Below are 70,965 nucleotides of genomic sequence, written 5' to 3'. Positions count from 1 at the left end.
TCAAACTGAAGCCCAATTCAGTCAACTGTGGGCTTAACCAAAGCCCAGTTGTTTAAGACCAAAGCCCAAATTCATTAAGGCCCAATCCAATTCAGGCTTAATCAAAAGCCTAAGTTTAAGGCCAAAGCCCATTTACATTTCAAAGACCAACTGAGCCCAAGCTCAGTTCATTTTATTGTGAACAAACCCATTAGTACTCAAAGCCCAATCTAAGCCAAAAGGCTTCATAGCCCAATAGCAATTTAGGAACCCAATTAGCTAAAACACTTCCAAAACACACCCGATCTCTGTGGATCGACCCGTACTTGCACGAGCTACAACCGACGACCGTGCACTTGCGGTATTACTGTAGGCCCCCGTTTTCATCACGCTTCATTTCTATACACCTTTCGAGGCCTGCCACCAAGTCACGGCAATATCTCCCTTTCTTTTCTCATACCCTTTCTTTTCTCATACGCATTTCCAGTTTCATTCAAACTCTCCTATTATGCCTCCACAAGCAAAATCCTCGGTTGATAATGCATATAACTTCCATATTAAGTCGAGCATGACCAAGATTACTCCCATGTTTCCGTAAATAAGATATTCTTCCCTGTTTGAATCCAACTGATGAAAACTCCTCTTTTTCCTCCTACGCGGCTACTTTGCTTTTTCCTGGACTCTTCCCAAAGATAGAATCAAATCAACAACACATATTCTTCACAAGCAACTTAATCAGACCGGGATATTCTTCCTTCAAACAAATCCCGTAACTCTCCCTGTATAGAAACTACGTGACTTTTCTTTCGACTTTAAACCCGAGTGCCAAGACTGTTTCATCATGACATACTATTACTAACCAAAGCCCATGGATCTCTGCTAAAATCTACCTAAAAATCGATCGGGAAATTGTTGCAGGCGAGAATCAACTTTCCCGCCATAATCTAAGTATTTTAAACGATGAAGAAAGGTGCCCCTTAACCAACTGTCGGACGCCTTTAACACTTGGGGTATCTTGGGGTGTAAATAACAAGTGGGTGTCCCTTAGTAATTGAGTGCCTCTTATCCAAATAAGAGGTGTCTTTAGTGATTTTCTCCCACGAGGGCAAATACCACTTTTCGATCCAATTTTCCCACACATGTTTATTTCTCCAAAAACACCTGCAATAATACAAAATAACCAAATAACTACAAAAACGAGCACTAAGAATACACATAATTGAGACCAAAATAGATAGACACATAAATGCGTCTATCAGTGAGGCAAAGCATGTGGACGGCTTGGCGTGGTGGGGCCAAGGCATGGTGCGGACGGCTTGGCATGGCGGGGCCAAAGCAATGGCGCGGTTTGGTGAGGCTTAGGCGCGACAAGGTGGATGGCGTGGCATGCCATTGGCACATGTGGCATGGTCGGCATGCCTTGGCGTGGTTTAGGCGCGGCCAAACTAGGGTTTTGGCGTTGGGCCAAAGGTTACTATGCGTTGGTTGGTGACCTTGGACGGCTGATATTTGCATCTAAGATGGAAGGGTTGTCGTTGATTGTCGCACGCCTTTGTTTTGGCAGTCATGAAGGGAAGGCCGGCATGGCATGGCTTAGGCGTGGCAAGGTGGATGGCGCGGCATGCCATTGGCACATGTGGCATGGTTGGCATGCCTTGACGTGGTTTAGGCGCGGCCAAACTAGGGTTTTGGCATTGGTCCAAAGGTTACCATGCATTGTTTGGCGACCTTGGACGACTAAGATTTGCATTTAAGATGGAAGGGTGGTCGTTGATCATCGCACGCCTTCGTTTTGGTAGCCGCATAAGGAAGGCCGACATGGTATGGCGCAGCAAGGTGGTTGGCATGCCATTGGCACATGTGGTGCGGCTGGCATGCCTTGGCGCGGAGGTGCGGATGGCATGGCATGCCATTGGCGCAGTGGTGCGGCTGGCATGATTGGCATGCCTTTGCGCGGAGGTGCGGCTGGCATGGCATGCCATTGGCGCAGTGGTGCGTCTGGCATGGTTGGCATGCCTTGGCGAGGAGATGTGGGTGGCATGGTATGCCATTGGCACAGTGTTGTGGCTGGCATGGTTGGCATGCCTTGGCACGGTGACGTGGATGGCATGGTCTGCCATTGGCAAAGTGGTGCGACTGGCATGCCTTGGCGTGGTAGCATGAGAATTAGGGTTTGGCATAGATGATGTCAATCAGTGTTAAGGGTTCTTCCGTGGAACATGACCTATGTAAAAAAAAGGGTACCCCGGTAATTATTACGTAGGCATGCTGATTGATTCAATAAATGTGCTAATGGTCATAGTGACGTCATGTTAGATGTGCAGTTTTACGATTTTGACCCTAAGCTAAAAACCACCATGAACAACTGATAACTGCAGACACGTTGAAAATCCCAATGCAAAGAAAATGTTTGCTGATATGGCTAAGGAAGATAAGAGGACCAAGAAAACACGTAGCCAACTAGGAGAAGAACGTGTTGAACAAGGACAAGGTAGCCATCATCCTCTTGATGAACAAGGAAGTAGAGAAGATGGTGGTTCCCCAGGGGGCTATGCAACTCAGGGTCCTAATAGAAGATGGAAATTTAGCCGATCAGGGAGGTACTAGGGGTTGCTGTCGAAATGAACTTATGTTTTATGTTACTTTTGACTTGAACTTACATTTCTTAACTTTTCTTAGATGCAACTATTTTGTCCATTAGATACTCGAGGTTTGGTTTGGATGATTTGTTGAAATTATTATTTTTTTCCTAAGATTTTAGAAAGTTGTTTAGAAGTTCTTTGTTTAAATGTTGTCTAGAATGAATAAGGACTCTGAAACTGATAAGATTTTATATTGTGGCAGCTTAAGGGTCGTCAACAATATATATAGCATAATAACGACTCCTTCATAGTCGTTATTGTTATAAATGTCGGGAATGATGACTCTAAGCTATCTATGAAATGGTTGGTCAGTGTCGTTATTGAATACGATTACACAAATGATGACCCTAAGAGTTACATTTACAGAGAGTTTTTGGTTTTAGAGTCGTCTTGGTATAAACAAAAAAAAGTAACAACGCTAAGTGACCTAGCTAGCTAGCTAGAGTCGTCAATGTTTATCAGACCATCCTAACGATTTTTCATAACCTGGAAAAGTTGCAGGTTTGAGTCGTCAATGTTTATCATACCAACCTAAGGATTTTTCATAACCTGGAAAAGTTGCAGGTTTGAGTCGTTATTGGTAGTGGCAATAAAGTAACGACACTAGAGAGTCGTTTGGGTATACATCCCTCCTCTGATAAGCACGTAAGTGCTACATTTTATAGCCATATTTATATTAGTTAGGACTCAATATTTTGACTAATCACATTATTTTAGTGCTTTTGTAGAAAGTACAACCGTATTTCGATCATCCAAGGAATAAACGCCTAAACTGCAGCTTAAATAGGCTTTGCCGCGAAAGAGATGAATTGAATGTGGATGTCTATGTATGATCGTTGGCACCACTTAGCCACATCAAGGCTAGTAAAGATCAAAGTGATACTTGTAGCACACTAGAAGTTTTGTGCACCTAAGGACTGCAACTCCTGAACCTATTAGAGTGACATGTGTACTAGTGGACTGCCGGTTAAACGAGGCCGGTGACAGAGGCTAGAGGAGCCGCAACTTGGAGAAGGAAGAAGGATACTGCTGTGGCGGCCATTTGCAAAGCTTAAGAACAAGGGACGACGACGAATACGAGATTGGTTTGATCGTTCCTCATTTGTTACTATTTTTGATGGGTTTTGAGAAACCCATAATTATGTATTGCTAAACATTTTTTGTAACTAGGGTGTATGGTAAAAATCACTTAGGGTATTAGACTGCTTTGATTTGATTATCTAGCAATAAACCAATATGATTTGAATGAATAAGTTCCATGATTTTATATATTGTTTTAACGATGAAATGAGTTGTTGCTTCACCGGTTTTGTAAACCTTTATGCGTAATAGTTAGAATCACAAATATATTTGTCTCATTATTTGATATTTCATGCTTGGGTTGAAATTTCTTTGATGAGATATGCTTAGAATAGCCAGGTATTATCTGTGAACCTATAATTAGTTTCGTATAACTTTATCGCTAATGCAATTTGATGATGGATGCTTTGTTTAGTCTTTTGATGTGTCATGCTTAGGGCGTCCCAGTGATATTTAAGATTCTAATACATATAATAGGTGATACCAATAGTACGAACAATAAATAATTCATGAATTATGTTTCATTTCAGTAATTGAATAGAAATAGTGGTGGTTACTATAAACCCTGGTTACCAACTTTCCCATTTAATTTTATTATTTCATTTTATATTTCTCATTATAATAATCCCAAAAATGTTTGTTGGTTAGTTGATTAGAGATATTGATTACAGTATTTCCACCGCTCCTCGTGGGAACGACCCGTACTTGCCTTTGTCTACTAGTTAGACACCGTGCGACTGCGGTTATCACAAATAGGCATCTCCGGATCCTATCAATTTCCGGCGCCGTTGTCGGGGAGTGGTTGCATAATAGTCTCTAATTGATATCAATTTCTGTATATAGCTTATTTTTATTTTCTGTACATAATTTATTTTTATTCTTATTTTAGATTTCTTTTAGTTCTTTTTACGCATTTTGTTTGATTTTTGTTTTTTAGGTACCTTAGTCTGAAGTTTTGTGGGCCAAAAGAAAGTATGCACTCGCAAGGCTTTTGCAAGAGCCACTCGGAAGATCCATTAGAGGTTTGCTTAAATCATTTTGGGTATGATTTTGATGATGATAGTGTTATTTGTGAAGTCAATGCCTCATTAGACTCCACACCGCTGCTAGACACTAATAAATGGAAACCCAAACTAGAACCTCTAATTCTGCCCGAGTCTCGACTAGTTCCATCAGTCGATAAAGATCCGCCCTTGACTCATCTTGATAATATTAATAATGAAACCGTTGAAAATGATAGTGGGTCTATGAGTCATGATATTACTGCTCCATTTTAGCCAACATTTGCTCGTGTACCCTATTTTGCTCAACTTGAACCAATATCAGCCATGAAAGTTATTTCCGCTGATTTAGAACCTGACTTAAGGCGTGCATCTCAACTAGAAGCTATTGAACAATTTATACCTCTTTATGTGAATGATTTACATATCCTAACAATGCATGGATTGATTACTAAGGATTGCTATTTATGGGGAATGGGTTCACATATATTTTTGGATGAATATAGTGTTTGCAGGTGCATATCTTCAGCCGACGGACTAGTTGGGTTGATCCCCAACTTTTCAAACTCTATATATATGAGCGGCAGTTTACTTTGGGGTACCAACCTCAATTTTTTTTTGAGAACGTGGTACTGGCAAGCTGGGAAACAAATAACTTTCGCTTCATGGGAGTCAACCCATCAGATTTGTTCCCTTCACTCTATCTTTTATTTTTATTTGTGTAGTTTTTGCATATCGTATTTTATAATTCCCACCTTAATTTTACGTTGGATGACTCAATTACATTGAGGAAAATGTAATGTTTAAGTGTGGGGGAGTGGCGTTTTCTTTAGGAATTATGATTAAAAAAAATAAAAATAAATTATGACCATCTGTGTAGCGGGTCTAAAAAAAAAGATGATCAGCTGTGTAGCGGGTCTTAAAAAACAAACAAAAAAAGTTATTATCATTATGATTTTTAGGGTTATGACCAGCTGTGTAGCGGGTCTTGTGTATGGTATTTGTCATGACCAGCTGTGTAGCGGGTCTTGGTATGGTATTTCAAATTTTTATTTTATGACCAGATGTGTAGCGGGTCAATTCTTTGTTTTGCTCGAGGACTAGCAAAATGTAAGTGTGGGGCTGTTGATAAGCACGTAAGTGCTACATTTTATACCCATATTTATATTAGCTAGGACTCAATATTTTGACTAATCACATTATTTTAGTGCTTTTGTAGAAAGTACAAGCGCATTTCGATCATTCAAGGAATAAACGCCTACACTTCAGCTTAAATAGGCTTTGCCGCGAAAGAGATGAATTGAATGTGGCTGGCCATGTATGATCGTTGGCACCACTTAGCCACATCAAGGATAGTAAAGATCAAAGTGATACCTATAGCACACTAGAATTTTTGTGCACCTAAGGACTGCAACTCCTGAACCTATTAGAGTGACATGTGTACTAGTGGATTACCGGTTAAACGAGGCCGGTGACAGAGTCTAGAGGAGCCGCAACTTGGGGAAGGAAGAAGGATACTGTTGTGGCGGCCATTTGCAAAGCTTAAGAACAAGGGACGACGACGAATACGAGATTGGTTTGATCGTTCCTCATTTGTTATTATTTTTGATGGGTTTTGAGAAACCCATAATTATGTATTGCTAAACATTTTTGTAACTAGGGTTTATGGTAAAAATCACTTAGGGTATTAGACTGCTTTGATTTGATTATCTAGCAATAAACCAATATGATTTGAATGAATAAGTTCCATGATTTTATATATTTTTTAACGATGAAATGAGTTGTTGCTTCACCGGTTTTGTAAACCTTTATGCGTAATAGTTAGAATCACAAATATATTTGTCTCATTATTTGATATTTCATGCTTGGGTTAAAATTTCTTTGATGAGATATGCTTAGAATAGCCAGGTATTATCTGTGAACCTATAATTAGTTTCGTATAACTTTATCGCTAATGCAATTTGATGATGGATGCTTTTTTAGTCTTTTGATGTGTCATGCTTAGGGCGTCCCAGTGATATTTAAGATTCTAATACATATAATAGGTGATACCAATAGTACGAACAATAAATAATTCATGAATTATGTTTCATTTCAGTAATTGAATAGAAATAGTGGTGGTTACTATAAACCCTGGTTACCAACTTTCCCATTTAATTTTATTATTTCATTTTATATTTCTCATTATAATAATCCCAAAAATCTTTGTTGGTTAGTTGATTAGAGATATTGATTACAGTATTTCCACCGCTCCTCGTGGGAACGACCCGTACTTGCCTTTGTCTACTAGTTAGACACCGTGCGACCGCGGTTATCACAAATAGGCATCTCCGGATCCTATCAATTTCCGGCGCCGTTGTCGGGGAGTGGTTGCATAATAGTCTCTAATTGATATCAATTTCTGTATATAGCTTATTTTTATTTTCTGTACATAATTTATTTTTATTCTTATTTTAGATTTCTTTTAGTTCTTTTTACGCATTTTGTTTGATTTTTGTTTTTTAGGTACCTTAGCCTGAAGTTTTGTGGGCCAAAAGAAAGTATGCACTCGCAAGGCTTTTGCAAGAGCCACTCGGAAGATCCATTAGAGGTTTGCTTAAATCATTTTGGGTATGATTTTGATGATGATAGTGTTATTTGTGAAGTCAATGCCTCATTAGACTCCACACCGCTGCTAGACACTAATAAATGGAAACCCAAACTAGAACCTCTAATTCTGCCCGAGTCTCGACTAGTTCCATCAGTCGATAAAGATCCGCCCTTGACTCATCTTGATAATATTAATAATGAAACCGTTGTAAATGATAGTGGGTCTATGAGTCATGATATTACTGCTCCATTTTAGCCAACATTTGCTCGTGTACCCTATTTTGCTCTACTTGAACCAATATCAGCCATGAAAGTTATTTCCGCTGATTTAGAACCTGACTTAAGGCGTGCATCTCAACTAGAAGCTATTGAACAATTTATACCTCTTTATGTGAATGATTTACATATCCTAACAATGCATGGATTGATTACTAAGGATTGCTATTTATGGGGAATGGGTTCACATATATTTTTGGATGAATGTAGTGTTTGCAGGTGCATATCTTCAGCCGACGGACTAGTTGGGTTGATCCCCAACTTTTCAAACTCTATATATATGAGCGGCAGTTTACTTTGGGGTACCAACCTCAATTTTTTTTTGAGAACGTGGTACTGGCAAGCTGGGAAACAAATAACTTTCGCTTCATGGGAGTCAACCCATCAGATTTGTTCCCTTCACTCTATCTTTTATTTTTATTTGTGTAGTTTTTGCATATCGTATTTTATAATTCCCACCTTAATTTTACGTTGGATGACTCAATTACATTGAGGAAAATGTAATGTTTAAGTGTGGGGGAGTGGCGTTTTCTTTAGGAATTATGATTAAAAAAAATAAAAATAAATTATGACCATCTGTGTAGCGGGTCTAAAAAAAAAGATGATCAGCTGTGTAGCGGGTCTTAAAAAACAAACAAAAAAAGTTATTATCATTATGATTTTTAGGGTTATGACCAGCTGTGTAGCGGGTCTTGTGTATGGTATTTGTCATGACCAGCTGTGTAGCGGGTCTTGGTATGGTATTTCAAATTTTTATTTTATGACCAGATGTGTAGCGGGTCAATTCTTTGTTTTGCTCGAGGACTAGCAAAATGTAAGTGTGGGGCTGTTGATAAGCACGTAAGTGCTACATTTTATACCCATATTTATATTAGCTAGGACTCAATATTTTGACTAATCACATTATTTTAGTGCTTTTGTAGAAAGTACAAGCGCATTTCGATCATTCAAGGAATAAACGCCTACACTTCAGCTTAAATAGGCTTTGCCGCGAAAGAGATGAATTGAATGTGGCTGGCCATGTATGATCGTTGGCACCACTTAGCCACATCAAGGATAGTAAAGATCAAAGTGATACCTATAGCACACTAGAATTTTTGTGCACCTAAGGACTGCAACTCCTGAACCTATTAGAGTGACATGTGTACTAGTGGATTACCGGTTAAACGAGGCCGGTGACAGAGTCTAGAGGAGCCGCAACTTGGGGAAGGAAGAAGGATACTGCTGTGGCGGCCATTTGCAAAGCTTAAGAACAAGGGACGACGACGAATACGAGATTGGTTTGATCGTTCCTCATTTGTTATTATTTTTGATGGGTTTTGAGAAACCCATAATTATGTATTGCTAAACATTTTTTGTAACTAGGGTTTATGGTAAAAATCACTTAGGGTATTAGACTGCTTTGATTTGATTATCTAGCAATAAACCAATATGATTTGAATGAATAAGTTCCATGATTTTATATATTGTTTTAACGATGAAATGAGTTGTTGCTTCACCGGTTTTGTAAACCTTTATGCGTAATAGTTAGAATCACAAATATATTTGTCTCATTATTTGATATTTCATGCTTGGGTTAAAATTTCTTTGATGAGATATGCTTAGAATAGCCAGGTATTATCTGTGAACCTATAATTAGTTTCGTATAACTTTATCGCTAATGCAATTTGATGATGGATGCTTTGTTTAGTCTTTTGATGTGTCATGCTTAGGGCGTCCCAGTGATATTTAAGATTCTAATACATATAATAGGTGATACCAATAGTACGAACAATAAATAATTCATGAATTATGTTTCATTTCAGTAATTGAATAGAAATAGTGGTGGTTACTATAAACCCTGGTTACCAACTTTCCCATTTAATTTTATTATTTCATTTTATATTTCTCATTATAATAATCCCAAAAATCTTTGTTGGTTAGTTGATTAGAGATATTGATTACAGTATTTCCACCGCTCCTCGTGGGAACGACCCGTACTTGCCTTTGTCTACTAGTTAGACACCGTGCGACCGCGGTTATCACAAATAGGCATCTCCGGATCCTATCAATTTCCGGCGCCGTTGTCGGGGAGTGGTTGCATAATAGTCTCTAATTGATATCAATTTCTGTATATAGCTTATTTTTATTTTCTGTACATAATTTATTTTTATTCTTATTTTAGATTTCTTTTAGTTCTTTTTACGCATTTTGTTTGATTTTTGTTTTTTAGGTACCTTAGCCTGAAGTTTTGTGGGCCAAAAGAAAGTATGCACTCGCAAGGCTTTTGCAAGAGCCACTCGGAAGATCCATTAGAGGTTTGCTTAAATCATTTTGGGTATGATTTTGATGATGATAGTGTTATTTGTGAAGTCAATGCCTCATTAGACTCCACACCGCTGCTAGACACTAATAAATGGAAACCCAAACTAGAACCTCTAATTCTGCCCGAGTCTCGACTAGTTCCATCAGTCGATAAAGATCCGCCCTTGACTCATCTTGATAATATTAATAATGAAACCGTTGTAAATGATAGTGGGTCTATGAGTCATGATATTACTGCTCCATTTTAGCCAACATTTGCTCGTGTACCCTATTTTGCTCTACTTGAACCAATATCAGCCATGAAAGTTATTTCCGCTGATTTAGAACCTGACTTAAGGCGTGCATCTCAACTAGAAGCTATTGAACAATTTATACCTCTTTATGTGAATGATTTACATATCCTAACAATGCATGGATTGATTACTAAGGATTGCTATTTATGGGGAATGGGTTCACATATATTTTTGGATGAATGTAGTGTTTGCAGGTGCATATCTTCAGCCGACGGACTAGTTGGGTTGATCCCCAACTTTTCAAACTCTATATATATGAGCGGCAGTTTACTTTGGGGTACCAACCTCAATTTTTTTTTGAGAACGTGGTACTGGCAAGCTGGGAAACAAATAACTTTCGCTTCATGGGAGTCAACCCATCAGATTTGTTGATGAGTGCCAAATATTGTATATATTTATCCCTTTTTGTTGGCATTTAACTCATCTTTTGCGCATTAATTCTACATTTTATCCCATATTCTGTATTTTTATTGTTTTCAAGAATAAATATTTTTTCTTACTTAATTTTGCATTTTTAGGTAATAAATAAAGTCTGGATGAATTGCGGAGCGGAATAGAGCAGAAAAGTAGTGAAAAGCCGGGAGGAGTTACGCAAGGAAGCCGCGAAGAACGTTGTGCATAAGACCAAGAGGCTAGGAATGGGCTTGAAGAAGAAGAATTGTCCTTAAAGAAGATATGGGCTTGGCATACCCAAGGCTCAAAGCCCTTTCTCAAACCCATTTCCACTATCCAAGCCCGTATCGGATTTCAGCCGTCATATCGAAGCATTTCAGCATCCTACGGTCGCTCCATCATCGCTCATCAAACTCCGAAGCTCCCGCTTTACATCGCAACGCCCATCTCCATCTTGGGCCGTCCTTTTCGTTGCATTCCTCCATCCGACGGTCGCTACCCACAGCCTCTCATCTCATCGTTGGATCCACCTACCATCGTCACATCCCACGGACCAGATCGCGAAACATCATCTCTCGCCGAAACCGCTCAACACTATAGTACCAAACACCCTACACCTCTACCAAACGCCCCCCTCTCCCCAAAATCAACTGAGCTCCTTCTTCCCCGACATTTGCAGAGCCACCTCTCTGCCACCACCTTCCCCGACCATTTCCATCCACCACCTCACCTCTGCAACACCATCACTTCTTCACCAACATCATCAGTACCTCCCCAGTCCGTTCCTTTATCTCTCTAGCCATCTATTTTAGTGACTTCTCACCATTCTAAACCCTAGGTTGGAAATCACTAAAATAGATGAGGCTCTAGACATCAATCGAACACAGGAGAGGGAGCAGGAAGATCAGAGGAGGAATGGGTCGAAGATAAGAGAGTCAATTCCTCGATTTTGGGTAATGAAAGTTAAACCCTAATTGTACTGTTGATTGAATATTTTTGGGGGAAATGGGTGTAAACCCTAATTTGATAATTTGAGTATAAAAGGGAAGTGATGTAGGATGTTAAAAAGGGTTCTTGGACTAGCCAAGTTTCCACCCAATTTGGGTTAGTGTATGTTTAATTTTAATGTTCAATTTCAATTCATGCACTGTTAACTGTTAGGGTTCTTGTTTGGCAAATTTTAATTCTCTGTTTATATGAATGCTCACTGTTAGTTCACCATGTTGTTCACTGTTGTTGTCATGTTAGTTCACTGTTAATTTGTCATGTTAGTTTAAATGCTCACTGTTAATGTTTAATTCACTGTCATGTGATGTTATGTTCCTGTTAATGCTAGGCTAGAAGCCCTTGAAGCTTTGATTTGATTGTGCAATGGAAGAAATCAGTGCTCATAGCAAGCTGATTATCTTGCCATTCCTTGTGTATGCTTAGGTTGCACTGTTGATTGAGCATTGGGAGAAACTAGTGCTCATAGCAAGCTAGTTTTCTTCCCATTCTATATGAATGCCTTAGCTTTGCCTTAGCCTTGATCTGTTAGCTTCACCACATCCCTGCCCTTGGCCTTAGGCCTTGGTTTGTATTGTCATATTTTTGTTGCTGTTTAGTTTTTAATCTGTTTAGTTTTTGCTTCACTGCCTTGTCTGTTGCTTCTCTGTTTCCTTCTTCTTTGCCTTGTGCTGCTGCTGCAGCAACCCTGTTGCTGTTGTTGTGCTGCTCCCCTTCCACTGCCCTGCAGTACTGCACTGCTGCATTGCTTCCCTTGGCTTGTTCTGCTGTTGTTGCCTCATTGCTGTGCAGTATTGCTGCTGCCTTCACTCACCTGTGCAGTTCCTGCTCCTGCTGCTGCTACTACCTGCTGTGCAGCACTTGTGCTGCTGCCTTCCTTTTCCTGCCTGCTGCTGCTGCTCCAAAGCTCACTTCACTCCTGAGCCCAAATCCAATTAAGTGAAACCAAAGGCTAAAGGCCCAACCAACGGAGCCCAAAGCTCAGTTCACTCCCAAAAGCCTCTGAAGCCCAGTTAAGGCCAAAGCCTAGTTCACTACCAAGCCCAAGTCACAAGTGAACTGTTAAGCCCAATTCACAGTTGAACTGTTGAGCCCAAAGCTCAAATCAGTTCACTGAAACCAAAGCCCATAGTCCACATTTCTGAGCCCAAGCTCAGTTCAATCCAATTCAAAATCATTCAAAGGCCCAAAGCACAATCATAACCCATTGGTTACCAAAATCCATTGGTACCCAAAGCCCAACAATAGCAAATTTAGGAACCCAATTAGCTAGAAAACTCCAAACACACCCGATCTCTGTGGATCGACCCGTACTTGCACGAGCCACAACCGACGACCGTGCACTTGCGGTATTACTGTAGGCCCCCGTTTTTTTCTGCGCTTAATTTTATACATATCTCCGGGTCCACCAAGTTTTTGGCCGGGGATAATTTTTAGGACATTTTCAAAGCCTATCAAGTTTTTGGCGCCGCTGCCGGGGATTGGTGCTGTGTTTTTCTTGTGTTTTTCTTTAGCTATTTTGTATTTCATTTCATAGCATTTGCATCTGCATCTGCTTCACTTCATTTGTTGTTGGACCTGCTGTTCTGAACCTGTTTTTCCTCTGCTGGGACGCCACCAAGGAAAAGAACCAAAGCCCAACTGGGTTTTTGCAACAATATCAGAGTAGCTGGGCTGTGCTAAAAATGTAAGCCTAAACCCATTCAATTGAGAGAACCCAACCTGTGGGCTTCCAAATTTCTTCAATTGTGGGCTTGTAATAATTAACCCAATTTTTTGGGATTTTTATTTTTCTATTTTGGGTTTGTAATTAATTATTTTTGGGCTTGTTGTTTAATTTGTGGGCTTGTATTTATTTTGTGTGGGCTTGTTTAAATTCTTCCATTGGACTTGTATTTTGTATTCTGGGTTTAAACCCAGCTGAGCTTGTCACCGATCACGCTAGTTGAACTCGTTAGTGGGCCGAGTACCCAAATTCTAGGCCGAGATTTTGGACTCAGTTCCACAAAAAAAAAAAAAAAAAAAAAAAAAAAAAAAAATTCTTTTGCTCCCAATTTTAAACCAAATTTCTTATATCCCACCAAAACCAAATTTTTCCCAAAAATCCAAACCCATCAAAAACCAAATTTTTGAAAACCCATTAAAACCAAATAGTGGGCTTTGTCTTTTTCAAAATGGGCCAACCTCGTGCTCTCCATGAATACATGTATCCATCAATAAAATTCCATTATCATGTATTGTATTACCTCAAACCAATAACCCTTTTAAAATAAATGCAGCATGATACAAATACTTCCTATATTTCGAGGGTTCGATTCTGAGAACCCCTATACTCATGAGGGAGTTTGAAAAATTTGTCGGACTATGCAACCTGATCATTGTCCGAAGACTCTCTGAAATTGCGTTTGTTTACATTTTCTTTAAAGGAAAGGGCCAAAACATGGTTTTACGGTTTGAGACCACAATCAATCACCACTTGGGAACAACTCACTAATCAATTTTTCCAAAAATTTTTCCACATCATAGGACCATCGCTATTCGTCAAAGTATCAATTGTTTTGTCCAATTGGATGAGGAAACTGTTTTTCACTATTTTGAACGTTTTAATGATTTGTTGAGTGAATGTCCGCACCATGGAATTGAGAAGTGGAGACTTGTCGTCATCCTCTATGAGGGACTAGACTTTAAATCTCGAACCATGGTTGAGTCTATGTGTAATGGTGAATTTATTGATAAATCTGTGGATGATGCATGGAATTTTTTAGCCGAGATTGCAGAGAAAACCCATCAATGGGAACCCGTTAGGGAAACAGGAACAACACCACATGATATGAGTCACCCCCATGAATTAGAGTTTTATTCTTGTAATAGCTCCGACCTTAGGATTAAAAATTATCCTAGATTGCAAAATTCCTATCATGATGATGATGATGATTATGATGTTATGTTAGAAGAACATGTCTATACTGAAAATGTTATGGAACCTTTGGGTTCAAATACATTAGGCTTCTCTGCCCCGACCTTAATGCATGATATTTCTTCTAGTATTCCATGTGATGTTTCCCCTGATGATGTTGATAATTCTGATTGTAATCTTGCCAATGTGATTGATGATTGTGAGCATGATGTGACATGTGTAGATGAGTTAGAAGATTTTGATTTGATTGATAATGATATGCCTATTCTTCTACCTAAGTCACAATTTGGTGGCCTTCCACCCAACCTAGATTTGGTTTGTACCCATATTGTCAAACCGATTTTTCTGAAAATTCCTAATCTAGGATTGGAACTGTGTGCTTCCCAAGTCCTCTTGGACTATTTCGCTTCTAAGTATAATACATTTGAGGAGCCACAGTTGGAAATTGCATGTTTGCCCATCCCGAAAACAGTCCATTATGAGTTAGACCTTTTGAATCCTGACCCCTAAAATTAAAAGATTTTGTGCTTAAAAGTAAACCTGTTGAAAATTTAGGTTTAGGGGTGATTCATTCGGTTTTTCACTCTCACTCCCATTTAAGTCCAATTTTAGTGTTTTGAAACTTTCTGTCTCTACACTTTTCTTTTGGGTTGATCCTCAACTCTTTAGACTTTTGGTGTATGGTGAATTTTTGTATATAATCCAGTAGATAAAATTTTTTAAAAACCCTTTTGTTCCTTTTGTATATATTTTGCTAATCCAATATGATCTCGGCTGAAATATGTTGGATTTTTGCCTTGAATAACGGAGTTTTAATTCTGCTTTCGCCGAAATCGGGTATTCTCTCTCCTTTTACTCTACTCAGCATGTCCCTTTCCATATGTTGCATTTTAATTCTTTCCATATTTTGAAACATTGAGGACAATGTTTAGTTTAGGTTTGGGGGTATAGAGTAGATACCATGATAATATGCCATAATTGAAAACAAAACTCCTTCTTTTTGAAAAAATTGAAAAATTCCAAAAAAATTAAAAAAATCAAAATTCAAAAAAATTAAAAAATGAAAAAAAATCATAAAAAATGGAGCTCATTTACCTTGAAATGTTGACTCTTGTGCAAATATGTATTTTTATTAGGAGTCTTAGTCTAGATATTTAGGCACCCTGATTCTAGCACAATTCACATAGTGATAAGAAATTTGCACGCGCACGATCTACCAATACATGTATGGCCTCGATCTTCAAGGTGTTTGATAGGAAGTTACGATTGCCAATCACTTTAGAATACTGAACGAAACTTGACTAGCTTGTTCTTTGGTTGGTTGGGATAGAAGGTGGAGGTTACATTAAGAAAGACAACCATCGAATTTAACTGGGTGCATCAAAAAGGGCTACCTCTTGCAAAGTGTCATGTAATTTTTGTTTCCTTTTGTATATGTATCAAAAGTGTTTCTCAAAAAAAAAAAAAAAAAAAAAAAAAAAAAAAAAAAAAAAAAAAAACGATGTATATATTCAGAAAAAAAAAATTTCAGAAAAATACAAAAATATCAAGTATTTATCAATTCCATCATCTCTTGTTCCAAAAATAAAAAGAGAGTAGTCAATGTAAATAAGAGTCATGTAAAGAGTTATTTTGTTGTTTTTTTGTAATAAGCAAGGAAGGGTGTATGCCATTGATGTACAACGCGAGTAATTGTGAAATACCTCCAACTCATTCACAATTCTCGTAAAGTCCGGACAGCTAGCTAGATTTCGACCTCAGTTCTTAGCCTGAGAAACTATCTCTTGGTGATTAGTAGTCATAACTTCAGATCTTTCTTTACACATGTGTAGATACACTTTACACTCTTATCACATGTCTTTTATTTGTTATCAGTGCTAGGATTGTGCCTTCGATAGCTAGATTGACATCTCCATTTTGCTGTGAGCTTAACTGTTTTGCACATGTCACGTTTGATGGAATCTGAGCTTATATTTTGTCCTTAGGTTTTGTAGGCACACCTCTGGTAAACCTTCACGAGACTTCAACTCGTCCACTAGGGACACTTAGTGGTTTAAAAGGCTTAGTGCATACGCTAAATGCATTCGAGAGACCAGCGACAGTGGTATAGGTAGGATTTCCTTAGTTTGTTTATACTTGAGGACAAGTAAAATTCAGGTTTGGGGGTATTTGATGAGTGCCAAATATTGTATATATTTATCCCTTTTTGTTGGCATTTAACTCATCTTTTGCGCATTAATTCTACATTTTATCCCATATTCTGTATTTTCATTGTTTTCAAGAATAAATATTTTTTCTTACTTAATTTTGCATTTTTAGGTAATAAATAAAGTCTGGATGAATTGCGGAGCGGAATAGAGCAGAAAAGTAGTGAAAAGCCGGGAGGAGTTACGCAAGGAAGCCGCGAAGAGGCTAGGAATGGGCTTGAAGAAGAAGAATTGTCCTTAAAGAAGATGGGCTTGGCATACCCAAGGCTCAAAGCCCTTTCTCAAACCCATTTCCACTATCCAAGCCCGTATCGGATTTCAGCCGTCAGATCGAAGCATTTCAGCATCCTACGGTCGCTCCATCATCGCTCATCAAACTCCGAAGCTCCCGCTTTACATCGCAAAGCCCATCTCCATCTTGGGCCGTCCTTTTCGTTGCATTCCTCCATCCGACGGTCGCTACCCACAGCCTCCCATCTCATCGTTGGATCCACCTACCATCGTCACATCCCACGGACCAGATCGCGAAACATCATCTCTCGCCGAAACCGCTCAACACTATAGTACCAAACACCCTACACCTCTACCAAACGCCCCCCTCTCCCCAAAATCAACTGAGCTCCTTCTTCCCCGACATTTGCAGAGCCACCTCTCTGCCACCACCTTCCCCGACCATTTCCAGCCACCACCTCACCTCTGCAACACCATCACTTCTTCACCAACATCATCAGTACCTCCCCAGTCCGTTCCTTTATCTCTCTAGCCATCTATTTTAGTGACTTCTCACCATTCTAAACCCTAGGTTGGAAATCACTAAAATAGATGAGGCTCTAGACATCAATCGAACACAGGAGAGGGAGCAGGAAGATCAGAGGAGGAATGGGTCGAAGATAAGAGAGTCAATTCCTCGATTTTGGGTAATGAAAGTTAAACCCTAATTGTACTGTTGATTGAAGATTTTTGGGGAAAATGGGTGTAAACCCTAATTTGATAATTTGGGTATAAAAGGGAAGTGATGTAGGATGTTAAAAAGGGTTCTTGGACTAGCCAAGTTTCCACCCAATTTGGGTTAGTGTATGTTTAATTTTAATGTTCAATTTCAATTCATGCACTGTTAACTGTTAGGGTTCTTGTTTGGCAAATTTTAATTCTCTGTTTATATGAATGCTCACTGTTAGTTCACCATGTTGTTCACTGTTGTTGTCATGTTAGTTCACTGTTAATTTGTCATGTTAGTTTAAATGCTCACTGTTAATGTTTAATTCACTGTCATGTGATGTTATGTTCATGTTAATGCTAGGCTAGAAGCCCTTGAAGCTTTGATTTGATTGTGCAATGGAAGAAATCAGTGCTCATAGCAAGCTGATTATCTTGCCATTCCTTGTGTATGCTTAGGTTGCACTGTTGATTGAGCATTGGGAGAAACTAGTGCTCATAGCAAGCTAGTTTTCTTCCCATTCTATATGAATGCCTTAGCTTTGCCTTAGCCTTGCTCTGTTAGCTTCACCACATCCCTGCCCTTGGCCTTAGGCCTTGGTTTGTATTGTCATCTTTTTGTTGCTGTTTAGTTTTTAATCTGTTTAGTTTTTGCTTCACTGCCTTGTCTGTTGCTTCTCTGTTTCCTTCTTCTTTGCCTTGTGATGCTGCTGCAGCAACCCTGTTGCTGTTGTTGTGCTGCTCCCCTTCCACTGCCCTGCAGTACTGCACTGCTGCATTGATTCCCTTGGCTTGTTCTGCTGTTGTTGCCTCATTGCTGTGCAGTATTGCTGCTGCCTTCACTCACCTGTGCAGCTCTTGCTCCTGCTGCTGCTACTACCTGCTGTGCAACACTTGTGCTGCTGCCTTCCTTTTCCTGCCTGCTGCTGCTGCTCCAAAGCTCACTTCACTCCTGAGCCCAAATCCAATTAAGTGAAACCAAAGGCTAAAGGCCCAACCAACTGAGCCCAAAGCTCAGTTCACTCCTAAAAGCCTCTGAAGCCCAGTTAAGGCCAAAGCCTAGTTCACTACCAAGCCCAAATCACAAGTGAACTGTTAAGCCCAATTCACAGTTGAACTGTTGAGCCCAAAGCTCAAATCAGTTCACTGAAACCAAAGCCCATAGTCCACATTTCTGAGCCCAAGCTCAGTTCAATCCAATTCAAAATCATTCAAAGGCCCAAAGCACAATCATAACCCATTGGTTACCAAAATCCATTGGTACCCAAAGCCCAACAATAGCAAATTTAGGAACCCAATTAGCTAGAAAACTCCAAACACACCCGATCTCTGTGGATCGACCCGTACTTGCACGAGCCACAACCGGCGACCGTGCACTTGCGGTATTACTGTAGGCCCCCGTTTTTTTCTGCGCTTAATTTTATACATATCTCCGGGTCCACCAAGTTTTTGGCCGGGGATAATTTTTAGGACCTTTTCAAAGCCTGTCATTTGTTCCCTTCACTCTATCTTTTATTTTTATTTGTGTAGTTTTTGCATATCGTATTTTATAATTCCCACCTTAATTTTACGTTGGATGACTCAATTACATTGAGGAAAATGTAATGTTTAAGTGTGGGGGAGTGGCGTTTTCTTTAGGAATTATGATTAAAAAAAATAAAAAAAAATTATGACCATCTGTGTAGCGGGTCTAAAAAAAAAGATGATCAGCTGTGTAGCGGGTCTTAAAAAACAAACAAAAAAAGTTATTATCATTATGATTTTTAGGGTTATGACCAGCTGTGTAGCGGGTCTTGTGTATGGTATTTGTCATGACCAGCTGTGTAGCGGGTCTTGGTATGGTATTTCAAATTTTCATTTTATGACCAGCTATGTAGCGGGTCAATTCTTTGTTTTACTCGAGGACTAGCAAAATGTAAGTGTGGGGCTGTTGATAAGCACGTAAGTGCTACATTTTATACCCATATTTATATTAGCTAGGACTCAATATTTTGACTAATCACATTATTTTAGTGCTTTTGTAGAAAGTACAAGCGCATTTCGATCATTCAAGGAATAAACGCCTAAACTGCAGCTTAAATAGGCTTTGCCGCGAAAGAGATGAATTGAATGTGGCTGGCCATGTATGATCGTTGGCACCACTTAGCCACATCAAGGCTAGTAAAGATCAAAGTGATACCTATAGCACACTAGAATTTTTGTGCACCTAAGGACTGCAACTCCTGAACCTATTAGAGTGACATGTGTACTAGTGGACTACCGGTTAAACGAGGCCGATGACAGAGTCTAGAGGAGCCGCAACTTGGGGAAGGAAAAAGGATACTGCTGTGGCGGCCATTTGCAAAGCTTAAGAACAAGGGACGACGACGAATACGAGATTGGTTTGATCGTTCCTCATTTGTTATTATTTTTGATGGGTTTTGAGAAACCCATAGTTATGTATTGCTAAAGTTCTTTTGTAACTAGGATTTATGGTAAAAACCACTTGGGGTATTAGGCTGCTTTGATTTGATTATCTAGCAATAGACCAATATGATTTGAATGAATAAGTTCCATGATTTTATATATTGTTTTAACGATGCAATGAGTTGTTGCTTCACCGGTTTTGTAAACCTTTATGCGTAATTGTTAGAATCACAAATATATTTTTCTCATTATTTGATATTTCATGATTGGGTTAAAATTCCTTTGATGGGATATGCTTAGAATAGCCAGGTATTATCTGTGAACCTATAATTAGTTTCGTATAACTTTCTCGCTAATGCAATTTGATAATGCATGCTTTGTGTAGTCTTTTGATGTGTCATGCTTAGGGCGTCTCAGTGATATTTACGATTCTAATACATATAATAGGTGATACCAATAGAACGAACAATAAATAATTCATGAATTATGCTTCATTTCAGTAATTGAATAGAAATAGTGGTGGTTACTATAAACCCTGATTACCAACTTTCCCATTAAATTTTATATTTCTCATTATAAAAATCCCAAAAATCTTTGTTGGTTAGTTGATTAGAGATATTGATTACAGTATTTCCACCGCTCCTCGTGGGAACAACCTGTACTTGCCTTTGTCTACTAGTTAGACACCGTGCGATTGCGACAAACAGACAAATCGAAGGGTATAAGATGTTTACCTGATTGTTTTGAGCTTCGGGTTCCTCATTTTGAGGGCTGGTTCCTTCATTTTGAGCAATGGGATCTTCATTTGCGACAAAAACACAAAAACTCCTCTTCTTCTTCTCAACACACAAAAACAATACTTCCCCCCAAATTTTAACTTCTAAATCTGATTTTAATTTAAACAAACTAATTAGCTTAACTTAACAATTTAATTAATACTAATTATTTGGGGTAGTTTGGATATTTAAAAGATATTGCGATAAAGATTAACCACAAATTGGTATTTCATGACATATTTTTTATCTTGTAGTGTGAGGCCCCTAATTGATTGTAGGGGGCCCCAATTAAACGAGGCAAGTGAGGGACACATGCTATGGCTAGTAAAAAGTGTAGGAAACGAAAAGACAACCGAAAAGAAACCATGAAAACAGCTTTACTGACTACATGCATGTCATCCCTTCGAGTGCAAGTAATTGGTAGATGACCTATCTTAGTTTTAGGTTCACTTTCAAGACTGCAAACCATCTCTTTTTCCCCCTTTCACCAAAGCTTTTACCTTTTTTTTTTTTTTTTTGTCAACATGAAACTATGAAAGTCTTGTAAAAAGTAGTCATGTTGCAAAAGAAGATGAGATTTGAATAACGAATGGAAATTTCGTGATCGTTAAATTTCCTTTCGAGATGGCCAATATCTTAATAAGTTTGTGTGACATTTCATTCATATATCCGCATTGCTACACCAGGACAAAGCTAGTAATCTTATCATGGGCAGATAAACATAATTAGGCTTGAGGGTCAGCTCAGCTGAACTATCCACTCTGCTGATATATTTTTCTCAAAAAAAACTTTCTGGAACTTCTTTGGATTTAAACTGTAAATATCAAAAACTTTTATGTCACTTCGGAATTTCCGAGAGGGCTAAGAGGAGATGATTGAATATCATGATTATGTGCTAATTATTTCTCCTCTAATCAATAAACTAAACATAAAGCATGTGTGTACGGTCCGATGCCACCAAATATACAATCATCAACCTTTTTGATTTGTTTGATTGCTTATCATTTAGCGGGTAGTCCCAACTCACGTAGATCGAATCCAAAGTGCTGTGCCAGTGTACATGTTCAACTTGATCTGACAAAGTTTGGTCATATTGGATACAAGTAATAGTAGTATTAAAGTCGAGTGGTTCAATATTCATGAAACAACACAAGTCTTGTCTTTCCTTGTGTACCCTTTAGCTATTAGGATGTTTGTAGATTCAGAGAACCCATGAGAATCTTGTTTTCTTACCAGGAGTCTTGTGTACTTAATTTCTTTCGACTTTTGATTGTTAAATCCGAATATACAGACTTCTATAAACAATCTTGAAACGCCAATCGATTTCCAACACGTCTATGTTCTGTAAGTATCTTCTTATCAAATCTCTCTCAACCATTGCTGCAAAGTGCCAAGCCACCTACAGTCGACAAAATCAAACGCGAAAGATGTTTTCTCAACGAAGACGGTAAAAGTTGCTGCTACGTTAGGCCAAGTATAGATGCAAAAAAGTCAAGTTAGTCTTAGAGTACACCTGTAGAAATAAAATGTCAATTTCTCAAATACAGCTGCTTTTGATATTCAAATACTCTTTAACTATATTGCACCATAGTTGTACCACAGTTTATAACCGTCAGAATCGGTGAAATTTTTTTGTTTTATATGAAACGGTATCAGTACTTAGTAGATCTGGTATTGCCTTATAAATCATGTAGTTGTAATTAATAGCATGGGAAATTTGGGGTGAGTTCATACGTAGTAAAAGTTTTATGTTATGGTAAAAATCACATTTCTTACTGCCATCAGTTTATCTTTTTCATTTCAAAATATGCTTGTAAATAGTGTACCCACACGACGATGTGAACTGTGAAGTACAAATGGCTGGGGAAGCCCCTTACAATTGACACGTGCTTTAAAAAGACAGTTCCATTTACTCAAAGGTAGTGGGCGGTTGTGATGGGTTCATGTGATGTGGACCCTACTTCGTAGTACATCCTAGATCTTTTCTTTCCACAAACTTTTTAAGAAACCAGTGGTATCTCTACGTGTACTGGCAGCCCAGTGTTGCAGTCCTTTGTTACACGTGTTGTCCAATAAAACGGTAACCGTGTAAAAAAAAAAATGATTCTCTCTAGTCTGGATAAGATTTATTTATGGTGTGGTGGTTGGCGCTGTGGCAGTACTACTGGCACCTCGTAGCCGCTACCTTGTCTCAGTTTAGCTTTTGGCCGACCATACTCGGCTAACTAATTCGGATCGGGCTCATATTAGAAATTATTAGATGTACAAAACTGTTGCGCACCTTAAAGAAACAAGTAAAAAATAATGCCTGATTGGCTGGTTCAAATAATCTCAGATCGCTAAATAAAAAGAAAAACTATCTGAATCTGACTCAGACATCAAAGAAATGAAATTTCAAATGATTTGACATGTAACAGATCACGAGTCAGACACAAATAAAAGATATGTCAATGGCTGAAGCTCACTCCGAGCTTCCCAATACGTGATTAAGGATTGATTCGGAGTGCTTGATGTTCATAGGCTTGTGATATGCTGCTGTCTTCTGCCGTTATTGTTTCGGCAACGCGCGGATGGAAATATCACTAACTGACTCCCAAAAACAAAAGGCACTTCATTTTTTTGATCATCTTATATATATATATATATTCTTATGACCATTCGGGCACAGTTTGGCGTCTGACGATGACAACATAACATTCTTCGATTTAAATTCAATACGAAGATCGTGTAACACACTAGATTCCAGTGCCTCTCTGGTCTAGCAGGTGAAGAATCTGTTGCTATCCTCTTCTGACCCTCAATTAGGCGACCATTATTTTGCTTCTTCTTCTTCAATAGCAGTCATATCCGGTAAAACAATACAAAATGAAACTCAAATGACCAAAATGTCCTCGACTCTCATTACAAATGAAATGGATTCATCTTCGTCTTCTTCAATAGTAGTACTAGTTCACACTCTCACACAACCAAAACCCCTTTTGAGGGTGACATGAAAAAGCGGGAAGAAACCTATAACCACCGACTCTTCTCCGGTCACTTCATTTTTTCCTTCCATATTTCCAGTCACCTGAAAGGAGCCACTCAATTTTTCGATTATAAAAAAAAAAAAAAAGCGTTTTTACGGCGTTGGTTTTTTTTTGGGGGGGTGAGGGTAAAATAAAAAGTGCTGATCCGTTAGTTTCGTTTTAGTGTTATAAATAGATCGATCCTTCCCAATTTTTAGTCTCTCTGTTTCTGATTTTTCAAAACCAACCAAAGAAAAACAAGAGAAATACGTAAGACCAACCAAACCAATTTCTGTAATCAGTCCTCCTCTCTTTTACTCTCTGTTTTTCTTTTTCAATCAGATCAGTTTAATTTGACAAAAAATCTGAAAACAAAAATGAAACTTTTCTAGTCTCTGATTCTGGAATCAGAAGATAGTTAGAGAAAAGAAGAAGAAGAAGAAGAAGAAAGATGGAGAACAAAAATATGTTAATGTCAGCATTAGGGGTAGGATTAGGAGTAGGTGTAGGACTTGGATTAGCATCATCAGGACAGAGTGTTATGAATAAATGGACTGGAATTGGTTCATCTAATTCATCTTCTTCCAATACTATATCATTTGAACAGATCCAACAAGATCTTCGTAGACAAATTGTTGATGGCAAACAAAGTAATGTCACCTTCGATGAATTCCCTTATTATCTCAGGTATTCTCTTTTCCCCTTATTGTTCATGGCAAGTGGCAACTCTCTTGTTCAATTTTCTGATAATTCTTTTGTTCAAAATTTTAACTTACAGTTAAGATTCAGATTCAAGATTCTTATGTTTAATTTGGATTCCCATGGGGTCTTTTATTTTGTATATGACAAAATTACCCTTGCAGATATGTGAAATCATACTCATCTTCATGCCCATATATTCATGACTTGCTTCCTACTTTCTGTAATGGAGATTTACTTTCATGAGTATCGAAATTAGTTGTGGTTTGTAAGCAAGTAGAAGATGCTGAAAATTTGATTGGAAAATTTAGGGACGAGGGTATTTTCGGTATTTCAATTAATTTTCCGGATTTTGGTAGATTCTTTTTATGGGCATGGTTGATGCATTTATGGCTTGTGAGGATAATACAGTGATATCCATAATGGGATTTTCTTGTTTTTCTGTGCAACTGTCTCAGTGTGTCCATTTTAATTATCGTAGCATTAAAATATGCTGGAGATTCTTTTAAGCGATTTCTGTAATGCTTGGAATTGTTAATTTGAGGATCTCTGTGGGCTTTCATGTGCAGATTTATCCAAAGTGTATCTTGCTAATAAGTTAAGTTTCATAGGCAGATGTTGTCTACAAGTAAAGATATTCTAATACCTTTGTCATATGAAAAACAACTGTGTTTGTCTCAGAACTGGTTGAAAGTGTGCTAAGAGAAATCTTGCTAAGCTGGATTTTAATTAGTATGTCTTCCCATTCAACGGAAACATGGAAGTGATAGTCTATTTTTATTTTGGTTCCGTAGAAAGCATAATGAATCATACACTGTTAGGGGCATCTGAGGACTGTGGTCGGACAGATATCTTGCCGGGCATTGATTTACATGACTAGGAAAATATAAGGAGTAAAAATATGGGCTAAGGCATACCTTAAGTGTTGTGCTCACGCTGCCCAAATGACTCATATCCTGACAAGAGAAATATCAGGTTAAAAAACGACCATGCTGAAGGTTTTTGTTGCTCATGTCTGTATATTTGGATAATGTTAGTGGAAATCTATAAGTTCACAAGTTCAAAAGTGTTGAACTTAGCCTATCTAACATCCTGTAGACATGACATTTTGTTGAACATGAACACTCTTTATACTTTCTTTTCCTGTTAGATTTAATATTATAATAAGCTGCTTATGGTTTGTAATTTTTACCCTGATGGCTTTGTAGTGAGCAGACACGGGTCCTGTTGACGAGTGCTGCTTATGTTCATCTGAAACAGGCTGAGTTCTCTAAATACACTCGTAATCTGTCACCTGGAAGTCGGGCAATTTTGCTTTCAGGACCTGCTGGTAGGTTTTCTGAGTGTCTTTATTCTCTTCTTCCCTTTGATTTGTGTTATGGGTTGTCTTAAATGAAGCTGATTAAATCTTTGTCCCTGTGAAGAGCTTTACCAACAAATGCTTGCCAAGGCTCTGGCACATTATTTTGAAGCCAAGTTGTTGTTGTTAGATGTTACTGACTTTTCAATAAAGGTAAGAACATTGATCAAATGTTGAATATATGTTTCCAATCTTTATACTAGGACTTAAACTCGGGCTTTCTTCTACAGGTGCAAAGTAAATATGGAACTTCAACTAGAGAACCTGTAAGCTCCTAAAACTCCTGATGAGTATTGTGTTCAAGCATATTTGAAGTTTATTGCCAGAACCCGGGAAATTGAAAATGCTGATCACATCAGCCCCTTGTTTAAACTCCACTAACATAGCAAAATCTTTTTTCCAAAACAGTTGCTTTTCAGATTATAGCACTACTGGTTGAATGCCTTGTTGCACCAACTCAAACATTCTGTGGATTTTGGTTGTTATTTATTACTTATTCGTTGGATCCTTTGTCTTGTACAGTCTTTCAAGAGGTCTATCTCTGAGACAACTTTGGAGCGAATGTCTAGTTTATTTGGATCTTTCTCTATCATGCCTCCGAGGGAGGAAATCAGAGGTATGAAAAACAAGGATACTTCAATGAGACTGTAATTGTGCTTTTTTATGAGTTTTCTTGTTGCCTTCCTGGTTGGTTTACTTTTCTGGTGGTCTAAATTATGAGCTTTCTTACAGGAACATTGCGAAGGCAAAGCAGTGGAGTAGATATCGCATCAAAGTATGCAGTTTTTTCAAATTGAGACACAGTTCCAAATCAGGTTTTAGTGTTGCGCGCAACTTTAATTTGAACCTTGTTTATCTTTTCAGGGGAATGGATGGTAATCCTCCAAGGCTTCGCAGAAATGCATCTTCAACAGCGGATATGGCAAATCTCGCTTCACAGTCCACTTCTCAGAATCCAGGTATTTCTCACAACCTTTTAATATTAGTTTTTTCCAGTCAGAATTGACACCTTCTTTCGTAACCATTTTCTAGTACCTTAAATGTAATTGCTTTTACAAGATTATACTTGCTAGAATACCTCTTTCTCATTGCACATGACGTTTGCTTCTTATTTTCAGCTCCTCTTAGACGCACAAGCAGCTGGTCTTTTGATGAGAAACTTCTTATACAATCTCTTTACAAGGTATTCCGAAGTGTTTTTGTAGTTGTTCGTTGCTGGAGTAGAGAAACTTTCTATTTTATCGGGTTCTCCGTTAATGTCTTTAGTGTGCATGCACACATTTTGATTTATATGCAGGTTTTAGTGTCAGAGTCTAAGACTAGCCCTATTGTTCTCTACCTCAGAGATGTCGAGAAACTAGTCTTGAGATCACAAAGGGTTCAAATCATGTTTCAGAAAATGCTACAGAAACTTTCAGGACCTGTTCTGATTCTTGGTTCTAGAATTTTAGATCCAGATAATGACTACAGAGAAGTAGATGAGAGGCTTACTAATCTTTTCCCTTACAACATTGAGATTAAGCCACCAGAAGATGAGACTCACCTCGTTAGCTGGAAAACTCAATTGGAAGAAGACATGAAAATGATGAAAGTTCGTGATAACAGAAACCACATTACTGAAGTGCTTGCAGCAAATGATCTGGACTGTGATGATTTGGGTGCGATCTGCTTTTCTGACACGGTGGTTCTCAGTAATTACATTGAAGAGATTGTTGTATCAGCGATTTCCTATCATCTGATGAATAACAAGGATCCTGAATACAGAAATGGGAAGCTTGTTATTTCTTCCAAGAGGTTGGTCTAGTACATTAAACTGTGTCAGTTGCATTTACCATTTTGTTTTATCTAAGTCTTTTGCTATGTTCCCTTGCAGTCTATCCCATGGATTGAGTATATTCCAAGAAGGCAAGTTTGATGGCAAAGATACACTGAAGCTGGAAGCAAATGCTGATGCTAGCAAGGTTAGTTTCACCTCACATCTTTGCGTTTTTAATCAATCTTAGAGCTCAGGAGAAATATCATTAATGATCTTTGTTTTCTCATTGCTTCAGGTAGGGGATGGGAAACCTATTCCAACCTCGGAGTCATCTGCACCTGATACAAAAAGTGATGATAAATCAGTTCCAGTTGTGAAGAAAGATGGTGAAGCTGCATCGCCAGCAAAAGCTCCCGTAAGTTCAATTTCCTAAACTCCAAAACCCAGAAATCTATATAGAACATATTTACTTGTTGCCAGTACATTGACTATCTCAATAGTTCTATCTTAATGCTACTGATTTTCTTATCAGATATTGAATTGCAAAGTTGTAACATATTATTATTGCTGCCGTGTTCCGATCTTTTCTAAAGTTGATTGAAATGCTTCCTTGTTTTAACAATGTCATCTGTTAATGTTCTTCCATTCAGGAAGTTGTTCCAGACAATGAGTTTGAAAAGCGTATCAGGCCTGAAGTAATCCCTGCAAATGAGATTGGAGTCACATTTGCTGATATTGGTGCACTAGGTGAGATAAAAGAGTCACTACAGGAACTGGTAATGCTTCCTCTACGAAGACCAGACTTGTTTAAAGGAGGACTCTTAAAGCCTTGTAGAGGAATATTGTTGTTTGGTCCTCCGGGTACTGGTAAAACAATGCTTGCCAAGGCAATAGCTAATGAAGCAGGAGCAAGCTTCATCAATGTCTCTATGTCGACCATTACGTCCAAATGGTTTGGAGAGGATGAGAAGAATGTTAGAGCTTTGTTTACACTTGCAGCTAAGGTCTCTCCAACAATTATCTTTGTGGATGAGGTTGATAGTATGCTAGGGCAGCGTACTAGAGTTGGTGAGCATGAGGCAATGCGGAAGATCAAGAACGAGTTCATGACACATTGGGATGGGCTGATGACTAAGCCTGGTGAACGAATCCTTGTTCTGGCTGCAACAAACAGGCCCTTTGACCTTGATGAAGCCATTATTCGACGGTTTGAGCGCAGGTATGTAAGCTTGTATATTTCAAATCCACTTTGCTCATATTTGGGATGAATGCCAAAAAATAATTGATTCCTCTAATTTGGGAGACAAATGATTGCCTGCATTCTCATTGATTCTCAACTCTTGTTGACATGAAACAGAATTATGGTTGGTTTGCCATCAGTAGAGAACAGAGAAATGATATTGAAAACTCTTCTATCAAAAGAGAAGGTTGAAGAAGGACTAGATTTTAAGGAGCTCGCAACAATGACAGAAGGGTACACAGGAAGTGATCTTAAGGTTTGTATTTTGCTTAGATGCGTGCATAACTTGATGCCATCATCTGTGACTGTGACTGTGACTAACATGGGCAACAACTTTTGGACAGAACCTGTGTATGACTGCAGCTTATCGGCCTGTTAGAGAACTGATACAACAAGAAATGAAAAAGGATCTGGTAATTATTCTCCCTAAGATATATTGATTAGTCATTGACATAACTTGAAATTTCTGTTTTCACTAAAATCCATTTCGACAACACAGGAGAAAAAGAAGAAGGCCGAGGAAGGACAAAGCGTGGAAGATACTTCAGATCAAACTGAAGGGAATGAGGAAAGGACAATTAACCTAAGGCCATTGAACATGGAAGACATGAAGCAGGCAAAGAATCAGGTAAGTTGAATTGAGAGTGTTTTGTTTGAAAGTTGCTAACTAAAGCTTATTTTGCAAAATTTTCATCCCGAAACACGAGTGGCATATATCTTCCAGTTGTAGCTCAATTCCTCGAGACCCTTAACTTGAAACAAGTGAAACTCTTTCTGTTTGTCTGTTCCTTTGGAGTATAGACTACAGAATTCAAAAAAATTCATTTGCTGAGTAACTGTACTGCAGGTGGCACCAAGTTTCGCATCAGAGGGATCTATAATGGGTGAGCTATCACAGTGGAACGAGTCATATGGTGAAGGAGGATCTAGGAAGAAGCAGCAATTGTCATACTTCCTGTAAGAGCAGTACAGAAGAGGAGTGTCCAAAGCATCTTATAGTCATAATTTAATATCCACACCAGCACCAATTTTCTCCCACTGTGATGATGAATACCTTGGCCATGTCAGGAGGAGGACCTTTGTTTATTAAGGTCTGTGCAATGGAAGAGTAGAATTTCATGATGAAAATCCGTTGTGCCAGGATACTATGTTTTCTTCCATAACTTGTAATGTTAAATGTGTGATATATGTATCATGTTACTTTTGTAGTTTAGAGTGTAAGCTTCTTTTACTACTTAGTTAATCCAACACTTTATAATAAACAGAGAGAGAGGTTGTATTCTGTATTGTATCATTAATGTATGTGTGTACTATCAGCCTATAAGGTATAACTTTCCCAAAGACGGTTGAATGTTCTTCTTTTCCTTTTTAGCTTGTGCATTCCAAGTGGGTCATCTTAGAGCAACTCGTGCAGTATAGATGGAATGAAATCCTTGCCACTGCATTAAAGAATTGGACATCTACCTCGAGAGTTTTTCAAGTTCCATAGAGGATTGGACATCTGCCTCAGTTATATGGATTGACATAGAATGGGATATGTTGCAATGGAGGTGCTGTTCTTTGCGCATTATCTTAATCAGTGTAAAGACTGTTAACCAAAACAGTGTCCAAAGCCGCATAATCCTCTTTTAACAGGTTTAACCCTAGTGTATCAACTACAACACCGGATTGTGGCTGTCTCTTCTACTCCTCTAGACTAGATAGGACCTTAAATCAGAATAATGATTGAAGATGGTATACATTGTTATGAGCAACCCTCTTCTTATTGTAGGAAAATTTAAAGCCAAGATACTGTAAAAAGAGGTAGGACACAGGGTAAATTGGTATGAAACGGAAGTACAAAACAAATTAGGCATTTTAACTCGACCAGGGAGGTTTAAAACTTTAAATCGGTAAGAAAACTTAAGAGCTAACTCGGCCAGTCCGATTGAGTCCGCAACATAGAATACCAAGTATTCCAGAGCTTTGCTCATGATTTAAATGGTACTAACTTTATTTTAACCTTCAAAACAATCTGGATTTAAGTTTATTATTCTTCCAGATGATTTGAAGTTTGAAAATAAGTTAATTAATGTTCAAAATATCTACTAAATTCCTCATGTAATGTTCATCCAAAAATCACTTACAAGTTTGGCTGTTGCTGTAGTAAATTCATAACAATCAAAATATGAACAAGTTTCATACCAAAAAATTTCTTTTAGAACTTGGAAAGGGAAGAAACCCAGTGGTTAATTTGATCTAATAAAATCAAAAAAAGAAGAAAAAATATAGCCAATTATAAAAGACTCGTTAAAAATCGGAAGAAAGATTAACGAGTCCTACGAATCGGCAATAAAATTTACGAAGGTATTATATTGTGTTAGAGAGGTCTCTGATAGAGTTTGTTTTACCCTCCCTGCTGGGACCTTCGCCATTAAAACAAAATCAAATAAAAAAAACAAAAAAAATGTATGAAAATGAGATCAAAATAATTGAAATCGAATCGATATAAACGAAATTCGATTTCATCGATCTACAAATGTCAAAGATGATTTTCGAAGGCAAACTTGGCCGAAAGCGCATTGGATTTTATCGCTTCCTCCATAGGTCCCTCGGATTTATAAACAGAAGAACAAAACATTAGATCTACGAGATTGATTTGATTCGATGATGCTCAGGGAATACGAACCAGATAAATAATCTCATCTTGTACGAATACAATCGATTGAAAATTATTTCCTGTTTTTCTCATCAACGCATCATCATTACAATCTAAAGATTAAGTTGATAAACCCTAAATTTTTACTACAGAAGAAAACGGCAGAAAGAAAGAAATTCTAAAACCCTAATTTTGTTTGCCTTGAGTTGCTATCGCTAGAGCTTGGTTTATATAGCACATGGAGATGAGGAAATGGGAGGACTTTAGGTTGTTAAGTACATCCACCCTGTTGTTAAAGGCGCCCACAACAACCAAAATGGGGAACTTGTTGTCGAATGATGATGAATCATCGGTTTTGGTGTCTCAATGGGTTGAGAGTCTGCCGACAAAAATGGATCACTGGTCTGTTGGTAGCCGCGTGACGTGTTTCCGGCGATTCATTTTTAGTTGGTATGCATTTATTCTGATGAACATTGTCGTAGTTATCGTCTTCGTATCCAAAGACAAACAACAGTACCGTGCCATAGAATTATCAACATCAAATCAAACTCTTTAAACCTCTGAGTCATATAAGCTTCCACGTGGCGCATTGAAAATACCATTCTCTCCCGAAAAACATCTCTCCCGTTTCTCTTCTGGGAGCCCTAGGTTTTCTTTTTTTTGTTCTTTCGCTGTCTAATCTAATCAACTTTCTCTTTGTTTGTTGCAGAGATTAATGCTTTGTTAACTAATTTTATGAGGTATTGATATTTTAACTGATTCTCTTTTCAATCTTATTGGTTCCGGTGATTAGTAATTGGTTTTTCAAAATTTAGGGTTTACCCTAAGCCTGATAATGATTGATCTAATTTGCAGTATCATGCAAAAGGATTTTAATGGGTTCTCATTTGATTTTTAGGTTTTCTATTTTGATTTTAGATAACTATTTGATTCGTTTGAATGTAATTTTTAGTTTCACTTGTGTGTTGGAAGGTAAAATTCCATGCTATTGCAACTCGCAGAGCAGGAAGATGGAAGATAATTTGGGTGTTGCTTCCCCTGCTATAGGTATGAAATTCAGCAGCAACTTGGTTTCTGTTGCTTCTATTGCAATACTTTTGTTTGATTAACTTTTTGTTTTGATAATTGTAATATGCAATTTTGGGTTTTCTTAATTTTGATATATTCAAAGAAGAGGAAGATAATTCTAAGCTTCCACCCGTTTCATGCAATTTTGGGTTTAATATGTAGGCGATGCAATCAAGTGTGATTTGGGGGTCTTATGGATTAACTTGCAGTGAGTCTCTTGCTTTCTGGTAAGGTAAAAACTCAAGTTTCCGTCTCTTGCTATAATGTTGTAATGCATTTTGATTATGTGGTGTTCTGTTTTTGGGCTACTAATATGTACTGATGGTTGTATTCTGTTTTTGATTATGGTTGTATTCTGTTTTAAAAGATTAGACGAACACTCTTGAATGTTTTGTTGCTGCCACTTAAGCTTATAAGCATGGATTACTTGGATAAACATGCTCAATTGCAATCAAAACATTGTGTGAGCATCTATAACATGCCATCATAGGCATGTAAATTTGATTTTATTATCTCTAACGGAATTGTTGATTGCCATTTGTGGTTTTTGGATTTAGATTTAATTCCGCAGCTAAATGAGGAAGAAGAAGTTGAAGAATGGCGAGAGAAAACAGACAGTAGTCTGAACCAAAAAATGTTATACAGATAATAGTTTGGATCAAAAATGTTTGGGATGTCCATGTCTATATGGTAAGTCAGATGATATCTGTGCTCAAAATTCAAGTACTAAATAGCGTATGATGGCAATGCTCTATAGACTAAATATAATTTGATTGAGTTCCATGGACTAGGTAAGTTTAGTTTATTTTTACTGTTAGTTTATTAGGATTTTGTTTATGATTTATATTGTATCTTATGATAGCTACGTATATTCGGAGAAAATTGTCCCTAACAGTGGAAACCTGTAGGAACCAAGTTGATGTTAGTACATGTTCTTGATTCCTAAACTAGAAGACCTTAAATCTGTCAATATTGTTTTGTTCCAAATGTATTTTCATAGAATGGTCAATAAAATATTTTAACTCCGCTTTGTTCATTTCCAGGCATGTAATTCTAATACATTTATCCTTCACACAGTATTACTGACAGAGGCAGGGGAATTCACTCAAATAGAGGTCCATTGCAGACTCTAACATGTACTAACATCAAAAGCTTGCGTTTTGAGGAGGGGGATGAGATTCAGGTCATGCAGGAAATGGTTGCAGATGCAAAGAGTGGCATAACAAATGGTGGGTGTGATTTCAGGTGTTCTTTTTTTTTTTTTATCATCATGTAGTACTCTCGGCCTTGAAACTGAAAATTATGGACTGTGTCATTAAAAGCAACAAAAGATGATCACTGTATGCACTGATACATATATGGTCACATTCGAAACTTGGTTTTTTCCCTTTCAAACATTTTAGGAAAGACCAGATGGAGAAAGCAAAAACTGTTGATTCCATAAGAAGGTTCAATAAAACTGTATTTCTCTACAAGTAGGTTTAGTGGGATTCTTTTGTATCCTCTAAACTTGGTCTGATTTCTATACTGTATTTTTTGATGTATAAACCCCTAAACTACTCAGTTGTGGAATACATCATGACTGTAGCTGGTCCATCATGTATAAACTCCTAAACTACTTTATTCATCATTGTTTTAAAGGAGAGATTTTTGTTGTAATTATTGTTTGTTTGTTTTTATTTTGCAGGTACGGTTTTTGAAGATGAGATAGATAACCAAATCCAAATATGTAGCGGTAAACCCTAACTCTTTTTATATCTATTTACATATCTCTATATATAAATCTCCTCTTCTGGCCGCCAGTTTCAACATATCAATATATGGCTTCAAAAAGGCGGATATTTTCTAAGTTTAATACTAATAATGATCATGAGGTGTCTTCGTCGCAGTCGATTTGTGAGACTATGAAAGGTTCTTATGAGCTGTACTTTTTTAACCCAGACGGCAATGCTGAAGATAGCAAGGATTATGTATCCGTGTACCTTGAGTTAGTAAACCATAGACAAGAAGTTAGGGCACTTTATGAATTTTCATTACTGGACCAAAGCGGGAAAAATAAATATGGTGCTCTTAAAATTCCTAGATCTTGAACAACGTTTGAACCAGAAAGCTCATTATGGTACGTATGCACGTTCGTGGGTTTTCCAACTCCTAATATGGTTCTTGAATTATGTTGAAACCATTAGCTGTTTACAGACTAAGATAGTACAGTAGTAGATAGGTAGACATTTAAATTCTACTACAAAGCCCCTTAAGCATTCAGGGAATAAGTGATTTATGAAACTCTTCCTCAAATTCATGTATCGGTGTCGTGTCCAGTACCGTACTTTGGGAAACCAGAAAATAAGTACACACTACAGTCCCTTATATGTTTGCATTTTATATAATTCTCGATGGCCTAGCTAGGTTCACTATAAATATTGGTTTAAGAAAGGAAGACGGAAAATGGCTTCAATGTCACACCATCTTCTTCTCAATAAGCATGTCAAACTTTAGAACCAGTAATGTATTTGGGAACTATACAGTGAAGTTCACGGGGGTCCATGCCAAACTTCAGAACTAGACACTAGAGTTAGTTGTGCTGGTAGGCACCTCTAAGTTATTTAACAGCTCCAATTAATCAAGCTCTGTAAGCATTTAGTGCTCCATTTTAGGGAGACACGGTTAGTTAGTAAAGAAAAGCAATTAGGTCCGAGTCCCTTGCTCACTTCCAAAATGTGTATTGTTGTACTAAGCTGGAATTCTGCACTCCTTTTATTACTTATTTACTTACCAATTCCTGGGCTTTGCTAGAGAAATAGGGTTTGGAGGGTTTTGTTTCACTTCTATTTATTAATACCCTATCTATATTACTAACGTTATGATTCTGGATGATCTGATTTATTTTTTTATTTTTTTTTATTGAAAATATGAGTATAATTGCTTTACCTTTCTGCTTCTCTATAGACGATCTTTGACAATATTCTTAATTGTAATATACCTTGGTCGGTTTACCCGAAGAGATGAAGCACAAGACTTTATTGATCGGTAAGATCATTTCAGTATTCTTCATTCAATCCCTGCAATAGGTTTTGTGGACACACGAACTACGCGGGGTCCGAATGCCCGCAATCAATTGTTAAAGTCTAAAGAGATTACGATGATGATACCCTGATGTGGGTTCATTGGCTCAAAACCCACGGGTTTATCATGGCCTCCTCCAACTTCCCCATGCGTAGCGATCATGCATGGGGTACAAATATAAAAGGAAACAACATATATAAGCAAATGCATGCGGAACTAAATGAATGTAAAGTGCTGAAATGTAAATAAGACCAAGGTTTACGTGGTTCAGCACTAAGGCCTACATCCACGGGGTTTGTTGTTCTGCTATATTATTCACGGTTACACGAATAGTTGAATGACTTGGGGTTTACATATTTCTCTCCACTATGGGATTCCTTACCTTTGCTATTCTCTCTCTCTCTCTCTCTTTCCTGATGTTTTTTCGATCCCCCTCCCCCTTTGTGGAGATTGGGTATTTATAAGGTAGGAATGTGGGACCCATCTCTGAAGACCGTTGGAACCTTATCTTCTAGTGTCTTGTGTCCATCACGCAGAGGTCTGCGTTTCCCCCTCAATCCCGCGGAGGCATCTTCGCTCGTTCCATAGGTCGGTCGACACGTGCACTGCTCAGAGTGTTTAATGCGGGTGGTTGAGGGGTCTGCTCGTGTCAGACAAGTGTCTTCTGCCCCTGTCAGTCCGTGTCAGCTGACTTTCTCCCCACCGTTGATCTTAGCTCCTCTTCTGGGGATGAGATAAAGCAACTCCTAGGGGTTTATTTGGTGCTTCGCGACGCATCGTGTTTTGATGTCTTGGCTTGCATGCTTTCCACGTACCTTTCTGTATATACGTGTCCGATAGTGAGATATATGTGTACACAATTTGCCCCTTTTCTTCAGGCTTAACTGACTAATGGGTGCCTTGAAGAAAAACTATCGTCGCACATTCTTCTCACTCCTAATAACTTCTCCTAGATACTTGGGCACGTCTTTTATTCGTGCATTAACTGCTTATGTAACGGGCACGTTTTCCTATTTCTCCCTTAATTTCCTCTTTTCTTTCGGGTATTTTATGGATAGAGAGGAAATTTAATTTCATTCTTCCTAAACACTCTCTCAGTTCCTTCTTCCTTTAAGTTTCCTACCTGCCTTCATTAAACCTGTGACCTTAAATTCTTTGTCAGTCTTCATTGCACCTGTGATCTTAACTTCTGTCAGTCTTTATTGCACCTGGGATCTTCCCCTGTTCGTTTCTTCTACTTGCTGTTTTTGCCGGTGAGTTTTTCTTTTCTCGATTTCACTGTTTTATGCCGTGTTGAATTGTGAATTTTCTGCTATTGTTGTTCCTTGTTTGTGATGAAGAACTCTTTCTGATGCTTGCATACTAGTTTGCCCCTGTTCTTCATCTTAAATTAAGGCAGCCATTACCTCGAGGGTGGAGTATTGAGATTGTATCCTAATTTTAGGGTTGCTATGTTGTCGTGGTTGTATTGCTATGAATGTGTTTTTTGATTTTTGGTTATTGTGTGTAATCTGTTCTTGATTTTATTCTTTCCGCAGCCATGTCTGACCGTCCGCGGCTTACCTATGAGACTCCTGATTCTAGGTTGTCGAGATCTCCTCAGCGTCGAGAGTCTCAAGATGATGTTCGTCGGAGTCGAGTGTCTTCCGGAGCGAGAGCCTCGTCTTCTCGGGAAGAGATTCCTCCGATAATTCCGTCTGGCTCACGGAGAGTCTTTAATCACTCAATGGTGCGTCCTCGTGAAGAGACTCGGAGTACGCAGGCTCCTCCCCGCGCTGTTGCTTTTGACGTTCCTCCTTTACGTTCGTTAGTGCCCGAGCATCATCCACGGTCTTCTCCAACTTTGAAAGGGAAGAATACAAAGGGCGTAGCTCCTGCGGCTGGATCTTCAAAGAATCCCCCCGTGAAGAGAAAAGCGTCTGAAGCGTTTGTTAGCTCATCCGGCCCCGCCGAGGAGGAAGAGGCTGCTCCCTTGATACGCAGTGTTTCTGTTAGCAGGAGAAGTAACCTTCAAGCATATCGATCTTGAAATATTCAAGGAGAAGCATGAGCTCCAAGCCTTCGGGGTTCGTTTTTATGCCCCCGAGGATGATATTACGTATGAGCTGATCTCTAAGTACGAATTCGATGAATTTCACTTGTTAACGACGGTTGGGGCCTTCGAGGCTGGTCTGATGCTGCCGTTGTACAAATCGGGTGATTCCTTCTACTACGACGTGCTCGCTAGTCGTGAGGGTTCTTCCACAAATACTCATAGCCGTTCCGTATCCCAATTATCGGGGAATTATCTCCGCGCCCTGAAGGAATGCTATCTGCGGAGTAAGGGGGAAACGTCGATGACTTGCTACGTCCCCAATCCCTTGGAGAAGGAATGGTACACTCCTGAGAATTTTAATAACTCCTTCGGTGATTACGTTAATAGCAGGAATCGCAAGCCGTGGAGTGTCAGCCTTCGGAATCTTCCTGCTCCTCGAGGCGAGATTCGTCTGTTAAATGAGGTCAGCGATGCCAAGCTGAAGTATGTTCCTGGCACGGAGGCGTCCAATCGTCGGAAACTCTTCCCCGCGCGAGAAAGGATCAAGCGTGATCATGACTACGAGTGGCACGCCACTGTCATTGAGATAGTAGGTCCGTGGGCTTACGGTTGGATTCCCGGTTCCCCCGGATGGCGGCCAACCGAGAATAGTAAGCCGCGCGAATCTCCTCCCGCTCGCTATGGAGATTTCTGCCCCTGGCGTCTGAACTTTGCGGGCATGAATTTTCCTTATGCCCTGGATGTCGTAGAGGGAGACGAGGAGGATGGTTCCGGTGCTATACTCCCATCGAAGAATATCTCAGCTGCTCAGGTACGCAGATTCTAGTTGTGTTTCGTTTTTATAACTTCCATCGGACGGGAAGAATAATTCCTTTGTGGTGTCGGTTTCAGGTATTGAAGAAGACAAAGATTAGGCCGAAGCAGTCTTCTACTATGGTGGTGGGTGAGGTTGAGGCCCAAGAAGAAGTTACTAGTCCTGTGAACGAAGAGTTTGCCGAGGACGAGATTACAGATGAGGAGGAACGTACTGGTACCTCCCCTATCAATGCCGAAGAAGAGGTCTTCGATGGTCCCGCCGGTGATGGAGGAAGGAACAAGGGTGTAGTGGCGGATGATGTTGTCATCGAGGATGTTTCCGTCCCTGCTGGTGATGTCATGGATACCCTCCCCACTTCTCAAGAATTTTCTTTCGATCGGATGTATTCCACGGGGGAGTTCTTTGACGAAGCCCTCGATTTTCCCGAGGACTTCTCTTTACTTTCCCCTAATGACAATTGGGATGTTCTTGGTGGTGATGGTAATGGTGATGCTGCTGTAGAAGGTGTTGGTGCGGAGGAGCCTGCTGTGCATGTAGGCGCGGGAGAACATGCCAACGTTCATGCTGAGGGGGTCGAGTCGGTCAAAGGAAAATCTGTTGTTGACGCGCCCGCCGATAGTCTTCCCCAGTCGCCGATGTCTGAGGGTGAGGATGCCATCATGAGTTGGTTCAAGGAGAAGAATCTTCTGTTTGTCTCTCATCCTGCTCCTGTGGTTGTTGGGGAAAAGGAATCAACCGCGTATACCCGTCGTATGATGGAGATGTCTTCGAAGGCGCAGGTGTCTGAAGCCTGGGGAACAAGGTTGACCGTTCCCGAAGCTACCCTCGTGCCGGAGCCTCCTACTTCTGTTGCCGATATGATGGCTATTGCCGACGGGTATCAATATGGCTTCCCGCAACAGCGTGTGCTGGAGGTAAATTTTCGTACATTCTTGTTCGTGAGAATAGGACGCTTCGGTTGAATAATGTTTTGTCATTTTGATGTGTAGATGATGAGGAGCGAACATTGCAACCACGTGCTATATCAGTTCTTTAAAGCAAAATCTCTGAAGCTCGAGGCTAAGCTTCGTCATCGGGAAAAGGAATTATCTGCGGCGGAGGTGGAAATAGAAGAGCTGAAGAAAAGCCTTAAGGAGAAAGAAAGACTGGGTGAAGCAGAGGCTGATCTTCGTTCAGAACTTATTGCAGTGCGCGCTGAGTTAGAGCAAACTCGTAGCCAAGTTTCCACTTTCACAGGTTTGGTTCTTTTCCTTCGCCGTTTGTCGTCATTCTTTTCTCTTAGTTGTTCTGTCTGAGTCACCCCACCCTATGTCCAGTGGGTGGCATCCCCGAGCTGGTATGGCTTCGAAACGAAAGAGCTCGGCAAAAATCTCGTATTAGAGATTTGGTTGAGAAGATTAAGAGTGAGGCTAGGAAATGGGATGCTCGGGCTGAAGTATGGCGCGCGCGGCATGTTCAGATGGTCGACATGCAAAATCTGTACAACCATGATCGTGCTTTATTTGATGGCACACTGCTGTGGACCAGTGATAATCTGCGGGAATCCCGCGAGCGTACTTCCTTGTTGGAATCTAGGATTCAGCTATTGGAAGAAGAATTACAGACGGCGCGGTCCATTCCTCTTTCAGGGGTCCAAGATAATATGCTTGGTCTTGCCAGGGAACGAGATGATGCTCGTGCTGAAGTCTATGCTCTCAGCAATGCTCTTTCCGCATCTCGTGCCGATGTAGCCCGTCTTGCTGAGTCTGAGATGAATCTTGAAGTGTGCATGTATAGACTCAGCAAAGGGGTCTCAGAGATAAATAAAGAGGTCGACCACCTTCATCATATGGACTCGATGAAGCAGGTAGAATTAGATGCCTGTCAATTTACTCTCACCAACCTTCAACTAGACTATAAGAAATTATCCGCGGAATATGATCATCTTGATGAAGCGCGAGATGCAGTTGTTAATGAATATGAAGAGGCTTCGGCTTGTGTCGAAGGTATAATCCCAATTCATCGAGTGTGATCTTGTTTGTTTTCTACGCTAATTCCGTGGTGTTGTCTTTTTCAGGGATCGAGGAACGGCTTCGCGTCACAAATGAAGAACTTGAAAAGGCTCAATCTTCCTTAGCACAGCAAAAGGAACAAACCAATCACTTCAAGAATTTAGCAGCCACCCGCGAGGAGGCCGTTGGTGCTGCTTCCAGAGAAGTGAATCGGCTATCCTCGTTATTATCCCAAGCCCAACAGCGGACAACAGTTATTAAACATAAGGCTCGTTGTCAATTGGCTGAGGAGACGAACAAGATGTTGGAGAGGATAGAGCTTGGCCTAAGGAATGAACATGGTCTCGTGAAGAACTATCCTCGTCGTCCCGTTCCTGCTGCATTGCCCAGCTCCTCGGGCCCCTCTTCTGGTGGGAGCGTCCCATCAAGTCTGCGGAAGAATCCGGATGACGGGACCGCCCCCTAGGTAGAGATGGCGACGTTCTATAGGGTCCGCGGCATAATTATGCTTTTTGTAACGATGTAAAAGGAATGTTTTTTGATTGTGTATCCTTGGCTTTGGCCGTTCACTTCTTGTAATCACCCTTTATGAAATGAATTCTCTTCTTGATATACCTACAATGTTTTTGTATTTTAAGTTTGTGAAAAATCAAAACAAAAGTTTAAGTGTTTTTGAGTGCGATACGAAAGGAAGGTACCTTCGTGATCGTCTTGAGACCTGTCACCCCGCTGGCAAATCCTGGGCCAGAGGATTCCCAGACGGTGGGGGCCGGGGCAACGTTCTAGGATATGGGGCGTAAAATATGTACGCACCCATTCCGTCGACCCGTTGCCTTAAGATTGGTTGGGTATCTCTTTCTGCTGGGTGCCTTCCCCCTGGTCCTACACTTATGGACACTGATGGGGGAGCCTTGAGAGATTGTAGATTAACTACTTTCCCCAATATTGTAGGTAGATTCCACAGACTTGATAATTTGAAAGCTTGTTTAATTGATAAGTTGAGGTCTGCAATTCCTCTTCCAGAGATAGAAACATGTTGGGCGGGGAGGCTCCTTTCTTCTTCTGGTATATTCCCAGCAGATTCAAATCTGCGTTGCTTCTATGGGAAGTATGGTTTGAGCCATTTAGCATTCCAACGATGCCGGAGGACCTCACCTTTTAGATTACGAAGGTAGTAAGAACCATTACCCGCAATGTCGTGGATCATAAACGGTCCTCCCCATGTAGGTGCTAACTTTCCCCATTTCTTTTCTTGCTGATATCGTGGGATTGTTCTCAACACATACTGTCCCTCTACAAAATTTCGTAGCTTTACCTTTTTGTTGTACTCCCTTGCTAGTCTTCGTTGATAATTTTCCATCTTTTGCAATGCTACTTCCCTTCTTCCCTCCAAGTCGTCCAACCTTTCTAACATCATATCTGTTGTTAGGTTTTTCTCCCAGGCTTCAGTCTTCGTGGTTGGCATGAGGATTTCTGTAGGTATGACTGCTTCAGCTCCATAAGTAAGAAGAAACGGGGATTCTCCGGTAGCGGACCTTCGTGTTGTCCTATATGCCCACAAGACATTGTGCAGTTGTTCGCACCATCTTCCCTTATGCTCGTCTAATTGTTTTTTGAGTATAAGGGCGAGGGTCTTGTTGGTAGCTTCCGCTTGTCCGTTGCTTTGAGGGTATAAGGGGGTGGACTTGTTCTTTCTTATTTTAAAGGTGTCGAAGAGCATGTCTATATTTTTTCCTTGTAATTGCTTGCCGTTATCAGACACAATTTCGGCAGGTATACCAAATCTGCAAATGATGTTCTGGAATATGAAAGTGAACACATCCGCGTCTCTGATCCTGGCCAAGGCCTTAGCCTCCACCCATTTACTGAAGTAGTCCGTGGCTACTATCAAAAATCGTCTCTTCCTGGATCCTTCGATGAAAGGCCCGACGATGTCTACTCCCCATTTTGCAAATGGCCACGGGCTATCGACAGAGTTTAGCAATGTTGCCGGCGCGTGGATTTTTTTCGCGAAGCGCTGACATTCTTCGCATCGTCGGGACATCCTCGCAGCATCTTGTATCATGGTCGGCCAGTAATATCCTTGCGTTTTTGCCTTGTCAGCTAGTGATCTCATACCGCTATGATTCCCTACGTCACCATAATGGATATCCTTTAGAATTCGATGCCCTTCTTTTCGGGATAAGCAGCGTAGTAATGGTCCGAGGAAAGATTTTCTATATAGGACCCCGTCCCGAAGATCGTATCTTCCCACTTTGGAGAGCGTCTTTCTAGCTTGCTTCCGATCCGCAGGTAGGCTTCCTTTGTCGAGGAAGGCATGTATTGTGGCCCTCCAGTCATCTTCATTGCTGAAATCTTCGTCTTGATTTGCTTTTGACAAGATGTCTTCTTCATCAAAGTCGTTATGGATGTCTTCTCCTACTTGGTCTTCAATATATTCTTCCACCGTATCTTGATTGGTAGCGAAGGAGAATTGAGATGCAATCGAAGGCTCGTATACCCTTGCTATTTTAATACCTTCGGCATTTTTATCCCTCAACATGGATGATATGTATGCTAGGGCATCCGCATGCCTGAGGTCCCTTCTGCATAAGTGCCGGAACTTAATGTTCGGGATTTGTGAAGCCAATGTTTGGACCAATGCCATGTAAGCTGAAAGGGTGTCATCGTACACATTATATTCGAGCGCGATTTGCCGTATGACCAGCTGCGAATCACTTGTCAGCCTTACATCGGTTACCCCCATCTCTATTATTATACGTAGGGCATGTATGACAGCTTCGTATTCAACAATGTTATTGGTATGCTCTTTGAATTCCAATCTAAGTGCCTGTATGATCCTTTCTCCAGTTGGGGTGATGATGACAATACCTATTCCTGCCCCTTCCTTATTTTTAGATCCGTCGACGAAGACTTCCCATTGTCTATGACTCGCAGGTTCGAGGATATCCATTGGATCCTTGATTGCTTCCTCGGCTTCTGGTATTCCCTTGATCTCTTCATCGTTGTCTAGAGGGAGGTCTGCTAAGAAATCTGCCAGAACTTGGGACTTCTGAGAATGTTGAATTTCATGAATGATGTTGAATTGGTCCAGATGGGTGTTCCATTTGGCTATTCGGCCCACTTTTCCTGTGCTTTTGAGGACTGCTTCCAATGGTGCTCTGCATGGTACCCTGACGAAGTGAGTCAGGAAGTAGGTTCTCAGTTTTTGGGTAGCCCATACCAGTGCGAGGATGAGTTGTTCAATCTTAGTATAATTTCTTTCCGCGGGATTGAGTGTCTTGCTGACGTAATAGATAGGCTGTTCTATCTTTGTATTGGTTTTGACTAATACCGCGCTGACTGCGTCCTCCGTTGCTGCTATGTACAGTGCCAAAACTTCATCAGGGTCAGGTTTCTGCAGGATAGGGATCGAAGCTAGATGTTCTTTGATCTTTTGGAATGCTTCCTCGCAATCGGCGGTCCATTCGAACCTGCTCCCTTTCTTAAGAATATTGAAGAAATGTTTGCACTTGTCCGAAGACCGTGCAATAAATCTGCCCAACGCTGCTATGGACCCATTGAGCTTCTGCACTTCCTTTAGATTCTTTGGTGACGGCATCTCTACTATGGCTTGAATCTTAGCTGGGTCTACCTCGATGCCCCTTTTCGTCACCAGATAACCGAGGAACTTCCCTGAGGTGACACCGAAAGTACATTTCTCCGGATTTACTTTCATGTGATGTTGTCTCATTGCATTGAAAATATTCCTCAGGTCCTGGTGGTGATTTTTACGCAGCTTGCTTTTGACGAGCATGTCGTCCACGTAGACTTCTAGGGTTCCTCCAATCCATGGTTTGAAGATAGCATCGACCATCCTTTGGTATGTTGCCCCTGCGTTTCGGAGCCCGAAAGGCATTCTGGTATAGCAATAAAGGCCATGTGGTGTATAGAATGCTGTGTGTTGCTGATCTTCTTCTGCGAGGGCTACTTGGTTGTAACCAGAGTATCCGTCCATAAACGACAGCTCCTCATACCCTTCAACTGCTTCAACCAGTTGATCTATGCTCGGCAGGGGATAGCTGTCCTTTGGACACGCCTTGTTGAGATTAGTAAAGTCGATGCATATTCTAACCCCTCCATTTTTCTTAGGAACAATGACCATGTTGGATATCCAGGTAGGATACTTGACTTCCTTGATAAATCCTGCGTCTAGTAGCTTCCGAAGTTCTGTTTCTACCGCCTCATGATATTCTGGAGCCACTTTTCGTATTTTCTGCCTGAACGGGGGTGTGCCCTGTTTGATGCGTAGTTCATGTTGGATTACTTTTGGGTCGATCCCTGGCATATCTCCTAACTTCCAGGCGAACACATCCGCATATTCCTTGAGTAATTTGGTTAAGGAATGTTCTCTCCCTTCGCCCATGATGGTCCCGATTTTGACCCTCTTCGGGTCTTCTTCCGTTCATATGTTGATTTCCTTAGTGGGTTCCACGGGTGTGAACATAGGCCTTGGGTTTCCGAGGACTGGGGAGCTCTTTAATTGCTATTTGGCGTGTTTCTGCTCTTCGTTGATTGTTGAGGTACTTGTTTCCGAGCCTCGGACATTACCCTCTTTCGTCAAGCCTTTTCCTGTGGTTTCCTTAAGGAATAGTTCTACGGCTTTCTCTTGCGTGGTTTCTTGATTTCTTACTCTTCGGATTTTTCGCTGTTCTTCTTGCTCGTTGTTGATATGATCCTGAGTGGCCTGGCATTCTCGTGTAGCGATTCGATCTCCCTTGATCTCCATAATTCCCTCAGGTGTTGGAAATCTTAGGTACTGGTGGTATGTTGCCGCAACTCCTTTGAGCTTGTGTACCCACTGTCGTCCAATAATGGCGTTGTAGGGGGAAGGGGTATCCACCACACTGAATCGGGTATCCAGTTTCATGGGCCCTGCGTTAACCTGTAACACAATGTCTCCCAAGGGCTTCGTGGCCGCTCCATTGAATCCGTAGATGGTGTGATAAGAGGTCATCAACTGTTCATCATGGAGCTTCATCCGCTTGAATGCGTCATACAATAGGACATTCACAGAGCTTCCCCCGTCTATGAGGATTTTTTTGAGGTTACATCCCGCTATTGGTAATGTCAGGACCAAGGGATCGTTATGGTCTTCCATATCTTCTTCGATATCCTCGGCATCGAAGATGACAGGTAATTCCATCCATTTTTCATGTTCGTCCACTGTTATCCCATCGACCTTATATAACTCGCAGCGATCTTCGAATTGCTTCCGTAACCTTTTTCCAATCTGTGTTGTGAGCGAGGGTCCTGTGGCTTCGGAACACGAGATGGTGTTGATTGTTCGGTTTTCTTCCGGAAGTTGGACTGGCTTGGTTCGTTTGGATCTGTCCTCGGTAACCTCCTTCCGTATGTAATGTTTGAGCTCTCCCGCATCAATTAATTTTTGAATCATTATTTTAAGGTTCTTGCATTTTTCGGTCTGGTGTCCGTTGAAACAGTGATACGCACAGTAATCTTTAGACTTTTCGGATCTTGGGGATGCTTTCCCTTAGACCATGGCCATTCTAAGTTTTCCCTCCCTTTGATCTCCCGCAGGATACGAGCATAGCTAGCGTTGAGTTTCGTGTAAACTTGGTCTTCAAATTTTCGGTCGCCTGTTCTTCGTTCATCCCTCCGTTCCTTTCTATCTTCGTGAGGTCTCTCATCTGAGGAACCCCTTTTAGCCCCATTGGTTTGTTCTGCTGAATTGGTGCGGTGAGACCTCTGCGGATATGCCCTCGGGTTTTCCCGTTGAATTTCTTCAAGTCGAGCGTGCTTTTCGATAATTATTCGGAGATCGCCTTCTGTCTTGGGCACGTTTCCGTGAATTTCAACAAATAGGGGACTCATTCGGTCCAAGCCCCACTTATAGCAATTGATGCTTACCACTGGGTCCACGCTTCCTATGGCTTGGCAGATCCTATGCCATCTGTTTGTGTATTCTCTCGTGGTTTCCTTGTAGCCGATTGCTAGTGAAAAAAGCTTATCCATCCCAGTGTTTACAGTCTTGTTGTACATGTATGTTCTTAAGAATTTCTCTGCCAGTTGGTCGTATGAGTGTATGGAGTTTGGTGGCAGATTATCAAACCATGATAACGCCGATCCCTTCAAACTTGACGGGAAGTATCTACAGAGTACGGCGTAGTTCTGTCCCCATCTTGCTAGGACGCGGTTGTAGTACCGAACATGTGCAGCAGGGTCGCTGGACCCATCATAGCATTCGAACGTCGGGACAGGGCATTTCAGGGGAATATGGGTGTTGGCCAAGCGATGCGTCAGGGGCGTGGAGTTAGCTTCTCTCATAACCTCTTCTAACCTTCCCCCTCCTTGTTTATTTTTCAATTGCCTGATTTCTGCCATCATCTCATCTCGCAGTTCCTCCATTGCGCGTTGGTGTTCTAAATTCTTCAGATCATTTCCGTTTGATTCTCCATCGTCATAATCCGGGTCGGATACGCTATGTCTCCTTGTCGCGTCTTCATTAGTTGCTAGGACGACTCTGCAGTCTTGGTTTGGCTCTGGTGCTTTGGAGCTTGCTTCATCAAGTTGTTGGTTGGTCTTTGTGCTTAGAGCAATCCGCTCCTTTAAATCTTGATTTTCTCTGGCCAAAAGTGCTACAGCTTCTGCGTAAACCTGTTGGTTCCTTCTCAGTTCCTCGAGCTCAGCCATTAGTTGGTGTGATTGGTTGGACCCCTGATTGGGAGTCCCCGCACGTGCCGCTACAGCCGTGGCGCCGCCCTCCTCCATGGTCTGTACTAAAGGTGGCAGGGGTTCAACTTCTGTTGCTGGTGTTTCCAAATTGGAGTGAGCGCCCCTCTGCGGTGCCCGAGCCGCCGGTATGGTTTGATTCTGGTTATTTGTTAGCGGCATTCCAAAGGTTAGCAGATGCGCGGGTTGGAATGTTCTGGATTCATCCACCCTTTCCCTTGGTTGGTTAAGTTGACTCATGGCGAAGGTATTGCTAGCCTCCGCAGCCTTCGGGACTACCGCGGCTTCCCCGTATTTTATCGTTGCTGCTCTGAGAGCCGCCATTGCAACAGAATTAGCGTTCATGGGTGAAGTGATTTCAGTGGTATCCTGCCTTCGATTGGTCATTTTAGTTTTATCTCCTTTCTGCTTGCTTCGGGTGATGATCGGGGTTGTCCGGGGTGTTTCTTTTGACAAAGCTTTGGATTTTCCTGCTTCCTGCGTCTTCTCCATCACGTGCCTTTTTGTTGACGAAATCTAGCGTAAACTCGCCTTCTTTACTCACAACACGTTCTCTGTATAAATTTATTCAAACAGAAACGGGAATATCCGCGTGAAGCGGGTTAGTTGTCGAAATACAATTTTTCAAAAGGCGATCTTTAGTATATAAAAAAAAACTATGAAAATTGTAAATCCGACGGATTAGGACAATAACCCATGCTTGGAACACTAACTCTTATCGAAGGCAAAAGGTGGGTTTTTGAATATAATACTGTTGACGAATGATCTATACAGTCAGAGCTGATAAAATCGGAGCAATCGTATGCCAAATTAGAATGAAATCACAGGACAAGATAAATCTTTTACCGGGACAAAGTCCCTGTTTCTAGCGCCAAATTGTGGACACACGAACTACGCGGGGTCCGAATGCCCGCAATCAATTGTTAAAGTCTAAAGAGATTACGATGATGATACCCTGATGTGGGTTCATTGGCTCAAAACCCACGGGTTTATCATGGCCTCCTCCAACTTCCCCATGCGTAGCGATCATGCATGGGGTACAAATATAAAAGGAAAACAACATATATAAGCAAATGCATGCGGAACTAAATGAATGTAAAGTGCTGAAATGTAAATAAGACCAAGGGTTACGTGGTTCAGCACTAAGGCCTACATCCACGGGGTTTGTTGTTCTGCTATATTATTCACGGTTACACGAATAGTTGAATGACTTGGGGTTTACATATTTCTCTCCACTATGGGATTCCTTACCTTTGCTATTCTCTCTCTCTCTCTCTCTCTTTCCTGATGTTTTTTCGATCCCCCTCCCCCTTTGTGGAGATTGGGTATTTATAAGGTAGGAATGTGGGACCCATCTCTGAAGACCGTTGGAACCTTATCTTCTAGTGTCTTGTGTCCATCACGCAGAGGTCTGCGTTTCCCCCTCAATCCCGCGGAGGCATCTTCGCTCGTTCCATAGGTCGGTCGACACGTGCACTGCTCAGAGTGTTTAATGCGGGTGGTTGAGGGGTCTGCTCGTGTCAGACAAGTGTCTTCTGCCCCTGTCAGTCCGTGTCAGCTGACTTTCTCCCCACCGTTGATCTTAGCTCCTCTTCTGGGGATGAGATAAAGCAACTCCTAGGGGTTTATTTGGTGCTTCGCGACGCATCGTGTTTTGATGTCTTGGCTTGCATGCTTTCCACGTACCTTTCTGTATACACGTGTCCGATAGTGAGATATATGTGTACACAGGTTTATTTAGTTTGGTTTTGTGTGATGGTTCTCTAATTTAGGCTCATATTGATTTTTGTTGCTAAGAACGCGTATGATGTTTTTGATTTTTGGTTTTATTATGCAGTCTATTATACAATAATGCCGAGAATTTCTAGGCTATTCCAAATGAACCCTTAAGCCTACCAATTTTGTTACCAGGGGTGCCGGGATCTCAAATGTTCATGCAGGTGTTGCTAGAGATGGATTTCATGAAATGAAGTGCTAAAGGTTTCTGAAAATGGCGGGTATTGCAGTATATGGATGTCTTCAGTTTAATATACTGGCTTTCTGACATTTAGTTTTATTTGTACACGAGGGAACAATTTTTTTCATAAGAGTATTGAGCTTTAGAGATTATATGAGGGGATAGAGGGTATGAATATTCTCATCTTTTTTCTTTTAACGGTATCTCTCAATTTCTGACATAAGGTAGCATCACCGGTTGATATTTCTTTCTTAAATATTCTCATCAACTGTCTTTCAACGTGTGTTTGTATGCATTTATATAACTGCATGTGATTCATATAACATTTTTGTTAGCATTCAGTTATTTTTTCTCAATGTCGTAAATATCTTTATTTCACGTAGACGTTGCGGGTCGGCTAATTACACTAACAATAGGTTGTAACAAGTTATGACATATATATTGGGACAGGGCGAGGCAAAGCCGAGCAACACCAAATTAAAAGCCCTCAAGGATGGGGCAGGACGAAGCCTCCAAATTAAAAACCCTAAGGGATGGGGCAGGACGTAGCCTCGTGACACTAATGGGGTGAGGCTAAGCCGAGTCACACCAAATCAAAAATCTAAAACGACGGGCGAGGCGAAGTCGACCGCTAGGAAGATCTACAACTATCATTACTCATGGTAGTAATGTTGTTACGGTTGTGACTCCTAGTTCTTTGAAGGGAAACCGCTAGGAAGATCTATTGGCAGGGGCGGAGCCAGACTTTAAAATAAGGGGAAGCAAGAATATTTTATAGGGGGTGCAAATAAGAAAGAGTGGGCTTGAATCTTAACATTTAGCGACATTTAGGCTTAAGAGCCAATTGGGCTGGGTGTGCAATTGCATCATTAACATTCTTAACATTCAAGTTTGAAAAACCTAATAAAAGGAAATAACTTCAATTTCATCGTCATGAAAAGATCTGATTTAATATCTTCCATTCATTGGAATCTCAAAAGTTAAGATCATTTCATTATACGGTCGATTGCTAGAAAAGTTCTCCGTAAGTTACAACCATGTGAATCATTTCAATATGCCAAAGCTCAAACGATAGAAGTAGACATAGAAAATCAAGATTTCGAACCAAAATTAAACATAATCAAACGTTTATAGGCATCTTCCAACCTTTTGACACACACGATCAAAATTTGGACAGAGAAGAAAATATAATTGCTTAAAATCTTTTGTAAGCAAATTTTTGTTGTAGCAATGCTAAGTTTTTCAATGATGATATCTAGGATTATTAAAACCAGAAATAATTGATTTTTATAATTACTCCCTTTTTGTGATTATACTGGAACTCATCAAGTATTTACTGATAAAGCTTAAGTGTTTCTTCACAAGAAAAAAAAATCTCCAAACCAACCCAATATCAGGAATCCATTATATTGAACTCGGTATGTATTTTAGTCTGCTATGCTAGTTCATCAAGTAGATCCACTTTCTATTATTGACCATGTAGAAAATCTTGAGGTAAACGGAGGAAAGAAAAACGAGAGAGGAAGATAAAAGGAAAAAATAATAAAGGATTTAGTGGAGATTCCGTGATTTGTGCCCACAAGAAAGAAAAGAAAAAAATTTGAAACCACTTACAAAAATCTAAACCAATTACAAGGGCCGGAATGTGCACCTCGGTTTTGGAGGGATGCACAATTTTGAACTCTATTCTTACATTGTGAAACTATTAGAAATGTTTGGTTGTTTTTCATGCAGTGCTACAACTTACAATGGGTATTCCAATAAACAATCAGACAAACCATTTGGGAGTGGAATATGAAGAAGGGATCAAGCACTGATATAAAAAGGACGATTTGGGATATAATCCCTTTTGCACTTTGGTGGTCTATGTGGACAGAAAGAAACTCAAGACGCTTTAACGGAAAATATAAGAGTCTGCAAGCTATAATAAACAATGTTAAGGTGCGGATCTATAATGGTGCACATGTATTGATATTTTTCATGGGGTGAGTCTCTATATGATTGTTAATAATTTGGAGGATGCCATGTGTTGAGGGGTGAATATGATTTTGGTTCTACCCATCCTAGTCACACCTAATGACAACACTTTTCCAGGAATGGTAAGAGAGAACCTTTTCCTCCATTGTACCATTTATCTCCTTTAATAAATTTTCCCAAAATCCATTCCTTTTATGACATCATGCCACATGTCCTAAACCTCCTTAATTACTAATAATGCCATTCCTTTTCTAATACAACCTTCTCATTTCCCCTTAACTCCTTCCTTATCCTTTCTTCCTTATGGGTACTTTCTAGTGGACTTGGGCCTTAGTCCCCATGTATTGTGTTGGAGTTGCCTCCCCTTTAGGGGCTCCATAGCCCTGTTAAGGGGTAATAATTTTTGTGTATCAACATCATGTACTAATGTTTTAGATTTGGATGTTTGTTTTTTTTGGTTTTTAATTTTTGAGTGCTTCGTTTATTTGAGTATTATGTATCGGTCTTGCTCAGTACCATTATCTTCTTAGTGATTAACTGATTTTCTTATTTTGCTCTTTTTGAGTCAAGAAAAAAAAAGAGAGCATATTATTGTAATTTGGCAGAATTCGAGGGACATGAAAAACCTTAAATTTATAAGCCTAAAATAGTCATTTTGTAAATTATAGAGAGGACAGCTTCGTCACTGGTTCTTGGCTATTTCTAAGATGGAACCAAGAGTTCGTATCGTTATGGCCAGTTTTTCTAAAACCTAGGACTGTACATGGCCTTTAAAATCATGTAAGATTTGAACCATAGCACTGTATTGAGAAATACATTTTTATCGTGTATATATGATTATAGGTATTTTGTTTGTTAGGAAAGATATTCACAAGAAAACCCGTTTGTAAATTAAGCTTTTCAATAATGAGAAAATTTCTACCATTCTCTACCTTATCATTTCACACTGTGTGCAAAATCTTGAATGCCAGCGAATAAGCTACCGTTAAAAATTTAAGCTTAGTATGTTGGCAAACACAAAAAAGTTCATAAGGTTCATTGCAATAACCTTCGAGGTATTATTCAATTCTTGAACAGGATATATAAAACACTTTCCAAATTGATAACTAGAAAACAAGCATGTGGGCTAAGTCTCCTGAGCCGCAAAGTTGCTCTTTGTCTTTTGAAACCAGACAGTTTTGATGACAGTATCATCTTATGGTTTAAAAATCGTATACGATCTTCTCAAAGCGTTTCATATGGTCTGGCTGCAGCGAAATAGCTAGCGATAAGCTTCCATCATTGACAGGGTTTGGTAACACATACGATAAGCCTTCGCAGCCTACTCCCCCTGGACCCGCGGATATCGGTCGACCCCATCCAAAGTCTGCATCATATAAGCCTAACCCAACCCAACTGGTGACCGCGATGTTTGGGCCTCGGAAAGTATGGGCACCACGGGCTAGAGCTTTTACGTCAGGTTGAAGTTGGAGAAAATCAAGAGCAGAGCGTAGATACTCATCGTCCATCCTCAAAATGGCATCATGAATCCTACCAGCTGCATATGTTAGCGGTTTCAAAACTAGGTCACCTGATACAGCAATTGGTGTAGCATTGAAAAGAACGTTTCCAAAATAATTGGGGGGCAGAGGAGGACGCAGTCTGGATCGTCCATTTGTCACAATGTACAATTTTGTTTCTTGATCAACCGGAATGTCGCGTGCCCTACAGGCGGATCTTCAGACGTGGGAGGCAAGCATTTCATAAGAACTATAGTTAACTGCAACGTTGTCACCCTCTTTGGATTTGGATTTGAGTGTGTTGAGCTGGTCTCCTGTAAATTTGAAGATAGCCACTATTGACGCTGGGGAACCCAGAGCTGGTTGGGAATTTGGAGAATCTGATGGTGTTTTCATGGGTGGAGGTGGTTGATACTCGACATGGTGGAACATCGGTGTTGGTGGGTCTCGTGCGCGTAGAAGAGTTCGGTCGATGAAGGGTGGGATAGTGAGGTTGAGTCCGCGTGCCATGTCAGACCACGAGTTAATGAAATGGAGACCTGATGGTCCATCAGCTAGATGGTGTTCCTTTCCAACTCCCAGTGAGACGCCTCCGCATTTGAAATGAGTAACCTAGCAATGTGTTAGCCAAAGTCTTTGCTTTTCATCATGCACGTCTTGGATAACATTTCTTATGTAAACCAGTAGGAAATATAGAAGAAATGAACGAAAAATAACATCATATATATATATGTAAAAGAAAATTTTAAAGTAACGTATAGCAAAAGAACAAAAACAGACTACAAAGACTGAAAGTGAGACGTTACCATGCCAGTAAGACAACTGAAGTATAAAGAAAATGAAGCAAGAAATGTACCTGTAAAACTAGGAGAGGGTATGAAGACATATCTCCAGAAAATTCGACCTTAGGAATAAGCTGTCTGAATCCCAGAGTAGGAGCAAAATCACCAAAGTCGTCAATAAGCGAAGTTGTTTCAGCTTCAACAAATAGAACACCTTCCCCATTACAGTCGATTTCAACACGACCCTTTTCATCTCTTCTTAGTCTACCAGCCACTGGGTAGAATGGCACAAGCACTTTACTCAATGCTTCTTTAAGAAGAGTAAAATCAAAGAAATTTGAAGCCCCATTTGGTCTGTAAAAGTAGACACAAGGTGTGTGAAATTTTGGTGCCACCACTAGGTCTAAATTTGAGTTCCATAGGTACCGTTGTGGAGTTTTCTCGGCTGGCCGAACCATAGTCGATTCCTTTATGTTGATTTTCATCTTTTATTCTTGTTTGAACTTGCTAACTCCTGCTAGGACAACGGAATGAAAGAAATAATCAGTGCGTACGTCGTAGTACAAAACTGCAATCTTTATATATAATAACGAAACCAAGAATTCAGGGAAATTAGAACATGAGAAAAGTATGTTCACCAAACCACCAAATGGTCCAAAACTATCAGCATCTTCGAAGTTTCCAACCGTTATTCTCATCAGATCAATTAATCACCCCCATTAGAGAACAATAATTCTGCTTAGCCCACTGGTCAAACCAACCGCTAAAAATATTTTACCAACCGTTATTCTCATACGATTGACACAATTATTATAGTTGAACTGGCCATTCCATGTTTTGCAATTTAATAAGTCCATTTTTACCTTAAAGATTATTTGTGTGACACTGCCATCGGACCACTTCTGTCGCTCGATCTCTTTGGTATGAAGGCTTGGTCTCTATTTGTATCTATAAATACCACTCTTCATTCGCAATTTCTCTTCACTGGAATAATATTCTCTATAAGCTGGCATAAGTAACCTTAATTTCCTCTTGCAATTTCAACTTCCTTATATATTCCTTTCATTTTCATTTGGATACCATTCTAAAATCATCAAATATGGGGAGTGCCCAACCTGGAGAAGTCCCCCTTTATGACCGAAACAAAGAGTTGAAGGCCTTCGATGAAACAAAAGCTGGTGTCAAAGGAATAGTTGATTCGGGAATTGAAAAGATTCCTAGAATGTTTGTCCGGACACAAGATGAGTTCACTGAGGACTTGGCATATACAGAGGTCAGTGGGGATCAGTTTCAGCTTCCAGTTGTTGATCTCCAGGATATTGATTGTCGACGTAAAGAGATTATCGATGAAATTAGACGTGCAACGATGACTTGGGGATTCTTTCAATTGGTGAATCATGGAATACCTGTAAGTGTGACCAATGAAATGATCGAAGGCACACGTAGATTTCATGAGGGGGATATAGAGGTGAAGAAACAGTTATACGTGAGAGACCTCAGCACAACAGTACATTATGATAGCAACTTTGATCTTTACCAATCAAGATCTGCTAATTGGAAGGATACCTTTCGATGTCGTTTGTTAAATCCAGATCCTATAGATCCCCAACTAATTCCTTCTACTTGTCGGTAAGTAACGTAAGTTTATGTAGTATGTGCACGGCTAATAACTTTTCTCTTTTTCGTTGCCCAACTCTATATGGATCGATCTCTAACACCTCTGAATGTCAAACAGAGATATAATAGTTGAGTACTGGAAGCATATTGTGAATCTAGGAAATACTCTTGCTGAGTTATTTTCTGAGGCTCTAGGTCTAAGCAAGGACCACCTTAAAGGCATGGACTGTACAAAATACTTGACACTCGCGGCGCACTACGCTCCAGCATGCCCTGAGCCTGAACTGACCATGGGTTCAACGAAGCATTCAGACCAAAGTTTCTTCACGATACTTCTCAATGATCATATTCCTGGACTACAGGTTCTTCATCAGAATCACTGGGTCAATGTCAAACCCATCCATGGAGCCTTAACTATAAACGTTGGCGATATAATGCAGGTAACTGTATCCCTAGCAAGTGGATTTTTATTTATTGAGATTTACAAAACTAGCTAGCTACGGTGTATCATATAAAAACATCTTTTGTCTTTAATTATTTTATTATTTTCTTTCTTGTGTCCATTTCATGCAGCTCTTAAGCAATGACAAATATAAAAGCTCGCAGCATAGGGTAGTTGCAAACCATATCGGACCAAGAATATCAGTAGCGTGCTTTTACAGAGCAAGTGTGGAAAAACCTACACTGCTGTATCCAATAAGGGAACTAATATCTGAAAGTAATCCCCCTGTATACAAAGAAATAACATTTAAAGAGTTTGTCGAGTATTCCCATTCAAGAAGGCCCGGTGGCGTTTCCACGCTGGACCATTTCAAGGTTTGAGCACTACTTGGGTGATGACAACGTATGTGTTTTTCTTCCAACGTTGTCTATCATGTAATTGGTGACGCAATAAACCTAAGTAATATGTATTTGTTTGATTGTTTGCAATTGTTTGAGTTATGCTTCATAAAATAAAAAAAGTAATGGTTTGTGTTAAATATACGATGGAAATGGACCTAAAAAAAAATCATCAAACCACAAGTATTTCATTCCATAAGAAACATTTACATGATGGTTTGAAAGAGAAACAAGTACATCATAAAATGAAACAAATACAAAGAAAGATACAAAACGTAAATTAACCACGAAGAGAAAGAGTGATTTACCACGATAGTACGAATCTTATATTTTGGGATTGGAGAAGAAACGGTACTCGAAATTATAATTTGACCATTTAGATAGATTCTCGTCAAATATGATTTCCAAGCAATTATATTTTCTTGTGACTGGAAGTTAAAATTAAAGATGAAACTCACGGATGGATGTCGTGTAAGATTTAAAAACTTGCTCAAAAAGGGTTCATGCGATCCCTCTTGGCCTCAGGGTTTTTCATAGTAAGTGTAGAACAATTATCAGAAAATGGGTCATTTGCCCAAAAGAGTACTTTTCCCGGCTCAGACGGACAAGTAAACTTTTCACCTGGGTCAAATGGACGAGAGATATTTTATTTGAAACAGCCAGAAATACCCTTCCTCCATTACATTACTATCGACTCTTTCCTTTTCTCTCCACCATCCTAAAAAAACCCTAGCAGTTACACCAGCGTTTCTCTTTCTCCTCCGTCTATGTTTCTCCATCACAACCATTAATATCGATTTCTCCAGCTTCTGCTTACCAACACCGACATCAACAATATCACCGTCTTTGTAGATATCATCAAATCTGGTATTATCGGTCGTTGTACTTGAAATTGAAGACACCATCGTTGAAATTGAGAACACAACACCAACTCCAGTATGAAAATTTTATAGCCTAATTAGGATTTGAATCGATCGATTTCAAGAAATATCTCGTAGAACTCGTAAGTTTTCCAAACCCTAACTTTGTTTTGATTTTATTTTCAGAATTGTAATGGACTTAATGATTAATACATATTGGATGAAAATGGTTTGCATTTGGTTATATGTGTTGTATGGGCAAAAAATCACAAGCAGAAGTTAATTTTCCATTGTCGAAGTCATGTTATACAGGTGTTTGTAAGAATGCCAAATTGGGTAGAAGATGAAACCGGTTTTCATCATGTCCAAAAATATTTTCGTTAGAGTGTGCAGGTTGGGTATTTCTTTTTCGTCATAATATATATGAAGAATGAAACCAGTTTCACCCTAACCAAAAGTTTGTTTCTTTTTTCGGAATATGAAGGATGAAACCAGTTTCACACTAGCTAAAAAATATGTATTTTTCATAATATGCAGGATGAAACTGGTTTCACCCTGGCCAATAATCTGTTGATGGTAAAAAAAATTCATAACATGTTTGGAAGCATGTCTGAGTGATTTTCTATGGAATATGATATATATATCATCTCTACAGCTAAAATGTAATCCATATAGCATTACCTAGTTAGCTAAATGTGATCCATGTATCATCTCTACAATTAGGTTATGCATATATCACTAAGCCTAGCAAGTAGCAATTTTTCTTGTACTTGGAATGTTACTGAGTTTCTATGGCCTTAAAATGTGACGAAATATTATAGTATATGTGGATTCTGGGGCATAAACCTGTCTTATGTACTTGTTTGGTTTTGCATTACCTAATCGGGTAATGTGATTCATATAATGTCTCCAAAGCTGACATGTAGAAACTGGTTTTCATCTAGTTCTAATATAGGTTGTAACTGGTTTTCATATAGATTTAAAAAAGGATGTAACTAGTTTCTATATAAATTGTTGCAGGAAGCAATAACAAGAGGAGTGCTGAATTAAGAGCCAAGCATAAGGAGTATGCATGATGTTAACGTGGTTGGAAAAATGGATGAAAAAATTCGGAGAAAAAAGAAACTAAATGAAGTTTATAACATATGAAGTTGTTGGAAGTTGAACGATAATTAAAACCGTTGACGTCATTAGGTTGTTTAGCAAATAGGTCGCTAGAAAAACCTATTGATGTAGTTTAAGCTTAGTTTTTTGTTTGTAAAACTTTCTTTGCATATATATGTATGAGGGAGGATGCATGGACACTCTTAAATGGACAAGGTCGGACAAGATTTGCGCCATTTTCTCCGTTTAATCCAAACGATAAAGAATTTAAGCATAATATTTTGATGATATATTCCTTTTATAAGACTCTACATTCCTACAAAAAATTAGAACAATTCGAGATGTATAAGACCACCATCTACCCCTTTGAATATCGGCCGCTCAAAATTAACGGTTGAAATTAAGATCGTTAGATGATGAGGTTTTCTATCTCGAATTGCGCTCAATTTTGGTGGTAAAGTAGAGTCTTATAATAGAAAATTATCATCAAAATATAGACTTAAATTCATTGTTGTTTTGATTTTGAGGAAAAAATGACACAAATCTTGCCCGACCTTGTCCGACCTTATCCATCTAAGAGTGTACATGGATCCTCCCTCTATATGTATATGAATGCATGTATCTTAGTTGAAAGTCAATTAAATATGGAATATTTTTACTTAAACTAGCCTATACTTCGAGTTGTCAGTAATTTCAGATAATCTTGTCTCAGAATATTTTTACTTAAACTATATACATCTTAGCACACAATATTTTTTTTTTTGCAGAATGTACATGATGAAAATAGTTTCATCCTGGCAAAAAAAATGTTTTTGTGAGTTTGTGCAGGATGAATATGCTTTTCTTTTTCTTCTGAATATGCAGGATGAAACCAGTTTCAACCTGAACAAATTTTTTTTTTTCAAAATATGCAGGATGAAACTAGTTGAGTTCAAGTCTAATCTTTGTTATACCCTAAACTCATTCAAGCTTTTTCCAGAAAAATTGAAAGACATCTACATTTAAGCAACTAACAAAAGTCATTAAGATACACTTCTTTGAATGTTTCAAAATAAATACTAGTTGCAATACTGACATAAAAATTAATGTACTCATAAACTACCAAAAAAGTCCCTCGCGATTTCCAAATACACTTCATACATAACCATCGAACCATGGTTATGGTGCAGTCGAGAAGCTGCAACTGTTCATGTTGTTTTGCTTCTTGAACTCGACCAAAACTTCACATACTCAACCTACTTTACTGTCAAAATACATTCCGCAAGCACAAGCTCTAAACCTTTTCAGTTGTTCAAACACCACAAACCAATTAGCCGCAACATATGGTGCACTCAACTAAAGTTTCCCTGTTACTTCAGGAATTTTCTCAAACACTTGCTGGGTGTTACTCTAGTAATGGTGAGATAACTACTCTGCTGATTTTTATGCCCAACACAATACCTTCCCTGCAATTATTTCAATTCAATTCCAACACAAACATTCAAATGATTTTAGCTCATGTTCTCTTGCTATCATTTGAGTTCGAACAAAACCCAACTCCTGATTCTTCTCAAACTCTCAAATACACCACTTTAATCTCAAGTATTTAGTTTAAATATTGCTAGAATCAAACTGTGTATCGAAATTTGTTCAAAATACTAAAATCAAACTTACCGATTTATATAAAGGTTGGAGAAAAATATAATACTAAATCGAACGACGATTGAAACAAGAAATTGAAGATTGAATTCTTCAGATTTACATCTCAAAACTGGAGCTCCTTACTGTTAACAATGAAACCAATTTTTTTTGTTTATAGACTAACACCAACACCACACCACTACCCATTCTCTGAATAAAAAAGCATGTTTTTATTTGGATCGAAGGTTTCCACAACATTTAAAGAAGACAAAGGGAATAATGGTCTGTTCCAGTTAATTAATAAACAAAATCTTGGATAGAATATCAAAATGGATGATTGAACAATATTTTTTTTGATTCATGTTCATATAAACAATATCAAAATGTACAAGTCTGTTTCACCCATGAATTGTTGATTTTGGTCTTTTTAACCAATTTTGTGAAAAATTATTTATCTAATTGGCTTTTTATTAGGCAGTTTATTCAACATTAGTATTACCATTGCCGAAAATGATAGTTATCCCCCACTCATTTCACCAAATCTTCCACCATGAGATCATTGAGGTGTCATGGGGATAATGGTCTAATAACACTCAAAAGGGCCCCTGCTAATTCCAATCTAGGGAATCAAGGGGTTAAAATTTGACACCTAATGGGGAAACCTATGGGGGAGACGAATGGGGGAAGTGTAGCACTTCCGTACCATTGCAGTGTATTTCAATAACATTGGTTACTGCTGATGACTGGGTTTTTATTACAACGCATGTTAATTTAAGTACTGTCTCATTTATTACTTCATCATTAAGCTTAGAGCAAACTATTAAATTAAGACGTTATGTGGATATTTGTTGAAAAATGTGTACAAAGTCAACTTCCTTTCTTTTCTTTTCTTGAAATAGCAAGTCTCAAATATATTTGACCATAAGTGTCCTATTTAGATCGGGAGAGATTGCAGGAAAATACCGACAATTTCAAAGATCTCAGAGATTTCAAACAGACAACATGGATATTCAACCACTTAACATCACATTCAAATTCACTTAACATCACAGGCTCAATCCTAATTTGGAAAAGAATCCCTAATATTCGTAACAGATTCCAAGGTAATAAGACTAGTTTAAATGATTTTGGTTTGATCAATTTCGGAAATCATGAACAATTGAGACAGACTGTAGTGGAAACCCAAATGACAACCATGCCTACGACGTTTTGAGAAGATAGTTGTGGAAATTATTAACCTCTCTAAAGCTCTGCATTCTACTGCCTTGTGTAAAACGTCGTCAAAGGTATATCACAACTCTTTTAAAAAAAAGAGAACATTGAAGAAAAAAGGGTTCCTTATAATGGGAAAGACAGAATCCACTGGAGTTCAACCAAAAATGGCAAATTCTCAGTTCAATCTACCTACAGATCTCTAACTCAAGTTACTCAACCATCAACTCTTCCGTTGATTAGCAGTGAGGATCAAAAGTTCTGGCTTACTATATGACACTTAAAAGCTCCCTTATAAGGTAAACATGTATCCTTGGAGATGCCTATATGACATCCTGCAGATAAGAAGCACAATCGGTCAAGGCACATCAGCAATCCTCCAGACTACACTTTCATAAGCTGCAGTGATTGAAAGGCCTTACGGTTAACTTTATCACCTGAACGGCCATTCATTCAATTCCGAAAGTAAAGTGAGCTCCATAGAGGGATGGATAAAGACTTGGAAGCAAGAGCAAGCTTCGTGTCCTTTAAAAATAAAAGTTTTGTCTTACTTGCAGTAGTTGTCATGCGGCAGCTTTGGAAACATGATGTTGGGAGGTTTGAAAACAAAAAACAGCCTAATTAGTTCCTTTAATAATTTTTGCATAAAGTATGATATCTGCAAAGATGATTCTGATAGCTCTTGCAGGATACATACATATGGGTATTACCACCAAAAAACATGCTGCGAATTTGAGTATAATTCCAAAATTGCTGGTTTTTGATCTAAATGTTAAACATGATGCAGGGAAATTCCTAGAGGCAGTGGTAAACTTCTCAAAACCTAGGGATCATGAGCATGCCGTGACGACTGCTATGATAGAAGCTGCAAAGTGGATTTTAGAGAATGAGTTATACTAAATATATATTATTCCGGAAGGAAACTGCAAACTTCTTACAGAAGCTGTAGCCTCAAATTACGATAATGGAAGACGGGAAGACTAGTGTTTCATTGTGGATATTATTATATAAGATTTTAGAAGTAATTAGGTGTATGAATGAAATCATTAAAAAGTAATTAGGATAGCAAATCTATGTGATCGTTTGCTTTACTATTGAATTTTTTTTTAAGAAAAACAACAAAAAACAACAACTAACATTCTTCTTCAAACAAACTAACTAACGTTCCCTTCGGGATAACATATTCTCAAAATACCACCTAGTCTTCTCCTATTCAAGGAAACCACAGATCAATAATATCCTCGTACCCCCAGTACGAGGTAATAATCTCCGTCTCAAGCAACGTGATGGATTAATCTATTTATTTTTCTTTTGAAAAGAGCAAAAAAAAAAGAAAACGGGAGAGCAAAAAGTACACAAAAGGAACAACAAAGGCCAATCAGAATCAGACCTGACACAGAATGGGTGATGGGGATTCACCAACCGCAAATTCTCCATCAAATAACCCGAGTAGGATCCAATAATGTGGGATTGCTTACGATTTTTTGTGGTCCCACTACATGTCTAAGAGCAAGTCTTATGGTGGAATCCAAACTATTCCAAGTGTGGAAAAACCATGGAATGTAAATCTAGTGGCTTCCAAGTTGGGGTCTTCCACAGAAAAAAAGCTTCCAAGTTGGAACGTAATTAAGAATTGCGTTTTTTTTATCCGTAGATTTAAAATGAGTTGTTGAAATTTAACGGCAGAAAAAAAGCTTCATTCTTAATTGTGTTTTTTTAGCTTCATTCTTAATTGCGTTTTTTTAGCTCCATTAAGAATAACGTTTCTACTATTCCACCGTTACATTTGCGCTTCCATCCACAGTTCCAAGTGCTGAGGTGGCGTGGAAGATGAAAGATGGAGCTAAGACTTGCTCGGTAATTCACCGTAAGACTTGCTCGGTAATTCTCTAGGGATAATAACCCTACCCTAGGCTGGGAACAAACTAAGACTCTATGTTAGCGTCATTTATTATTTTTGACTAGTCGATAAGGTTACGTAATTTTTCCTACGCCTTCGTTCGAACAACCATTCTAATTCCAAAACATTCCTACCCCTCTCTCTTATACTATATTTTTTTCTTAGTTGATCTTTAGAATAATCTGAAAATCGAATCATTCAGATAAATCAAACAATATGGACAAATCTCTCGGACAAGATGGGGTTAACAGAAAAGTAGGTCGTAAACGGGATGCTAATAGTTCACTCTATGATTCGTTTGAGCTCCACTCCTTCCGACGTCAATTTGATTCAGCAATTATCTCTTCTGCAAGGTCTCAATCTATGCCTCATTTATCCGACTGTCAACGACTCGACGCCCGCAAGAACAACAACAACAAACCAAGTTAACAACAACAACAGTTTCGGAAAAATCTAAAATCATCTTCTGATCTGTAAACAGTTTTTTCAAATCATTTTTAAGACATAAAGCTGATGCTAAAGTGTAAAATGTAGAAGAAACGACATGTGATAAAGTCGATACCGATGTTTTTGATCAATTTAGTGGTGAGTTATCAACGATCCATGAGTGGGGCTGGATGTAATGGATTTTTCATCTGAAACTGATATTATGGTTCCAACTTTGAAATTCCATGATTCTATTATCTTCAACAAGTCCAAATTTGTCTACGAAGACTTTACAATTGTGAAAAACTAACCATCTGATCACCGGCTAATAGGCAATAACGTTGGCCATTAATTTTAAGTTATTTTATGATTTATGTAGTATTGGAGGCTTGGTTGTCAATTAATGGAGTTGATAAAAAAAATACGAACAAGGTGGAAGCATTTCACTGAGAGTTGAAAATGGAACCTAGGATATACTCCAAGTAAATACCAAAATGGAAGTGAGATCTAAAGGGAGTTGTATTGTTACCTTCTAAGGTTTGGGTATTTTGAAACAACCCATTTGGGACACCTAGATAGATATCAGAATCACTAACATATTCGTATTTAAAGCTTTAGCTAAATCTTTGGAAGCCTTATTGTTAAAGTAAACACAAGATTCCTTAAAATAAAGAAGCTGGCCAGAGCATACACCAAATTTCCTTATAATGCAACTCAGTTTGAATCTGGTAGGTTGGAGTTCTCATGGAACTCGTTTCAGTTTTGCTCAATTTTAAGACTAGTACGTTTCCGTAAACTAAGATTCTGCAAGTGTCATGACATGTTTCATCAGTCAAATAGTTTCATAAGTTTTGATCGTCTCAACCAAAAAAAAAAAAACTCTTAGGTAGGCCAATAATTAAAAATGTAAACTCATGCAGCACCTTTTCCATGTGCTTGATTTTATTATATCGTAAAATTGTAGATAAAATTCTGCAGTCCTAGACAGACATTTATTCAATCTAATAGAACGCGATTAGAATAAAAGAACACGATCGCCTTTGCCAACATACAGAAGTTGAACTGCAGATTTAATATTTCAAACTTGGTTTGTCTCCTTGTAATAGGCTTCCATTTCAGTCAACCAAATATCCGCAAATTCGCAATTCTTGTACATCTCAAACCAAGGTCCACCAGAAGTATAATGTATACCTTTTGGTTGTGTGGAAGGATCATTCTCATCGACCTTGTTGTGACCCACCAGAAAGTTCCAAATAAATGGGAGGGATCCAATTTCACTGTCTTCAAGCCACGTGAAGCGATGAAGAAAAGCACCTGTTTGGGTATTCACTAATTCAGGCGTCAAAATCTTATTTTTTGGATGACCACAATTATACAAAACCATTGAAGACCAGTTCTTTCTTGGGTATACAGTTTGAGCAACTCCATCCATTTTACTACTTTCCTTTGGGGTGTAATCATGTTGCACACACATTAGCGCGTACCTATCATCGATAAGCTCAGTTAGTTCTTTAATATCGGAAGTATACAGAAAATCACAGTCGACAAACATCGCCCATCCCTGATAATTTGCGAGATACGGTGTTAAGAAACGAGAGAATGAGAATTCTGTGCTTTCAGTTGGACCTCTTTCGCGCCAGTACAAACCGCTGCTCCTTAGATCTGATTGCTTAATAGGAATCACTTCAACAGGAATTGAAGCTCGTTTCAAGATCGAGCGCTTACAAACCTCATAAGCAAGATCCTCACGTGAATCGTATCCGACAAAGATCTTAAACACATTTTTTTGGTTTCCATTACCACAAGGGTGGTGAACAACATCTCCATTACCCGAATTCATCACTGCAGAATTAATGATTTGAGGAAAATGCTAGCTAATGTTGTTGTTCTATATCACAAATTATATCTTCGACGTAACAATTTATATAGTAGACATGATCTACAGATACCTCTATCCCAACAGCTGGTCAATTATTAACACCTGGTAATTGAATGGCTAAGAAGGTTCCATGGCTCTGGTCGATTACTTAACAGTCGACACTCTCTCATCCACCAGCTTATAAAAATCTAAAGAGTTTTTAAAACCAGCCAGCTAAACAAGTTGACAGATTGGTGAAGCTTAGAGTTAGTGCATAAAAGATGTTGGAGAAGCAAATGACGTCAACAATATGTATGGTGAAAACGTAGAACGCCAAACCAAGACTCTAAGTGGGCTTGTTCTAAAAAACATTGTGAAAAGTGCACTGTGGGGGTAAAAAAGTGTCAAATGTTGCTTGTAAATATTGGAGTTTTACCCATTTTTTAAGCAATCGTTCTACACGTGCCGCCTATTTAAACAAGGCCAAAACCGGGTAAAGAGAGGAAACAGGTGGCTCCACCTCAAGGAGATAGCAGGGGGTCTCATTTATGGAAGTCTGTGTGTATACGGTTTGTATGTTGTTCATCTTGATGATATGTTAAGAATTTTTGTTTTTTAAGTCTTTGTTCGGTAAAATGTTCTTATCCAAAATATGAAGCTAGGTAGGGGAAAAAGGAACTCGGCGACGGAAAAATTCCGGACCTGGCTTATATCCAGGGTAGAGGTGTTGCTAGTGTTTTTTTTTTTCCCCTTCTTCTTACGGTTCTTCTTTGTTTGGCCTAATCTTGGCTCGTCTGCAGTTGTAGCACTGATGTAGTACCTGTTCTTTTCTTTTGTTCGTTGTTTTCTATTTTTTTTCTTTGATTAAGATTATAATCCTTCTAGAAAAAGTAACCCTTCTAGAAAAAGCCAGGGGAATACCCCACTTGCTAGTTGTCCCAGGTCTGTGTAGATATATGTATCAGGCTCTTTAGTTTGTTGTGAATAATAGGAAAAATAATAGCTGATTTGAACTTACGCGCTCAGCCATACAGTTTTCGGTTTATTTGTAACCGTCAAGCATGGGAATGAACTGTTAGGTATCGTTGTCCTATCAAAGCTAAGGTAGGGTTACTGCTAATAAGAGAAGAGATCAAATAGTTATGGAGGTCAATACTCACGGATGCAATGCATAAAGTGTACCGGAACATTAACTCAGGTGAAGCATGCAGGCAGGACAAGATGGAGCTGGGCTCACGGTCGAGTTAGACGTCCCCTTATCCTTATGAGGACCAACGCTCGAAGGGGCAGGCAACACTCAAGGAAGCATATTGACCGTAACTTTGTTCGGCCGTAGCATATTGAGAAATGTCAGAAACTTGACCAACATGTCCATGACGAAAAATTTGACCAACACGTCATCATGGCGTTTTTCGCAATCGAATCAGCTACGCCCTTTATCCCTTTTTTTAGGTTGGGCCTATAAAAACTACTGGGGCCAATCACTTTACTCGTCCAACCTAAAAAATAACACCAGCTTATAAGAGTCTAAAGAGTTTTTAACACCAGCCATCAGAGGTGTAAAACGTGCCGGCACGGCACTGCCCGGCACACGAAATTATGTGCTTCACGTGCCATGTGCCGTGTTCTGTTGTGCCAATGATTTAAACGTGTTGTGGCGTGCTGTGCTTTACTAGTTAAAAGCTAGGCACAACATAACTCACGGGCACAATACACGAATAAACGTGCTGTGCGGTGCTGGCACACGTGTTATAAATAATTTGAAATCACTTAATGTATATATTAAGTCGAACATTATCACAAGAATTTAAATATACAACATATCATTTGAAATTGTTTCAAGTAAAATTAACAAGTTTATTCAATAAAAAGAAATAACTCATCAAATATCTAAAATTGGATCATTGACATGTAAATTAATGTTCTAGTCAAATATAGATACCGCGTTATAACAACGATATTGAAATATATTTTTCCAAATATTTAGGTATTATATGCGTCGTTATAAAAATATTCCAACATAAAATGTCAAAAACTAGCGAGAATAGTGACTCTTTTGTGAAATAGACACAAAATGTGATGTATTATGCCTTGTTATATGGTACACTTGTTCATGATATGACGTGCTTTCTTAACGTGTTGTGCTGGACTGGGCCACGTGTTTATCCATGTCGCGTGTTGTATTGTGCTACTGTGCCGATTAGACTAACTCAGCACAGCTCACGAAACTAACATGCTAGACCGTGTTGGGCTAAACCACGTGTTAGGATGTGCTGGGCTCAGATTTTAGCATGCTGTGCAGGACTGTGCTCGTACCGGCACATCCCAATTTACACCTCTACCAGCCAGCGAGGAACTCCTTTATCTAATGCTCAACAAGTTGACAACTTGGTGAGGCTTAGTTCCTTAATAATTGGCATAAAGAATGATGGAAAAACAAACGAAGAGGAGAATATGTATTGTTAAATTGTAGAACGCCAAACCAAGATCACAAAAAGACATTGAGATGGCTAGACTGAAGATTGATTCTAGTATCCAAATAAAATATTTTTGCCGTAAAGGAGCTTTAAAAAAGGTGAAATTCTAGAGAACTCAGACGTAGAGGCCTCTCCTTTTGGGTTCCTCAGGTCCTAATCAATTTCAGAACAGGAACATGTGATCAGAAAAAGCAAAGTATAACGTATATGACTGCATGATAAATAAATACAGTAGGAATCATTTTTTGAATGCATTAACAATGCGCTCCAAAAATTGACCAAGTCAACAATACTATATTTGAGCATCTTCAACAATACATGACACAGTTTGGATAAGTTAGCCTAGATAAAGAGTGGTCAGGATTTGTTTAGGAAAAGATAAATCTAAGGTAATGCTTTGATCAACTTAAATGTTATTATTATTAGTTTTGTAGGGGTCTGTTTCTCGTTTATGGAATTATGGACAATGTTTTAAAATTACTTTCAGTAAGAAAATATTATAAAAAATAATCAAAATTTAATAAAGAGTAACGCTCAAAATTGATAAATAGAACTATTAAAAGTTAGCATGTTCCAGTCTTTTTTCTAATTTCGATGATCTTTAAATTGTTGCCGAGCTCATGATCTTGTTGTTTTATTTATTCTTGTCTATTTTAGTCCACCCGATCACTATGTGTCTATACTTCATCAGTATGAGCATCTTTAAGATCTCGATGCATCATAATCTCAAAAGAGATCTTGTTCGACTGTTTTTAATATTTATTCCTCCATCTCAATTATGTAATGAGATTTTTTGGCAAATCATTAGTTAAGACAAAATGGATACCAAATAATGTTTTTGTTTCGTTATTCTTTGGAAAAAATAATGATTTTCCTAAGAATATTTATATATGGAAATCATGAAATTAACATAAAATAAATTAATCAGGATCTAAACAACATAGAGAGAATAAGCCAAATGCAAAATGGGATCTAAATATAGATATAATTTTGAGAAATTACTTGCATAATGTATCAAAATATCTTCTTATACGGTAAAATTAAATTAAATTTATGCAATGGAATATTTTCAATATTTCGCAACCATAATGTGTGTTTGATCACTGAAGTGCAATCTTAGATTTCCAAGGACATGCCTATATTTTCCATTGAAAATAGGATCCAGAAAATCATGTCATGAGTATTATATATTGCTGCTTAATTATGCGTGATTTTTATCGACTTTAAGATCACAAGATGTATGCATTCTCCCTTGTTTATTTATTAGCTATTTTTTAAAAGAGCTATGAAATAAGAAAATGCAGTAGTAACCGGTTACCATGTCCAAAACTACTTTCCTGGAAGGCTACTGAGAGTCGTGGTTGCTCCACTTGCCTTGTCAGTTGAAAATGAAGTTTGAGGTCCTCTATGTCATTATTGTTCTTAAAGTCTACAAAGTGATTACATATGGTTGTATGACTTAGTTCCTTTCTCCTGCATTTTCAAGACTTTACTCTTAAGTTTTAAAAAAAAAAAAATTGTGCATGTTTTGCCTATACATTAAAACTTCTAGGTTTGGGATCACCCTAATTCTATTATTTGAGAGAGATATTACATGGTTGATAATTTATTATTTTATAGGTATATTAATAATATATTAATTTAAAGACTAATTCCTATTTTTTTTTGTATTTGAACCATTGTGATCTGAAACAAAGTACCTATGACGTGCAGTCATTGACTAATTCGATAGAAATTTCTAGATAATGAAACATTGGAAATTGGAAATTGTAGAAACGTTAATATTATACTACATCTGTTATATTCACAAATCCTAATTTAATATAAATAATATTTAACATATAATTTACATATAAATTTGATATGTATGAAAATTATTCTTATTTTTCTAATAAAGTTATTGTTTTATATAATGTTTGGAGCCTTTAATGTCTAAGGGAAACTTTCAGAATGTATGATCGAATTTATTATTTTAACACTAAGAGCACCACACGGGACCACAAAATTTTATTATTTTAATGAGAGTATTATGTTGTCGAGGATTATATTAAAAAGGGTGTATTGTACAAAATAGTAAAATGAAAGCAAGACAAATACCTTGCAAAAGTGGTAGGAAAAAGGAAAAGACTTGCCTAAATATCATAATATATCCGAATGGTAAACCAACAATCTTGATAGTAAATTTATCTGTTTATAAGTAGATAAACCATACATTTTAGCGATATTTCGATTCACCAAAATGAATAAACAAATGTAAACAGAAAAAACATGCATACTCTTCACCGCCATTTCCTATCCTGGACGTGGCCTACCTAATTGACTTTCGCTGCCAACCTTTAGTAACTCTAGTACTCAAGATTTCCAAAAAGACAGGGTTAAGAGCAATACCCAAGGTAAGCCGTCCAACTAAAATTAATGCTTTCTGAAATTTGATCGAGGAAGTCAAGAACTATATATTAGAGACCACCCTTGAAACACATAACTTACGTTAGTATCACGGTGCGCGACCATAGAAAAAGAAAAATTGTCATTTACATGCACCGAAAGAGTAAAAATATAAGCATATAACATGATTTTATATCCATCAAAAAATGTAAAGGCCAGCAACTGAACTCTTATGATAAGATCAAGATTTGTTGACCGCTGGTTGTCTTCGTACCTAGTCACCAATCCCATATATAGATTAATAATACTGATAGACGCATTCTACAAATTGCCAAAAATATATTGCACGAATGTGGATTGTTTGAGTAATCGTTATTGAAACACTCGTGAGTTCCAACATATAGAAGGGAGTCGTGTGTCTCATCTCAGCGCAACATCGGTGATTTGCAAATCATATGATCGAATGTGATAGAATGTAAGTATGAATTTATAGGGAGAATTATAAATATATAGATCAATGTAGGGTACCCGAGAAATGTAAAATGAACTCGTGAACTAATGAGTGATTTTATGATATTTAAACTTGGGATATTACTAAACATCCCCTCAATAGTGTGAAGGTTTGCCAATTTTCTCTTAAGCATGAGGTCTGTGCAGTTAAACTTGATTTTTTCTAGAAGAGCACCTAAATCCTAAGAAGAAACAAATAGAGGAAGTTGAACTTTTGGTACTCAAGTTTGAGTGACGCGTTGTAATGGACCTTGCCAATAAAAGCAATCAAAGTAGACTAAAAATATATTATCAATCGTTGTACAATATGCTTTAAATAAAATGAGTGAATTGTTCAACGATTACTCCACTCCAACTCGAAGAATTCAGTATGCCCATTGCAATGATGAAACCAAATAAATCAATGGAATATAAAATAGACTCATAAAAGTACGTAGCAGGATCATAAACATTTAATTGATGAGTAACAAAATTAAGATAGGCGTGTTTTTTATTACCACTGGATGATGAATTTTTCTGTGAGTAAACAAATTGCTGGAGTACATTTAGCAAGCATAGGTAAGGAAGCCCCTTCCTCTGACGATACAAAGATGGCTAGGGCGACTGAATCTCCAAAAGCACAATAAAATGTATATTCTTCTGATCTCCAACCTCGGCAATGTATAGTTTTAATCAGAGACACCTCCAAAGGCACTTACGTTTGAAACACTAACCACGGTTCAGTTGAAAATTA

General features: G+C 38.9%; 5 protein-coding genes and 1 non-coding gene across 9 annotated transcripts; 3 read left to right on the top strand and 3 right to left on the bottom strand.

Annotated features, from left to right (window-relative positions):
* The first annotated feature begins 23,663 nt into the window (after nt 1-23,663).
* LOC113340175 lies at nt 23,664-30,207 on the top strand. The gene is made up of 16 exons (XM_026585386.1): nt 23,664-24,496; nt 25,717-25,838; nt 25,933-26,021; nt 26,099-26,134; nt 26,391-26,484; nt 26,601-26,643; nt 26,733-26,827; nt 26,987-27,051; nt 27,166-27,662; nt 27,742-27,829; nt 27,920-28,039; nt 28,275-28,843; nt 28,982-29,120; nt 29,209-29,277; nt 29,364-29,492; nt 29,712-30,207. The coding sequence occupies exons 1-16, from the start codon at nt 24,261-24,263 to the stop codon at nt 29,823-29,825; spliced, it is 2,505 nt and encodes an 834-aa protein (XP_026441171.1). The 5' UTR covers nt 23,664-24,260; the 3' UTR covers nt 29,826-30,207.
* A 918-nt stretch (nt 30,208-31,125) lies between these two features.
* On the bottom strand, nt 31,126-31,277 carry LOC113340401. The gene has a single exon (XR_003355473.1). It is a non-coding gene; the product is annotated as a small nucleolar RNA snoR145 (small nucleolar RNA).
* An 816-nt stretch (nt 31,278-32,093) lies between these two features.
* On the top strand, nt 32,094-49,439 carry LOC113339353. Of its 4 annotated transcripts, XM_026584643.1 has the most exons (8): nt 32,094-32,242; nt 32,475-32,549; nt 32,733-32,802; nt 33,128-33,260; nt 33,648-33,799; nt 34,258-34,305; nt 34,512-34,689; nt 37,172-37,187. In XM_026584643.1, exons 4-7 carry the CDS (start codon nt 33,235-33,237, stop codon nt 34,658-34,660), a joined length of 375 nt encoding a protein of 124 aa, XP_026440428.1. In that variant the 5' UTR covers nt 32,094-32,242; nt 32,475-32,549; nt 32,733-32,802; nt 33,128-33,234; the 3' UTR covers nt 34,661-34,689; nt 37,172-37,187. The 4 variants fall into 4 exon arrangements, with proteins under 4 accessions (XP_026440428.1, XP_026440429.1, XP_026440430.1 ...); XM_026584644.1 differs by lacking the exons at nt 34,512-34,689; nt 37,172-37,187 and adding an exon at nt 49,120-49,439; XM_026584645.1 differs by lacking the exons at nt 34,512-34,689; nt 37,172-37,187 and adding an exon at nt 35,517-35,747.
* A 2,737-nt stretch (nt 49,440-52,176) lies between these two features.
* LOC113339843 (shikimate O-hydroxycinnamoyltransferase-like) lies at nt 52,177-53,962 on the bottom strand. The gene is made up of 2 exons (XM_026585070.1): nt 53,498-53,962; nt 52,177-53,253 (listed from the first exon to the last, which is right to left on the bottom strand). Exons 1-2 carry the CDS (start codon nt 53,906-53,908, stop codon nt 52,861-52,863), a joined length of 804 nt encoding a protein of 267 aa, XP_026440855.1. The 5' UTR covers nt 53,909-53,962; the 3' UTR covers nt 52,177-52,860.
* A 430-nt stretch (nt 53,963-54,392) lies between these two features.
* Nucleotides 54,393-56,020, top strand: LOC113339374 (1-aminocyclopropane-1-carboxylate oxidase homolog 1-like). The gene is made up of 3 exons (XM_026584662.1): nt 54,393-55,052; nt 55,159-55,480; nt 55,614-56,020. The coding sequence occupies exons 1-3, from the start codon at nt 54,523-54,525 to the stop codon at nt 55,860-55,862; spliced, it is 1,101 nt and encodes a 366-aa protein (XP_026440447.1). The 5' UTR covers nt 54,393-54,522; the 3' UTR covers nt 55,863-56,020.
* Nucleotides 56,021-63,900: 7,880 nt separating this feature from the next.
* LOC113339721 (protein CDI-like) lies at nt 63,901-64,912 on the bottom strand. Its single transcript, XM_026584953.1, has one exon. The coding sequence runs from the start codon at nt 64,840-64,842 to the stop codon at nt 64,081-64,083; it is 762 nt and encodes a 253-aa protein (XP_026440738.1). The 5' UTR covers nt 64,843-64,912; the 3' UTR covers nt 63,901-64,080.
* Nucleotides 64,913-70,965: the final 6,053 nt, after the last annotated feature.

The sequence above is a fragment of the Papaver somniferum genome, unplaced genomic scaffold, assembly GCF_003573695.1.
Source record: "Papaver somniferum cultivar HN1 unplaced genomic scaffold, ASM357369v1 unplaced-scaffold_21, whole genome shotgun sequence".
NCBI lineage: Eukaryota > Viridiplantae > Streptophyta > Magnoliopsida > Ranunculales > Papaveraceae > Papaver > Papaver somniferum.
The sequence above is the reverse complement of the archived record's forward strand: the minus strand, read 5'-3'. Positions and strand labels throughout refer to the sequence as shown.

What these genes read in the sequence shown, in the direction of transcription:
- LOC113340175 (XM_026585386.1), top strand. Translation starts at nt 24,261, where the DNA reads ATGGAGAACAAAAATATGTTAATGTCAGCATTAGGGGTAGGATTAGGA. An exon ending in TTATACAATCTCTTTACAAG is followed by an intron (nt 27,052 to 27,165) that starts GTATTCCGAAGT and finishes ATTTATATGCAG; the next exon opens with GTTTTAGTGTCAGAGTCTAA. An exon ending in CATCGCCAGCAAAAGCTCCC is followed by an intron (nt 28,040 to 28,274) that starts GTAAGTTCAATT and finishes TCTTCCATTCAG; the next exon opens with GAAGTTGTTCCAGACAATGA.
- LOC113339353 (XM_026584643.1), top strand. Translation starts at nt 33,235, where the DNA reads ATGTTTGGGATGTCCATGTCTATATG. An exon ending in AAAGAGTGGCATAACAAATG is followed by an intron (nt 33,800 to 34,257) that starts GTGGGTGTGATT and finishes TTTATTTTGCAG; the next exon opens with GTACGGTTTTTGAAGATGAG. An exon ending in CCAAATCCAAATATGTAGCG is followed by an intron (nt 34,306 to 34,511) that starts GTAAACCCTAAC and finishes TTTTTAACCCAG; the next exon opens with ACGGCAATGCTGAAGATAGC.
- LOC113339843 (XM_026585070.1), bottom strand. Translation starts at nt 53,908, where the DNA reads ATGAAAATCAACATAAAGGAATCGACTATGGTTCGGCCAGCCGAGAAA. An exon ending in ACCCTCTCCTAGTTTTACAG is followed by an intron (nt 53,254 to 53,497) that starts GTACATTTCTTG and finishes ACACATTGCTAG; the next exon opens with GTTACTCATTTCAAATGCGG.
- LOC113339374 (XM_026584662.1), top strand. Translation starts at nt 54,523, where the DNA reads ATGGGGAGTGCCCAACCTGGAGAAGTCCCCCTTTATGACCGAAACAAA. An exon ending in CTAATTCCTTCTACTTGTCG is followed by an intron (nt 55,053 to 55,158) that starts GTAAGTAACGTA and finishes AATGTCAAACAG; the next exon opens with AGATATAATAGTTGAGTACT. An exon ending in ACGTTGGCGATATAATGCAG is followed by an intron (nt 55,481 to 55,613) that starts GTAACTGTATCC and finishes CATTTCATGCAG; the next exon opens with CTCTTAAGCAATGACAAATA.
- LOC113339721 (XM_026584953.1), bottom strand. Translation starts at nt 64,842, where the DNA reads ATGAATTCGGGTAATGGAGATGTTGTTCACCACCCTTGTGGTAATGGA.